The sequence below is a fragment of the Sander lucioperca genome, chromosome 11 (assembly GCF_008315115.2).
Source record: "Sander lucioperca isolate FBNREF2018 chromosome 11, SLUC_FBN_1.2, whole genome shotgun sequence".
Taxonomy (NCBI): Eukaryota; Metazoa; Chordata; class Actinopteri; order Perciformes; family Percidae; genus Sander; species Sander lucioperca.
Window position 1 is genome coordinate 2,119,387 of NC_050183.1, and position 72,089 is coordinate 2,191,475.

The 72,089-nt window shown below is 40.1% G+C and overlaps 3 protein-coding genes and 1 long non-coding RNA gene across 5 annotated transcripts in view; 1 reads left to right on the forward strand and 3 right to left on the reverse strand.

Annotated features, from left to right (window-relative positions):
• Positions 1–3,997, reverse strand: part of LOC116055366 (alkaline phosphatase-like) — an 8,766-nt gene extending 4,769 nt beyond the window's left edge. The window contains exons 1-4 of the mRNA XM_031307330.1: positions 3,884–3,997; positions 3,277–3,393; positions 1,661–1,776; positions 264–438 (exon numbers count right to left, since the gene is read on the reverse strand). Coding sequence (XP_031163190.1) covers positions 264–438; positions 1,661–1,776; positions 3,277–3,393; positions 3,884–3,959 — 484 coding nt within the window. The 5' untranslated portion in view covers positions 3,960–3,997. The remainder of the gene's footprint in view (positions 1–263; positions 439–1,660; positions 1,777–3,276; positions 3,394–3,883) is intronic.
• Positions 3,998–6,146: 2,149 nt separating this feature from the next.
• On the reverse strand, positions 6,147–18,128 carry LOC116055367 (intestinal-type alkaline phosphatase-like). The gene is made up of 12 exons (XM_031307332.2): positions 17,178–18,128; positions 16,294–16,410; positions 15,100–15,228; positions 12,254–12,369; positions 11,376–11,550; positions 10,175–10,347; positions 9,794–9,928; positions 9,630–9,705; positions 8,718–8,852; positions 8,190–8,381; positions 7,750–7,866; positions 6,147–6,489 (listed from the first exon to the last, which is right to left on the reverse strand). The coding sequence occupies exons 1-12, from the start codon at positions 17,224–17,226 to the stop codon at positions 6,215–6,217; spliced, it is 1,689 nt and encodes a 562-aa protein (XP_031163192.2). The 5' UTR covers positions 17,227–18,128; the 3' UTR covers positions 6,147–6,214.
• A 9,758-nt stretch (positions 18,129–27,886) lies between these two features.
• On the forward strand, positions 27,887–33,008 carry srek1ip1 (SREK1-interacting protein 1). 2 transcript variants are annotated; one of them, XR_004898860.1, is made up of 6 exons: positions 27,887–28,045; positions 28,708–28,755; positions 29,922–30,068; positions 31,793–31,871; positions 32,115–32,552; positions 32,628–33,008. XR_004898860.1 is itself a non-coding variant. In XM_031307465.2 (5 exons), the coding sequence occupies exons 1-5, from the start codon at positions 28,033–28,035 to the stop codon at positions 32,347–32,349; spliced, it is 522 nt and encodes a 173-aa protein (XP_031163325.1). In that variant the 5' UTR covers positions 27,887–28,032; the 3' UTR covers positions 32,350–33,008. The 2 variants fall into 2 exon arrangements, 1 of the variants encoding a protein (XP_031163325.1); XM_031307465.2 differs by having other exon boundaries at positions 32,115–33,008.
• A 2,531-nt stretch (positions 33,009–35,539) lies between these two features.
• LOC116055391 lies at positions 35,540–57,008 on the reverse strand. The gene is made up of 3 exons (XR_004106277.2): positions 56,996–57,008; positions 39,553–39,559; positions 35,540–35,813 (listed from the first exon to the last, which is right to left on the reverse strand). It is a non-coding gene; the product is annotated as an uncharacterized LOC116055391 (long non-coding RNA).
• Between the last annotated feature and the right edge of the window lie 15,081 nt (positions 57,009–72,089).

The window sequence follows — 72,089 nt, forward strand, 5'->3', positions numbered from 1 at the left end:
CCTCCGTGTCCTCCTTGGCCACTAGCAAATGCGTGGGGGAGGGGTGGGGCGATGCGCGATCACGGAATGCTTGTATCATGTGGTCGCGCCGACAGTTTTGTTGTCATTACTTAGAATTCCTCATGGGAGCGACAGAAACTACGCACTATGGCTTTAAGGAATAACACATCAACAAGGACTCATCTAAACCGTGTCAAAGAAGATATAAAGCCAAGTCTAAATGAAGACCAGTATAAAGAAAAGCTATGTAAACCAGAACTTACCTGCTTTTTTGGCACGGTGCAGAACTGATGTGACTTCGTTCCCGTAGGAAGCACGACAGTTGTACCTCGGGGTGGCAGCAGTGACACCCAGGGTGCCGTAGTTGGCCTTCACACCACATGTGTAAGCTGTGGCTGTGCCAGCGCTGTCAGGCATCTGCTGGTCCACATTATACGTCTGCAGGGGCCAAATATATTCACACACATTAACATGAGCATTTATCAGCTAGAAGGTGTCCTTATCCACAGTTACTTACACTGAGATTATATTCTTGGACTGGGTGAGCATGGTTGTGATTCAAGATTCAAAAAGCTTTATTGTCTATCACATAATGATATAAAATTGTCTTTGGTTAGGGGCTCACATACAACATAAAAACATACATGTAGACACATGTACCCTCAACTCATACAAGCAATACACTCATGAGTTTATGGATATTAATAAGTTCAATGTAGTTGTTGTCTGGGTAATAAAACACCTGCCATTTAAAATGGGTGGGATAGTAGGTTTCAGTCTTGTTTTAATTTTGTCAATGGGACTAACCTGAACTAAAGATATTTTACGTGCCTAAATTTGACAAACAAATTAAATGGCACGTTTGTGCCAAGCTTACTCCTTGGAAACCTTTTGACAAGAAGATGGTAATGAATAATCACTTTGAAAGTAAGTCATCAAACTTCTGTTAAACATGAAAAAAGGGAATCAATATTGTCCAACCAAGGTAATAACCATTATGTAAGACTAAAAATGATGATGACCCTTGTAATAGTAATCCTTATAGTAGTTGTATAAGAACAATGTAGTTTAAACATGAGAGTTGATTCTTAGCAAAAACCCCTTTGTTCTTTCACAAATATGTACTCATTCATTTACTTCCACCAACTAATCAAAGTATTTTCATAAGCGTAGAATCTGACATTCAGAATCATTCAGAATACATAGGAGCGACTCGCTTGAATGACGGAAGTCATATAGCGCCTCCATCTTTAAAATACATTAGCCAAAGAGGGACATACCTCTGCATTTTGCCCTCTTACACCTATTGGCACCGTGACGAATGCAAGGGGGAGATTACTCACCAGGGAAGCAAAAAAGAGACAACGTGAAAACAACGCGAAAACAATGCGAAAACGACATTTTAATTAACAAGACCAAAGTTAATATAGAACAGCTGCGTGTAAACGATGGAGAGAGCTAATTTCGGGTTTGGCCACCGTAGGAGAAAGGGCTAGAAAGTAATATTCAGTTGGTTGTCACATACAATTTCACCGCTAGATGGGAGAAATTCTTACACAATGTAGCTTTAACATAAGTGCATGCATCTTATTCTCATTCAGAGAGTTTGAATACACATTCCTATGTAGCCATTTGAATGTGTTGGTTGTAGTGGGCGGACCTTAGACAGCGCCAGGTGAGGGAAGGTATCCATAACAAGACTGGTCTCCTCCCCAGAATGTCCTGCCAACTGGCCTTTGAGGATCCGGGCAGCTGTCACTGTCGGTACCCCCATACCTGGAAGCAGGTGGAAACACACCTGAGTGTTAGATAACACAGGCTAGGCCAACAAAGGGCTGCCATTGTGCTCCGTGAACCTGATAAGGCTCAGCTGATATGAAAGTTTAAAAGGCGGTGAAAGACATCTGAGTTATTTACCAATACAAACGGTGAATGCAAACACAGCATTATTCCACATTTCTTTACCTCTACCTTTTTTATATTTCATGAAAATGTCATGGCTTCTTGTCCAATATTACTTTTCAGAGCTTATAAAATCTTTTGGACTTTTCCCTCTATTTCAGTACTGCAAATTACAAATTCAGATTGGATGAAGCATTAGTTAAATTCCTTCCTGCACCTTAATTACATTTGCTAAAACAAATGACCTATTTTTTTCTGGGTCTATGTTTTCCCATGAGGTCATTATGTTTATTAAGCTGACCATTTAAAATTTGCTTTCAACATAAATCTGCAAATTGGTTAATTAAACTACTGTCACTTGCTAAAGTTTCAGGTTCAATGTGTCATTCTTCCTTATGAAGGTACATAATTAACACTCGGTCATTAACGCCAAGAACTTGTTATCATAAACACGTTCCTTATGGGGTGATTACATGTTACTGATCAATCCCAAACATTCATAAAACACTGATACAATCTGAAATGTGCTTCTCTCAGCAGGTATGTGGTTTGGGGTGGAGGCAGCTGTAACCATAAAACCATAAACCATAACACTTGAAATATGTACAGTGAAGTTGCCAGATACTGATCCTGGATGGTGGAGTTACCAGAAGGTAGTGCACAGTAGTGATTATTTTTTATCTTTGTGTTTGACCTGGGTCATGGCTAATGTTCTAATGTCATATAAGGAAATCTCAGCTTATCTTGTTTGGCTTCTTTACATGGGATTTACAATTTGTTTTCCTTTTTCTTTTTACCTAAATATAGTGGGAAAAGTTCACTTTGCTCAATTTTTGTGCGTAATTGTTCAGTTTATATTCACACAGCATAATCTGGTAACTGGTCCTAGCAGTTTGGAGATTTTAGTATTAAGGGGAGTTGAAACTAATTTCATAGGCGACAAGTTTCTAAAACTTTAGCTATGCATGGTTTTTTTTTAAACTCTTTGCAATGGTTTACCTTTTCTGGTGTTTAGATCAGTTAAGGACACATGGAAATAGCTACACATGCAATGTACTGACTGACTGTGGTTTAGCCTCAGTCATTTTGTTATGCTTGACTTTCCAAGCAGTAATAACGGCTGGTGATCAGATGTCAACATTCATCTCCTTCTACCCATAAAACCCATTCTTTTTGGGGTCACATTAGTGCATTTGGTTTGCATTGCATTCTCCCTCTTCCTTGGTGATCTACACCACAATAATGATGAGACTCACAACTTTAAGCTACAATGGATTCTTCCCACCTGAACCAACACAATTATCTAAAGGGAAAATGTTCCACAAATCAAAGAAACATCTTAAATGCTGGGAAGAGCTCCCTTCGTAGACTCACCATCACCCAGGAATAGGATGATGTTCTTGGCTTTGTGAATATTAGGCTGAACATTCAGGGCAGTATGAAGAGCCTGTCTCGCTTTGTTGTTCCAGTAGCTGGCATGGAGCTCTTCCTCTATAAGCAAGAAATAGACAATATAGTAGGGTCATCCACAATCAGCTGGCATGTGCTTTTATATTATATTATATATATATATATATATATAACACAATAAAATGAGTCATAAAAGACAACAGACAAAGACAATTTTCCCATGAAGCTGGAATAATTATACAAGACATGCTCTGTTGTATATAAAAAAAGTGGTTGTAACAAATGAGTAATATTGAATATTATTTCTTTAGCATGAGGAGAGTCACCTTTTCCATCAAGATAATAAAAAAGGCACTGGCAGCCTATTAACAATGTTTTATTCTTTTTAATGGGAAACACTTTTCTTTCTTGAATTGAAAGTTGAGTACTGTAAGTAAGGCATTTTTTCGTGTTGTCCTTGAAATCCAGTCAAATAAGCCCAACGTGACATCTGAAAGTAAGCATTCTTAGTTTCTGTAGATACCTAATTGTGTCTAACAGCAGCAATATATAACATATAACAGATCCTTACCTGGAACAGACAAAGTCCACTGCACTGAAATAAAAATTAAAAAAAACATAAAAATGAGTTTATTTTGGCTAGCCATGGCATCGACTTTATGTGAATTAAAAAAGTACAGGAGTGCCACACTTTATAGCTGCAGCCAAGGAGCAAAGGGCACATAGAAGAGCGTTTGAACGTGAGCCATAGGTTATTTACAACACACACACACACACACACACACACACACACACACACACACACACACACACACACACACACACACACACACACAAAGGACAAGAGCAAAGTCAATACATTTCTCCATTTTCCTTTGTAGGTATCCAATACGTGCTGTGTGGATGAGGTGGCATGTGACAGGTGTTTAGGCATGTAGTTCCCTGTGTTGTCTCACATGATATTACACATTATATTAATTGCTGGATGTCCAGAAACGTTTTGCAGCTGAATACAGACAAGACTGATATACTCGTAGTTGGTCCTAAAAGTCAGAGACAGACAATGTGTTCACACCTAGCATCACTTTCTCTGAAATATAGTGAGCAAGTCAGAAACCTTGGCATTATTTTGGATACAGACTCTCAGAAAATGGTTCATGCATTTATCTCAAGCAGGTTAGACTACTGTAACACTCTATTTACAGCGGTGGTGTAGTCTACGAGATAGCAGGTATACACAGTATACCCACTAAGAAAGCTCCAGGATTTCCATATACCCACTTAAAAATGCCCAATGACACGCAAAAACATCTTTCCATTATATTTTTGATATAGTTTTAATTGTCATCTGTGTTTTTCTTCTTCATGCAGGCTAAATAAAGGTATTTCCCCTGTAAATTGGTGCATAAAAGTGTATCCGAATACAGGAAATGAAGACCCCCCACTATAATATGCCCCCCTCTCCTCCAATATATATATATACTGTACTGTATATATACAGTACAGTATACCCACTACAATACATTAGACTACACCACTGATCTGCAGGATTATCCAAACAATCAGTATGACGCCTCCAACTTAAAATGCAGCAGCAGAGTCCTTACACGTAAATTTGATTTTTTCAGAAAAAGTCCCAGATATCAGTTACTCTAGGAAATCTTTATAAAACTAAGGGGCCCATAAAAATAAGGTGTTACCTAAAATAATTGTTATTAAATGAATTGGGACTCAGCAAGAAAAGTGTTTCACCCTTATTTAAGTAACATTTGCAAAAACACAGTATAAAAATACATTGACAAAATATTTGCTTACAAAATACATTCATGTACCGTACAATCCAAATAGATTACATATCAAGTGATCTGACAGAAAACAGATGTACTATTTGGAGCCACAAGGTCAAGATATAAACTTGATGAAAACAAACAAACATAAAAGTTACATATGTTTCACTCCTGAAAGAGGTACAGCATTTTCTTGTAAGGTCTTTTGGTTTCGCAGCGTGGCACGGCACGATGGCTTGTAGTCCAGGTTTCTGCTACCGTCATACTGTATAGTCATTTATTCAATCTGGACAATGACAATCATGTACATCAACAGCTGTGTGTACTGTCTAAATGTCCACAAGCTGAACAGTGATCCCTCAGCCTGCTTGCCTGTTTCAAGTTATTATATTCTGGGTAAAGCCTCAGATTGATGTGTAAATAGTAAATTACAACTCCTTGCAAATGTTTAATACCGCTAAGCAAGAGTGCTAACAGAAGTTGTATTTAACTTTGAAAAACAAGAAGAGGACAAAATTCTAACTCATAAAAGAGTTAGTTATTGTAAGTTAGTAGTCATGATACAAGAAAAGTTTTGAAATAGTCCTTATGAAGTCAATGCAGATGGCTCTACAATGGCAACAGTTGCATGCAGTGTTTCTTAAAGAGCTTCTTACGTGTGAATTCATGTTTGCATATTTGTCTGTGTTCCAGCCTGCAATGCCTGCCTGTTTGTTAGTTTGTATTTGAATAAGAGCTACTACATGCATGTTTATGCCTGCATTTTGGATGCACTCTAGTTACAAGCTCATGTGAATGTACACTGTGTGATCAGGATGTAGGATATTTATGTTAACACATACAGTACTGTATACGGGTATCCCTGCATTTTGACTTGCCAGCCTGTGTGCATACAGTGATTGTGTGCATGCACTCTATGAATGTTTAGTGCATCAAGTTTCTCTATTGCTGCATGCATACAATGTGTTTGTGTGCGTTGATGTGTTTGTGTGTGTGTGTGTGTGTGTGTGTGTGTGTGTGTGTGTGTGTGTGTGTGTTTGTGTGCGTGTGCGTGTGTGTGTGTGTGTGTGTGTGTGTGTGTGTGTGTGTGTGTGTGTGTGTGTTTGTTTTGGGGGTCATCTGAGTAACCAGAGGAGGCTAAGCAGGCCAAATAGGAGGCTCGAGGTTGTGTTCACACAGCCGCTCGAGGTGTGACTGTGGGGGTGACGAGGGCAGTTTGTGTAGGGCTCTAAGCAGGCAGCGTAGGCCATGACGTGTGCCACGTAGTTCTGCTCTTTCACCCCATGGAACAGGTGAGCCATTGGGCCTTTGGCGTAGATGGCCACATCCTCCCCGCCGTGCGTCTCAGCATCCAATGGGACGGCAGCTTGCTGCATGTACTCTTCATCGTCTGGAGAGAAACGAGTAGAGTGTAGAATGTAACCCACAGTTTTAGGCAACTCTCTGCTTGGATCATCAACTGTTCATACAAAACAGATGCTTTTATAGACCATGTCATCATAAATTAACCACAATATCAGTCCAGATTAACTTCATTCTTCATAGTGACTGTGTCACTCGCAAACAAGTAGACTATTTAGTGAGACACTGTTTTCTCACAGCATTGGATTCACTTTGTTTGTCAATTCAAATCCTGAGAACACCTTTGGATAACTGAAAGGTTACATTTGCCTCATAGATGTTTTTGTGGCTGTTGCCCATAAAAAGTTGTTTTGCAAATCTGCTGTAATTTACCTTATTACATTTAATTACAACATCTTCTAAACCCAGAAGGTAATTTAAGTCATTTTGATGAAATTATAGCATTTACTGCCTGACTTTTGTACTGAGTAAGAACAAAAGTACTGACTGAGTTTCCGTAACTTTTCCTCCCCAAAAACAAACAATACTGGCATTCAAAGGGGAAAACAAGTAGGATACCAAAGTGTTATTGAAGCTATGATGTATCTATGTAAACAGAGTGCATTCTTTGGTGGCTTGGCTTTTGCATCATTGTGGATGGAGTTTTGCAAAAAATCTTTTAGAACTCTTATTATCTTTGACTAATCATACCTTGATTCTCTAAAACATGTTGCAATACTGTTTTAGCTCCATGGTCTCCATCAGAATATATATGCTGACTTTTAAGTGCTTCACATTTCTTCAGAATGATACATAAAGATTTAGAAATAAATCTCTCACTTGCATTGCACGTTTAGTTAAGGTGCCAGATGGTTTGACTGTGCACTTTTGAGACAGAACTAGTGGTTCCAAAAACATAAAGTGACGCCAGTCCTTTCAAAAAGACAAATTTGTGGTTTTAGAAGGTATTTCATCCCTGGATAGAGGTATTTCCACCTTAAACTATACTGAACACATTCATGCAATGATTAAAGTGAATGGTGCAGAACAAGAGGAGGAGGAGGAACTGGATCATTGATTTCCAGTGTTCCACAAAGAAATACAAATAGCTGTAAAGTTGCATGTACGCAATAAGGCCTGTGCAAAGAATAGAACAAAAGACAGCACAGTGAATGCCATAATTTAATTTCATCATATTTCATCTTTGCTTTCCAGGCATGAGTCAGCCATAACCACATCAGTTCGCGCTGTCTATATACACATCAGCATATACGAGTGCCACATCTGAAAGACATTAGTTTGTGCTTACAATAATCCACCATTGTGATGTTCCCTCTGGTTCCATTTATATGGACATAACCAGGGCCGTTGGCGTACAGGATGCTGGTGAAAGGCATTTTGTCATCAGCTTTCTTTGGTGCCAGACCTAAATGACAAAAAATGAGGGTGAGTAATAAATAATACAGTCACAGTATGTTTTCACATAGAGGCAAAACGAGTATACAGACTCACATGTACTTTATGAGACAAATACAAAGTTGAAGCTTTCAACTTGCAAGTGACGGAAGCACAATCTTAAATATTGAGTAAAAACCTCCATATATGAATGTCTAAAAACTAGTCATTATATGCTGTTTTCCACATATGGTTTGCATCTGAATACAAATCCACTTTGTAAATTTGATGTGCCTGAGGATGACTCCCATGCCAATTTCAATCTGGACTGAATTCAAGTGTTTTGAACCATACCAAAGATGGGATTCCCTCGTGGTGTGTTACCACCAAAGGTGAAGACGTGGGAGTGGTCAGCAGTGACCACAGTGAGAGTATCGGATTCCCTAGTTAGCTGTGCAGCGCGCTGAATGGCTCGGTCAAACATCACAGCTTCTGTCAGTGCCAGTTTGGCAATGCCATCATGGTGGCCATGATCAATTCTCCCTCGTAAAAGACCAGAACAAAACAAGTGAATTAGACTTGGCCCAAAACATCTGACTAGTGCACATCAACTAGACTAATTTCAACAGTAGCTAGTAGCAGCAGTCTTTGCCTTGGATTATTCAAAAGTATCTTAAAAACCTTGAATTGAAATTAATTCTCTGTTTTACATTGACAGCCATGTACAATCAGATTTTAACGGCCTAAGGACCATACAGTAAAAGTCCCTCAAGGTATAAATGACCACCATGACCATAATTCTTCATGATTCTTATAACGACTTATAACTTATAACGAGCTTGATGAGATTTTCTATTAGAGGAGTGTTGATATAGTACTCATCTTCCACAAACAGGAAGTACCCTTTGGGATTCTTGCTGAGGATTTGTATGGCCTTCTCTGTCATCTCCACAATCGAGGGGTCACGTGTGCTGTTCCGGTAAACCTCGAACCGCATGTCCTTTGGCTCAAACAGACCTGGAACCACCGAAAAGAATACAATATTTTGAAGCCACTGTAGAATCAAAAGAAAGAAGACTTTGGCTCTGTAGGGTGGTAATGCTGAGCTAAATCTAAACTGGCAGAGCTAAAGAAGAGAGTGAGAGAAAACACAAGACTGAAGACAGTTAAAATCCACGCTGCTTCCAAAAGCACGAATGCCATTTTCTAATTCACAAATTACTGCATATACTATTTCTATTTTGAAAAGTTGATAACAGGGGTTCTGCTTAGACATTTAAAATGTTCAGACAAGCCATTCCATTCATCAAGAAACTTCTCCAAGCATCCTAATAATAAAAATAGTAAGAATTATTATTGCTGCCATTTAGGGAAACATGTAGGAGCACTTTTATATGTAGTAAAGATTACAGACAGTACACATCTGTAACATACATGAAAGCATTATAACTGTGCAAGATGGTAACAATTCTGTTGCATCTGTATTACTGTTATGCATCATCACAGCAAGGGATGAGGCCTTTGGTTTTTATTGCCATTGCAATATGGGTGATAATACCAGCTAACTGTGAATTTATAGTGTATCGTCTTCATGACTACTTTACATGGCTGTAAAGGTACAAGCTGATTTAACTGGAATCCTCTTGGTTCTGAGCCATTGAAAAGGTTTCATAACTTAGATAAGAAGTTTATCTGTCAACACCTCAGTGGCACATTGTGTGTGTGTGAGTGTGTACATCACATACGCATGCATTCTTGTTGCTTTTCTGCCTGGGTTGACATATCTATACACACCCATGAGCCGGTCAGTTGCTTTAATATTAATCTCATCAAACTCCTTTCTGTGCCAAACATAGTGCGACTTCTTGTTCTGAAAAACAAACCAGAAGACACTTGAATCTGTGACTTATATATTAAAATATATGGAAATATTCAAAAGCAATGTTGAATAATCCTACTGGTTTAGCCTTCAGCCACACGTCAATGAGGTTCCTCTTGTCTTTGCGGTCCCCCTTGCGAGAGTTGGAGGTAGGGTACTCGGGGTCTAGGGTGCCTTTTGGAGTCATATACATCCTCCCTCCCCCCAGAATGACCTTAAAGGGAAACCAGACAGAATGGGATCATTATATTTGGTAACCTATGGTGGTCATGGTACTGAAGACTTATACTGCCCTAATAGAGCACTGTCGATTTCACAGACCTGCTGATTAATACTTATTTGATTATATGGCTACAATTTAAACCAGAAATAATCTGTGAGTCCTGATGATCAAGATGGAAAATGAAAATGCATTAAGCTTTTAAAAAAAATGTTTTAAAAAGGAATTGTTCTTACATACATCAATGTCAACATTGGTGACCAGTTGGGTTGCAATGTCGACGCAGCCCTGTTGGCGGGCGCTGGAAGGAAGATCTGCGTCACTGTACCAACTGCGGCTGACAGAGTGGGCATAAGCAGCGGCTGGGGAGGCATGCTGGACACGGGTGGTGGTCACTACACCAACTGATTTACCTGAACAACGCATAGATACACCCAAATCAAAGGTAAAACTGTTTAGGCAATCATACACAATGTGAAAGTTTTTTGTTGAACAAATGACAGTGGGACCTTAATTATGCACTTCAGAAGTTTACTTATTCAAAATGTTCTTGGACGTAGAGCTGCTCTGGAGGAAGAAATAATAACAGGCTCAGTTCAATGAGAGTAGCCACAGTCCCGCAGTCTTTCCTGGCTAAGTAATGAAGCCCAGTGGAAGAAGTAGGGGGTTATGGAGGTTCCAGTTAACCATATAACGAATTGCTCTCTAGAAAAGCTTGTTACTGCGGCAATAAATTAGTGAAATATCGAAATCACTACTCTTTACATGGGCTTTATTTTGTGGTGTTTGCTGGTCTAACTACTAATAATTCAATTAAAATCCTAATCAAATTGCGCTTGGGAAACTTTGCTTTTTTGCTCCAACCTTGTTTACCTTTAACAAGAAAGTACTGGCTCCTAGAAACGTGGTTATAATAAAACCTGGATTGCTTTATGGCTTAATGGGAAATACTTTAGTACAATTGAAATGTAATTGGACTCAACCATGTAGCGCGTTGACATAATGACACAAAGATGCATAAAGACTATAGATGGGCCAAATTACACATAGCAAACATAACTCATACATCTTGTTGCAAGTATAATATTTCTAATAATGGACACTAATGATCTCTCACACATGAATCATAAACATACCTGGACACACAGGCAGTTGCACACAAATGATATACCTTGTGCATGTGACATACATGACTATAACCACAAAAGTGAATGCAGGCCAATGTGAAATGATCTCTTATTTAGACATATTGTGAACATTGAACTGATGATGCTAAAGTAGCAGGGAACAATCTTATCAGAGATTACTCTATTACTCATATTTTATTTAACGGCAGATATGGTCATTGCATATCTTGAGATAGGAATGTGACTCAAACCAAATGACCTTTCCAATACACAGCACACCAACTACACTTTACCAAGCTAGTTAGTGGCTTTACCTTGTGCTTTAGCACGCCGTAGTACTGAGTAGACCTCATTACCGAAGGTGGTGTTACATTCGTAGGCTACTGCGTTAGCACTGAGCCCCACTGTCTTAGCATTGGCCTTCACCCCACAGTGGTAGGCTGTGGCTGTGCTAGCACTGTCTGCTACCTGCTTGTCCACACTGTAGGTCTGTGGATTAAAAGCACAAACACCATTAAAGGACAGGGCAGGAAATAAACATATGTGTGTGCGTTTGTGTGTGTGTGTGTGTGTGTGTGTGTGTGTGTGTGTGTGTGTGTGTGTGTGTGTGTGTGGAGACAAAGCATTTCACAGAGGGTTCACAGAGTTCAGAGACTGAAAAATGTCACTTTGATCTGTTTCCATTTATTAGCTGTAAAGTATTTTGAAAAACACATGCACGTTAATTTACTACTTTGCCATTTTCCTAATACAAATCAAATGTTTTTAAGGAGATCTCAAAGCTATAATACATGTTAAACTGTAATCAGGACAGGAACATACACAGGTATTTACTGGTAAATGATGAATATGTATTTTTTTTATTAGAAATAATATTTCCAGGCACCATCTGTGGAGAAGAAAATTGGTTAAAAACAAATCTATATTTAAGGGGTAAAGCTATAAATGGTGCATGTAGTGAATGCAACATGTACTGATCAGGACATTACAGAAAATAGCATATATACATTGATTATGAACATTATAAAATAGTCTTATTTCTGAGAAATAAGGAAATTGTTCATAAAAAAAAGCACAAGTTATATGATGAAACCCTACTGCACCTTCAAATTACAAATTGTATTGTAGCACAACTGAATTTGTTGGTAAATAATGACTGATGAGCTAAATGTTAACAGTGTTGTGCTTTCACCTTTGACAGGGCCACATATGGGAAGGTGTCCATGGCCAACATTGTCTCCTCCCCTGATCTGCCCTCCATCTGACCTCGCAGGATTCGAGCTGCTGACACTGTGGACACACCCATCCCTGAGAGACAATGATTTACAGGTAAAGTCACTGATACTGTATGGACATATTAAAGAAACAATGATTCAGAAATCTATATTCTTAATGTGTTCACATTATTTAAAGGTGTACTGCCCTCTGCCCAGTTAGTGACTGTTTCAAAAATCCAGACCAAAAATATTTAAATGTGTTTGTTTGAAAAGCTCAAACTGTAACTGTCAGCTTGAAGGGGAAAAAAATGATTCAGTAATTCTCTAAACAAACTAAATGTAAGCACGTCAAGGCCATTAATATCAACTGAATCCACAAATGAACAGGGCATTTAAGGCAGTGGTTGTCTAGGATAACCACATCTTCAAACAAAGTCATCACACAGACCAACACTGACTCTACCAGGCAAGTATTCAGACTACTATTGGTGGAACATATAACATATAAACATACTTAAAGATTCAGCTATGTCACTACCTGGCATATATTAGCATAGAGCATATGTATTTAGATTTTCTATTAAGGGATCTGTTTTATTTCTTCCTGTGGTCCACTACTGGATTTCACCCCTGACTTTGAAAACCATACTTACGAAGCCTATGTCACAGTGGTGCACTTAACTCTCCCTTTAACATCACAGTCATAAAACTGAGAACATGCTCTGGGCAGGGCATTTCTGGAGAGATGCACAAAGAAAACTCAGCCTCGACCACCCAGAAATGAGACTTAGTAGGTCTGATTTAAAGCAGATATTCTAGTAGTTAACAGGAAAAAAAACACTTTTAAATCTCTGTGCCTTTAAACAGATCCCCTATGCAAAAAAATTATTTCTTGCCTCCCCAGCTGTAAATATACCACGCCAGAGACATTTAATGTGAACACTGTTCCAATCAAATCCAATCCAGATGGAAAGTTTCCCCATAATTGTCCCTTTGGTAGACAGTACAGTCGGACATGTAGGGTGTCAGGAGTGGATCTTCAGGTAGACAGCCAACCCCTGCCACCTTAAAGATACCCTGAGAAGTTGTTGACCACTAATAACATTATGGCGCAATGTTTTAAGTGTAGGTCCCCATTTTGTTTAAATACTGCACGTACATGCACAAGCACGCGGGTGACGCAACTCACATCCTGCAGTTGGTTTCACGCTATTCAGCTGATCGACAGTTCATGCTGCTAACAAACATAGCAATGTAACAACAAAGGCAGTGAAGAAGAAGACTGCTACTAGTAGCAAGAAAGCATGGATAAAATATCTCACATTTGCAAATGTTTTGTGAGGAAGAAAATGCACTCACACAAAAATACAATGCAAAGTTCAACAAGTTGTCCTACTTTAACAACAAAATAGGCACAGTTTGTGCCAATCAGTGCATTGCAACATTAGCAATCTCTAAGAGTCGCGTTTCTTGCCACCTGACAAATGTAAGTACAATATTCACTCTCACTCTAGCTCTGTTTTGGTTTCCACCAACTCCTGAGGGCAATATCTGGCTCTTTAGCTGCAAAATGTTCCATTATGTTTACAAGCTAGTTCCTAACTTTACATTAAATTGCTCCATAAACCCAAGGGGAACTGCAAGTGACCCCTTTAAAGGTGCTCTAAGCAATGTTGGGTGATGGCACTTCTTGTTGACGTTCGAAGTATTTTCAAACAAAACGAGGCTACCTTGCCCCTCCCTCCTCCTCATCACGTCCCCTCCCCCTCCCTTCCGTGCTTCCGTGCACTAACCCCCCAACCCCCACCCTCAAATCCTTCTTGTCGGTTAGTGGCTGGAACGTTGGAAGACTGTTTGTTATGTTTCGTGGTGCAGGTTGGCACAATTTGTTTTTGTTGGTGTTTGTGGAGCCTGGGCTGTCTACAGAGACGCCGTTTTTTTACAGTGTGTTCAGGGGACAGGCAAAAATGCGATACATCGCTTAGAGCACCTTTAACATTAACATATCAATCAGTGTAGCTTTAAGTTTATGCAGCTAAAACTACTTAAAGAAAAAATCACTTTCATGATTAAAGGGAATCAGCGATGGTTGGAGATGTGACCTCTTCCTCTCTAAAGGTGTGGACACAGAGCCGACGGCCAAACGTCGGCAGAAAAGGCAGTTGGGCTGATCAGTCTCCCCGAGTTGGACAAAAAAGTGCCTCGGAACAAACCAAAGCAACGAAATGTAATACGTTTCCATAACAGCAGGCAGTGCTAATCTGTATTGTCGCCCCAAAAATGAAAACCGGCAGTTGATTGGTCATTTGAGTCCGACTGCCGGCAGTGCCCGCCCCGCCGATTATACATGTCAAATCAGCCAAAATGAAGGACGACGGCCCCTCGGACGGACAACGGCACGGAACACACCGAACAGACTCGAGTCACTGACCTCGCCAGACTGTCCAACAGCCGATTATCGGCTCTGTGTGTCCACACCTTAAGAGATACAGCAAATGCCTTTTTTTATTCATTACTCACACAAACTCCAAGAGTTTTCTGGTCAAGTCCGCATTATCAATTTTGAATTGAACAAATGATTAAAGAATGTCCAAAGTTTTAATACAACCACTTGCTCATCAGCCTTACACATGCCTGCTCTACCAATCACTTTCCCTCAATCCATTCTGATGCACAGCAAACAGTATAAGTGACACACTTGAGCATTGACTTGCATTGCATATTGAGCTGTATTTGACATTGAGGCTTGAGAACTTCAACCACAACCAAGTCAGTGTTGAATGTTTGCTGGAATATATTCCATAATGATAGCATGACCTACCGTCGCCGAGGAACAGGATGATGTTCTTGGCTTGGTGCTCCCGAGGGCGGAGTTTCAGCGCAGCATCCAGTGTTGCCCTAGCCTGAGCATCCCAATAGGTTGGTTCCCTCTCGAGTTCATACAGCATTTCTCCGTGGAAACACACACATAGATGGAGAATGAGATGGGTATGTGGGGATTGTGGATGGATATGTCAGGTATAGAATCAGGCAGTGGTGGAAGAAGTGTTCAGCTCCTTTACTTAAGTAAAAGTACCATTACCACACTGTAAAACATACTCTGATACAAGTAAACGTCCTGCATTGACAATGTTATTTGAGTAAAAGTATATAAGTATCATCAGAAAAATGTACTTTAAGTATTTAAAGTGAAAGTACTCAACGCAGAAAAATCCTCACATTTGAAACTGGAAACGATCAAAACAGTTCTGTCAATCAACTAGTGTCAAGTGTTTAATCATCTAATCATTTCAGCTTGTACTTCTAGGCCTATATATTGTTGGGTAGTGTAATTTATAATAAAACATATTTTATAAACTACATGTTTTGTGGAGCAAAAAGTATAATATTTCTCTGTGAAATGTAGTGAAGTAGAAGAAGAAATTGGCATGAAAATTAAAGACTTGAGTTAAGTACAAGTACCTCAATTTTGTACTTACGTACAGTACTTGAGTGAATGTACTTAGTTACATTCCACCACTGGAATCAGGTGTGATATTGATTGTATACGTGTGGGTGTGTGGTGTTTGCATGCGTGGAATAGTAAAGCTCCAGAACGGTGCAGTGTCAAAATGACAAAAACAGCCAAGAAGACACTTTGGTTTCTATCCGTTCATGCCTACTGAGAGTCACAGTGCAGGAGGTCAAACAGGAACATCCCTCCTGCCACAAATCAAAACAACGGAAAGGCAAACACCCCATCCCACATTTTACATAAACAGGTAGACACAGGCAAAAATATACTTACGCACTTTTGTGCATCTACACTTTCACAGACTCTTCATTACACCTACACACCTGTGTTTGTGCTCATGAATGCAGTTGAAGTTCTCAAGCACAGTCTGTTCTCACATACTCACCCTTTCCCAGGTTGAGGTTACCTGCTTGAGTCCCTCTGCGAGTCCATTTGTCTGCCCACAAAGTGCTACTAATATCCCAACCACAGGCAGCAATAATAAGTCTGTCGTCTCCTCACCTTGGCTCTTCATAGCAGCCCGGCCCACAGCCAACAGTACGGGGCCCAGAAGGATGAGCAGGAGATTGGGGGTCCTGCAATGTGGCGTCTGCATCTCTAATCCAAGCGACCTGGAGGCTGGAGAGGTTGACACAGCCAGCTTTCAGAGCAGCACACCAAGACCAAAAGAGGAGAGAGTGTGTGTGGCTGCTAAGACCTCCGGCCCTGCCTTTTTAAAGCCCCGCTGGGTGTGTAGTAAGGAAGTGCCCACGCCAGCTCATAGGCTTAGAGCCACAAAAGAGGGAAAAGAAAATGTGAGAGAAGGGGGAAGAGCCAGGGGAGAGAGAGAGAGAAAGGGAGACAGAGAAGCTGGGACCACACAAGTGTGCTGTAGCATCACAGCCCCTCTACTCACTTTGATTTCTGATGCACCGCCCCATTTTATTGTTTTAAAAGGTTGCTTGCATTTAGTTCTCCCTCTTTTCCCTGCCCCCCCAACACATACACACACACACACACACACACACACACACACACACACACACACACACACACACACACACACTCTGAAGTGTGATAGGAATGTGAATGGTCCTTTGATGTGGTAAATGTAAAATGGGTCTTTTTTTTTCATGCAGCAGCCTTTAACAGGGAGAGAAAAAAATGGCTACCCAATTTGTGTTGGCATCCATCACGATACAAATCATAACTGTGTCTTTTTCCATTTCTCCCCCCCCCCCCCCCCCATCCCTTGGAAAAACAGTCCAAGGGAAGAAAGGGAACGAGGTTGGAAGCTATTCTTGAAAATATCATGATTGAGTCTTGATGTGCTCTGCTTTTCATGTCAGGAAAATGGTCATATTTCCATTTCCTTGCATTTAAAAGACCCCAACATTTTCCCTCACCAAATTGTCTTGGCTGTTTTTTCCGTGGGAAGTGAAGTGGGTTTTGCATTTTTCTTCCGTGAGGTAGTGGCTGCGGAATACTGCCTGCAGAATGAAAAAGTCTCTCTTCTACGCAAATACGCAACAGTTAATGTGTGAAATGAAGTGAGTTGGGCCAACTTTGTTCCACTCGGCCAGAAGAATCGAATTCCCGAGGAACCGGTCTCGCCTCGTGAACCCGGGAGGCTGAATCTTGTTACAATTCAGTGCTCTGGAAGACCTCTGCCTTCTGGCAACCGCTCACCCGTTGCCAACAGGAGTTTGCAGTTAGTCACATGTGCCTAATCAAGGCTGCAATAAAATCATAGCAGCGATCTTGGTAAAGAGGCCTCACATGATGCGGCCCACACCGCATGAACTGGAAATACCAGCGGCAATGCGCAACGCGCAAAGAGCAGGAAATCTTGTGGAGGCCTGTCTGTCTCCATTTGTTATGGGTTTGCCCCTGAGAGAAAGTCTATCTTATGTTGGGAAAGTCAAATTAGTTTCCTGCAAGACAAGTGTAAACACCTGGTGGCTGTTTTAGGTCTCAGCGTGGATCATCCATCCACCAAACGGTGCTTAGTAGCTTTGCTGGCTGATTATATGGCAAGCTTAATGCTTGTGGGAAGGCGGCAAACTCCTGGGAATTTAGAAGAATGATGTAAACAAAGCAGAGCACAACAACAGTTTAAGAAATTCAATCCCAATGTATACGTTATATACATTTCAGTAATGCAACCAATTTCTGATTTCCCATTTCTAAAATTAAAGCCACTGATTCATAGGTTATACATAATATTTCCAACTTGATCTACTGTATGTATTACAAAGTACCAACATTTGTCACCTACCTACCTCCAAAGGGTAGACATGTAACTTTCTTATTGACAGCAAAAACATATATCATGTTTTTATTCCCCTGAGCAAAGCAGTCATGACTACAAGTAACCATGATCCATTGAAGTAGTCTCTGCTTGTAGAATATATACAGTATAGCCTACTGTATATATACATTTCCTGGCCTATAATGGAGAGCAAGTGTATATGGGATATTTATAGTGTAGCAGATGGTGACTTGTGTACACTATTGAGATCACGACACAGAGGAACTCGTACAGTGGGGGGCTTTTCTTCATCATGTGGTGCGTTCAAACTGATTTCCTGTTCTACCCAACCAAAACAAAGCACCTGTTCATGAATCTTAAAATTATCCAGCCTGGTAAAGAACAATCATAACCCATGACGAGGACTAATACTAACTGTTGCTAAAAACAGTATATTGTTTGTTTTGAATCTATGACAGCCATTGCTTCATATAAAGTATATAGGTGTCACGTCTCTTTCGAATGGTGAATATTTTACTGTGGAAGGAAATTCTACACTTGGGCTATATCTTTTCCTTCTTGTTTTGCTGTTGTCTGCTCTGTCGAGAGTTTGCTTTTCTAAGGTGATGCTGTTTTGTTAATGAAAAGCTCATAAGAGAAAAGAGTCATCAACAAATTGTCAATGAGACCTAAGCTGGAGGAGGTCGTATTAAATCCAAGTTCTACACCACCTCCCTTTCTGAACAGAGTACCAGAATATAAGATATCAAGGAGCAACAAACTATTACACGTTCTTTAGAGGGGGTTCAGATATAATTATATAATTTCCTTGGAGTCCCTTACTGAAAATCTATCCTCCCAGTGTCCCTTGATGAAGTGTCAATTGGCATTCTAGTGTGTACGGCACGAAACATGTAACATCGATGCCCTGTGTTAATTATCAAATAAAGGAAAATCCCCCAAAACCACCACAAAAATGAAAGAATTGGTCGTCCTGGTGGATGTTAGGGTTTAAAGGACAATTCCCAACCCCTGCGCAAAACGAACCTAGGGGTTAATAACAGATGTGTACCCACTCTGTCGCTCTCTGGGACATGTTTTCATGCTCATCAAATGTGTTTGTAGCTTGTAGCGGACCGCTGATTAGCTTACAACGCTAGTATTCGGGGCACAGGGAACGTAAAAACAAATTGCTATTTATACCACTAAAAAGGCTCAAAATATCACCAAACTTCAACGGTAGCATAATGAGGGTCCCAACATGTTAACCGAAGCATTGAGAACATTGTAAGTGTACAGACAGTTTATTGAACGAAGAGCTGCGGGAGCTCCGTGAACGGGCTGCGAGAGAGAGAGAGAGCTACCGGTAGTCAATGCCGCAACACAGCCTCATACTTCAGGAAACCGGTGGTGTACCTGCGGACATTGTGAAGCTATGGCCACCGAACAGGCGTGTCTGTGTTGCGTCGTGACACCCAAGAGACACAGTGTTTTGTACAGTCTGAAGATTTCCCCTCTCTGATAAACAGGGCTGTACTTGAAACTTTTTTCCATGTCCCGAAAATAAATTGGAGACGGCGACCCAGACCGGAGGGACCAGATGGACAGTTATCCACTGAGTAAGTACACTAGACAAGTTATGCAGAGTGCGATTATTTCAGATATATTGAGCAAATTGCTTTTGATTTTAGTTTGCATCGCCAGCTGTAAGTCATGACTGGTTTTCAAGACGGTGGCGGCATGTAAACATGAACGCGAGTGTCTTTATAATTTATCTTTTCAATAAACTCTGTACACTTACAAAGTTCTCAATCCTTCGGTTAACATTTAGGGACCCTCATTATGCTACCGTTGAAGTGTGGTTTTGAGCATTTATAGTGGTATAAATAGCAATTTGTTTTTACGTTCCCTGTGTCCCGAATACTAGCATTGTAAGCTAATCAGCGGTCCGCGCTAGCTTCTTACAAGCTACAAACACATTCGATTAGCATGAAAACATGTCCCAGAGAGTGACAGAGTGGGTACACATCTGTTAATAACCCCAAAGTTCAATTGTCCTTTAAACCCTATCATCCACCAGGATGACCAATTCTTTCATTTTTGTGGTGGTTTTGGGGGATTTTCCTTGGTCTTTCGCAGCTATCTCCTATTCCCCGGTCTCAAAAAAAGCATGATAATAATAATATTTTTAAAAAAAATCCGCACAGAATGGAAGAACATCCAAGTGACTTGGGATTCCTGAGTTCTTATAAAGATGTTTCTTGCAGGGGTTGCCCTGTATGGTTGCTATGTAAAGAACCTACAGCAGACCACACTGGTTTACAGTTACACACATACCTCTTCACACACATGAGCACTCCCTCCCTCTAGCATCTGGATCCTGAGTCAGACTCCCCTAAAAGTAAATTACAAATGTTGTACTCCCCTCTGCTCCCCTTCCCTATGCCAGGCTCCTTTAACCGATTCTGTAGATTCTGTAAATTACAGTAGTTAGCCAGATTTTTGCATCTAGATTACAACTCATGGAGGAAAATGTTTAGGTTCAGGTTGTCAAAGTGAGGATGTACATGTGGGTGGTGCCAGACCACACAACCACAATTTCAAAGAAAGAGCCAAATCCTTTTCACTGCTTTTGAAAGATGGCTTTTAAAATGATTTATTTTTAAGATATGAGAGAGAGAGAGAGAGAGAGAGAGAGAGAGAGAGAGAGAGAGAGAGAGAGAGAGAGAGAGAGAGAGAGAGAGATTGGGCCAAGAATATTGATGGTCAAAGTTGTAGATTGGTATATTATAGAAGGGAGAGCGTAAGACATCCAGTGAAAAAAGAAGAAGAAGAGGAGACAGACGGACTGCCAGATCTTAGAGAGAATAAAAACAGAGACAGCACTGGTGGAACAACTACACTAAGTCTGCAATGATGCCTGTGATCTACTTTGGCCTCGAAACAAAAATTAACCCCCCTTCCCCGAAACACACACTCATAGAGTGACATCCACAAGACAGGGGAAGAATATATCTCCATCAATTTAAAGAGGTACCATAAATGATGTAAGCCCTTTTAATGTGCAACGCGGGTGACTGAGATCCCATCTCAGAACAGTTTGACGGCCAGTCATAAAAGGTTTTACTGCTGGCATGCAACTCAATTGGGGGACAATTACAAGAGAAGTACAGAGAGACCCACGTCCTGACACAAGACGGCTCACAGAAACTACGGGAGAGATTGCTACCTCAACATCAAACAGTCTCAAAGTTTTGAGAAGGGGCCCCTCTTAATTTTTAATTAGACTCATAAAGGAAATATGGAGTTTATCCTTGTTAAGCTGTAGTGTGTGTGTGTGTGTGTGTGTGTGTGTGTGTGTGTGTGTGTATGTGCCTCCCTTGCCTCTTTGTGATGTGTTGTAATTGTCTATAGTTTGTTATGTCTGAATGTCTGACCAAAAGTTATCCAGGCTTATGGCTCCAGTGTTACTGTGTGCATTTGACATCATGTCATGAAAAAATGCTTTCATGGGCACACACTGACCACATTAAATATTTGCTCATGTTTGTTGGTTTGCTAACCTTCGCCCTTTTTCTTGCTCTCTTAGCAACATCACAATTACAAAATTCTGACTCACCTGCGCAGCCACATCCAGTGAGAAGTAAGCTCATCAACAGTATCATCTTGCCTTTGAGTCTTAAATCCTCTTCAGTATATCAGACTTATTTCTCTTTTCCCAACACTGTTATAGTTCTCTCCACTTTGCTCTTCTTACTCCCCGCAAAGTTTCTTACCTCCAAGGAATCCAGAGAAGTAACCAAAAAAATCCAGAGAAATTATTTTCCTTCCACCACTACCATTTTGTAGATTTGGCTTGCATCTTTTGTTTGAGGAAGAAGCAGAGGAGGAGGGGGGAACACACTTACTTGGACACTCACACATAACTGCAGTACCAGCAGCACTCACCTTTTTACCAGTTTGCGTCATATATATCCATCAAATCAGAGAGCGGGCCTGTTTCCCTCCCTATGCTGCCCATCTTTTTCCTCCACAATGCATCGTATCAAAGTGTTTTTTTCTCTCGGTCTTTTGTGGACACTTCTGTCAGCAGCTCACACAGGTTAGGGCTTTGTAGTTTGCTGCAGGAAATTTCTGAATTGGTTTCAGAGGAGTCAAAGTGGGACAAAGGGTTTAGGGAATGCAGGGTAGTAAACAAGTGTGTAGATGTACATTACAAAGACGAGCATGTGAAAATAAACTTGTACTTTAATGAGCTAAATGTTGATTGAAAACCACAATTATGCGGAAAGACAGAAACAGTGGAAATCCAGTGAGATGCATTCGTAGTCAGGATGGTCGAGCATGGTCTGATGGGAGAACGGACGTTCAATCAACACACACAACTGTGGTGTACCTGCTTGCATTCCTCGACTCCCACTCAAATAAGCACTCTGCTTACCCTAAATCTCCTCCACATCAAATAGCCCTCATTACAGGAGCTATCCAACATGCACAGAAAGATTCAGGGAGGGAGAGAGAGAGAGAACCCCTGAAGGAGGAACGGAGATGGGAGGGCAGAGGGGGTGAAGGAGAGCAACCACACTCCTACTGCATACAGACATGTCGTTCAAAACAAATCAATTCCAGCTGCTATTTGCCTCATCTGGCAAGACCTCGGACAAGACCAGGCAGAAACACAAGACATAGCCCTGCAGTGGCCAAAGAACAATGTGCAAAAATATTCCCAAATAAGTTTTTAATTGGAGTCAAAGTAAATGAAGGCCAAGAAGATGAACGTTAACAAATCAATGAGTCCAATCAGAGTGCGGGAACAGCATAAAATCAGAATATTGCTCTTCTTCCTCACAGTTTTAGTTTTCCCTTCTGAGAGGACACCAAAGAGAGTTCCCTTTTCCTACATGGCCACCCAGGCGTGATGCTTGTGCTTGTGGAAGGAACATTGTGTCAGGTGGTGAGGTTGGAAGACTCCGCGACTGGCGCTTGAGGTCAGACTTAGGTTTATTTTCCTAGGCAGGCCTCTGTCCAAAAACATCCTCCGCAGCATCCTCAGTGTCCTCCAGGTGCTGACCAGACAAAGCCTGTTAGCAGAGTAAGGAGAACTGCTGTAGAATGGATAGCTTCTTTCATTCAGCTGGTTTGGAGGTATTCATTTTCATTTACAATTTAGGCATTCAGGTCACACACTCATGCATGGATTACCAATAAGGCACGGGGTTGACATTTCTTGAGGACCACACTGGACCACCCAGGGGGCTGCATGCACTGAGAAATTTGTCATTCCATGGGTTTTACAGTAAGTAGCCTAAACTATGAGCTCCATCACACAGTCCACACTTGCATTTTCACAACAGATGAATAAAGTACCACTTTACAAAATAAATGTTTAGTGAAGAGGTCTCAACATTCACTGATCCAGAATAAATGCTACTGAGGAAACAAACAGTATAGCTGTGTTATTTTTTCTCCTGCTCTTGGCACTCTTTACACACATGGTCCTCAGAGGATGAATCCTTATGATTGTTGGTGATGCTTCCTCTAGCACCACCATGAAGTTCACATGTTTGGTTTTGAGTGAAATGCAACCGCTGGATGGATTGCTGAGAAATGAGGTGCACACTTTCATGTCCCTATAAGGATGAATTACATTAACTTTGGTAATCCCTCAACTTTTCATCTAACACCACCATCAGGTCATATTTGGAATTTGAACAATACTGTGTCCAAATATGATGCTTTATGAGCACATACCTGCAAAACCAATGACATTCCCAGCATCCTTACCTGCAGTAACTTGAAGCACCGCTGCGGGTACTTATAGCCTTACAGAGCCACTTGCATTTCTGTAGACTCTTAGTCTTTCTTTATGAATAATTTATGGGAGCTTTGCTTCTTTCTGATTAAAACATGTTAACTGATGTAGATGAGTGAGCACAAATGGTTTCAACCTCTTGCTCAAGAACACTGTGCTTTTTTCTGAAGGAAAATGTCCCTCATACCTAAACATCCTGCTGCCCCCCAGCCCAGTTCTCCAGATGATAGTTAAGGCCCGGACACATAGAGCTGATAATCGGCCGTTGGACAGTCTGGCGAGGTCAGTGACTCGAGTCTGTTCGGTGTGTTCCGTGCCGTCGTCCGTTCGAGGGGCCGTCGGCCTTTATTTTGGCGGGGAGCGGAATGAACGTGACTAGAGTCTCTCAAAATCTGACGAAAATCTTTTAAACGGACCTTTGTTGATTCACCAACTGCATGGCCTATTTCTCGCTTAAAATGTTTTCAGAAACACGTTTTGGTGAACTATTTTAATACAATATGAGATCGTATTCTGAACAAGCCGCCATGACAGACTGTCTTTGAATTTCCGGAGAAAACAAACCCATGTGACGGGTTCGTCCAATCAGCTGCTAGTTTTCATTTTTGGGCGACAATACAGATTAGCGCCGCCTGCTGTTATGGAGACGTATTACGTCTTGTCTCTTCGGTATGTTCTGAGGCATTTTTTTGACCAACTCGGGGAGACTGATCAGTCCAACTGCCTTTTCTGCCGACGGTTGGCCGTATGATTGGTGTGTAAGCAGCTTTAGGGTAACATGCAACTGGGTGACAACAACATTCAGGCTGGGAAAAAGGTTGAAGGCACCACCAGAGTACTTTGTGTGAGGCCGCTGTTTGAAGCCATGTCTTTGACGTGTGTATGTGGCACGGAGATGTGAATAATGAATGAGTGCGGGCAAAAGCTGGCAAACAAGGAAATACATTTTAGGTTTACTTGACTGTAGAGCATCCCAGTGGAGTACATATTGTTTCAATCTTTTGTTTTCAACTTTACTCATAAACACATTACAAAGCCATTTTGCAATGAGTTGACCATGGTGTGTAAAGGACATGGTTCATCTCAGTTGGAGGATTACATTAATCCCATCAAGAAATGAAAACCACATTCATCATGATCATGATTCATCTGTTTCTGCACATGTACCTATTGTCATGTTATTGATTGCATTTAAGCATTTTTACGTTGGGTTTCTTGTTTAACAACATTAGCGTCTCATCGCAGCAGTTGTGAATGAGGGATTGTTGTCCCTAAGGAAGAATTTCTGTCTCTCAGGCTCATGCAGTATAACGGGTTACTGGAAATGTTTTCTTTGCATCACTTTCAAATCCAACTTCAGTCAAGAAAAATTCCCAGAAACTTTAAGTATCTCATTGTGACACTTGTCCCAATCAATCATTTTTTTAAAAAGCTGTGTTTTGTTTGTAGCACCAGAGAAACAAAAAAATCCCTCTTTCAGCTGTTTAGTGACGCACAGAGGCTGCAGAGAAAAAGAGGAAGACTTTTCAGAACCATATTAATGTCTTTTTTTAATCATGTGTAGAATGTGTATAACAAACTCTGAGGTACATAGTCAAAGTTGTTCTAGCATCTCAAATACAGTGTGATTGCTTTTTACTGGAGATTCACTGGCTCAATGTCTTCACATTTACACAAATTCTTTTTATCAAGTTAGACCTTAACAGATGGCAAAATGGAGGACAGAGATTGTAGAAGTGAGGCTCAGGTAGGATGAAAGGAAATAGCAACAGCATAGCAAGTGAGGAATGTTTTGTCTTATCTTTTTCAGGGAGCTTTTTATGACATGCTCAGACAGGTAGTAGACAAGTTTGTGAACCAGCCTGTCAGCAGCTACCAATAAGGCCCTCCTTAAATGCCCATGCAGGGCTTGGATAACTAGGTAAGATTAGCAGCTTATCCAACTATAGTTAGCTCACTTTTAACTTTCTGAGCTGGTAACCATCATAGCATAGTAAACCTGATCTAGAGCAGTTTTCAGCGTAGAGCTTCAGAGAGATCAAGATGTGTTAAACCCTCCTGCTAACCAATCAGCTTACCAGAGAGTCATCATTTCTACAAAAATCTAAAAGGTTTCTACCTTTACAATAAACTGACAAGTAATAATGAGTACCAAGTGTTACAACTAGGCAAGTCGAATTACTTTAAACACAGGCAGTTACAATCTAGCGTTGCAAGACTGCTTATCCAGAGTTGGAGTTAACAAAGCCAGGCAACCGAAAGAGAGATCGACAATGCTGAAATTCGGTCCTTGTGTGCCTCTCAATCATGTCCCTCAACTTTGTGCTTTGTTTTTTGGATACCCTTTGTTTACATTTGGATCACAGACTGTGACTTTGAGACATGAAATGCAATAAAACTTTGAAGATGAATGAGTTTGAGGCTCTGTTTTAAGTGGAATGATTACATTAGACAGGCATGTGTGAATAAAAACACTACTTGTAAAAAGATATCTAGAATTACACTTTCAGATTACCCTGAGTTAGACTGGGTAAACCCAGCCCGATCTGCCGGCGATTTGATTTCGCCCTGCCGCTCAGGCTGGAAACCTGTACGTTTATCTATCCTGCTTCCGATAGAGAAGCGACGGCAAGCAGCTTCTTTACATTCAACATAGTGTCCACCGAATCGCAGCAACCCGTTGATGCCGCTGTCGCTGCTTGGTCTGATTGGTTGAAGGACTCCAATTGCGTACAGAGTCATTTGAACTGTGCGCGTTGATCACGCCTCTTGTGCAGAGAAAATACAGAGCAGACTCCCCAGACTAATGTTCAATCTTAACCAGCTTGGTCTGGTGATAGCCAGACTAACCCTGAGTCACACTGTATTAAATTGAATGTAATGTGATATATACAGTAAATTAGCAACTTGTCTTGGGCTTGAAACATTAGGGCAGATGTGGTATTGTGTCATTTGTCATTTTTTGTATCTTATCTTACCGTAAAAGGCACAGTGATAATGAAACAAAGGTGCTAAAATGTTTACAAAAGATCTCGTTTTATCATGCCTTGAATAATTTGATGTAAAGAAACATCACCTTTGCAGCAAAACCCTCCTCAGTTTTCTGTGATTTTGATAATTAAACATGACAGAAGCTGTGGGTACATCTGGTCACTGGCTGGAAATAGAGCAAACAGAGTAAGGTCATGTGTTTATAAGCGTGTGAGGTGACAACAAGACAAAATAAGGTCAGTTGGAGTAGATCAAAGTCCTCTGCCTGAGTGGAACTTCAGAGCTGTGAGGCAGCTTATCGTGAGGCGTCACCTGATTAGGTAACACTGACTGTAATAATGACAGTTTTTACCGTAAATAAAGAATATTGCAGTATTAATTCTGACTGAGGCAGATGGCATGATCAAAAGACCAAGAGTGAGATTGTGTGTGTGTGTGTGTGTGTGTGTGTGTGTGTGTGTGTGTGTGTGTGTGCGTGTGTGTGTGTGTTACAGTCACAGACATGATGATTAGGGCAAGTCTGGGGGCCCCCACATCTGTTGACATTTTCCATCTGCCAGTCTGACTCTGGCTGTCTTCAATTAACCCCTGACAAAAACCACAACTGGCTTTACTGGGAAAGCAATTAAGGGGCAAATATTATTTCTGAAAAATTCTTGGCATTTACAACCTGATGCATGAATTACAGGATATTATTTTATTTTATATTTTACATATGTATATTTTATCCATATATTTTATCTTTGCACTGTTTTGTGCCTTAGATTCTAATTTTGTTTTTACTTGCATGGTTGTTGTTTTTTATACATATTTATGAGCATTGCTGGAGGGAGGCTGACTTCTAAGATTGTCATTGCCAGCGACTGCTTCTCTGTAATGGCTTCAACTGTTATAGATTGTTTCATCTAATTGTTGACGATTGTATATGTCTTTTCAGCTGTTCAAAGCTGGCTTCAAATGTATTTGCTGTTGTTGGAAGGGCGTTGCAAGCTGCTGCGCCAAACTCCAATCCAGTTGGTGGCGGTAATGCGCCAACAATTTGGTTTGCAAGCCGCCAGAGTGAAAGGGGGGGGGGAATAAGAGAAGAAGAAGACGGAACCTAGCAGTTTCTAGAACAAATGTTTCCGTCCGACGTTATTTTGAGTGAAGACTCGTGTAATTTCTGTTGATTGCTCTTCACATTTACGGCTTAACCCTGGATAACTCAATGGCTACCCCTGGTTGGTTATAGATTTGATTTATGCATATAGGTTTACATTTTCAGATGTATGACTCATGGAGTTTCCTGTTGAAATCTAGCTAACGTTTATGGAAAACAGATTCACGATATGGTTTAACAAAGTGATGCTAACCTTAACGTTAGCCGAACGTTAACTTAGAACACACACCAAACAGTCTTTTAATACAAAAAATATCTTTCACGTCTCACGAGAACTGTTAAACAATTGAAATAGGCTGAAGTGTTACTGTTTTTATTTCTTTATAAATGTCTACATCTAACCTTAGCGCTGTAATAAAGCCTAACGTTAGCTACACTTGATGAGCAGTGTTAGCTGAATTGTGCCCCAGTGTAACGTTAACGTCATAGTGGAAAGCTTGTTTTTGAAGGTTTGTTGTTGGTTGTTGTAGAACAACCAACAAAGTAGAAGTATTAGTAGTAGTAGTTCTTAATGCTTTAATATGAATAAAAGAAGATCCCAACATGTAACTTCTCACTTAAAATGCAGTTGTTTAGCTACATGTAGCTAGCTAATGAACATATCGACCTAGGCTAACGTAATAGTCTTGTTATTGGACATTCACGTGGGCTTGTATAACGTAACAAAGACTTAATTAGGCTACTTTAAACACTAAAACACTTGTATTACTTATTATCTCACAGGTCCAAATAAGGACAACATCAGAGCTGGGTGCAAGAAATGTGGATATCGTAAGTAAAGCTTTGACACACAAGTTCCATCACAAGGTAAAGGAGGAGTTGTCATTACACCAAAGTCATTACCATCATGAAATTTAGTGCAGACGTTCATGGTGCCCAGACCATGAACGTCTGCACTAAATTTCATGGCAATCCATGCAGTATTTGTTGAGATATTCAGTCTGGACCAAAGTGATGGACTAACTGATCAACACTGCCATCACTAGAGCATCATCTTGTCTTGCCCCCACGGGCTTTATCAACTGCATTTACATTTTCAATGCTTTGTTTTTATGTGTGGCAGCTGTTGCTTATGTAGGCTAATGTCTGATTAACAATATGAGCTGGCGTAATTCTCCGATTCCATTCTGGTCCTGTCCCCATAACATCAGGAACTGCACCACAGTACAAGAAAGCGTGAGAAATGGGAGAAAAGGGTGAAGGCAAGGTTGAATAATAGGACTGGGCTAATGGAGTGTGTGTGTGTGTGTGTGTGTGTGTGTGTGTGTGTGTGTGTGTGTGTGTGTGTGTGTGTGTGTGTGTGTGTGTGTGTTAACCTTGGTTAATGTGGGATTGTTAAAGTTAAGGTAGCATCTCTTGCCAGCCCGATCTGCCGGCGATTTGATTTCGCCCTGCAGCTCAGGCTGTAAACCTGTACGTTTATCTGTCCTGCTTCCGTTACAATTTTGCGGGGACCAATCACAAACTGGCTTATCCACCTGGCGCGCTATTGGCGGGTTTAACACGATGATGATAGAGAAGCGACCAAGCAGCTTCTTGTTTACATTCAACATGGCGGACACCGAAGCGTAGCAACCCGTTGATGCCGCTGTCGCTGCTACGTGACCTGGATCGTTGGTCTGATTGGTTGAATCCAATTGCGTACAGAGTCGTTTGAACTATGCCCGGTGATAGCCAGACTATTGCAAAGCTCCAGTGAGTACTGTATGCAGCTCTTACAATTAGATGTAATCCAGAAGTCTTGATGGTATTAGTGAGTAGTAGTAGTAAAATGATAATCAAATGCTTGAATTTTTTTTTTTTAAATTGAGGTAATATTCACTGGGCACTGATTTATATTTCTTTATGGCAGCTGGAAGGTTTATAATTCTTTAATGTAAAATTGTCCTGCTTTGTCATATTTATTCATTCATTCTGTTTGGACATTTATTTTTCAGCGGGCCACTTGACCTTTGAGTGCCGAAACTTTGTCAGAGTTGACCCCCAGAAAGACATTGTTCTGGATGTAAGCAGCACCAGCAGTGAGGAGAGTGAAGATGACGAACCTGCACCTCAGCGCAATGAGAAGCTGGGGCGAAGTAGAGGTAAAAACCATGATCCTCTTAAGCTTTTTTTTTTTTTTTTTAGGTAGGCCTTTTCAGTATACAGTCTCTATATAAAAGACAAGATGATCATTCATGAGGACAATTTGAATTTGATTAAAAAAAAAAATGGAAATAGAAAAAACATAATGCAGGGAACTTATTTACAGATTCACTAAGGAGTTTTACACACGGGTTGCAATGAGATATTAAAGCCATTAGAACACTTTGTACGTCCGTACTCAGAAGTCATGGAACTTGATGTTAATACTCCACAAACAGAAATGTTTGCCAACCTAGAGTATGATGCTTCATTACAAAGCAGCAAGAGAGAAAAAGAAATGCTAATGACTAGTTTCTCTACTGATGCTGTTACAGGATACAGTTTAGAGCTGGGCAATATATCTTATTATTCGATATTATATCGATATCGTGATATGAGACTAGATATCGTCTTAGATTTTGGATGTTGTAATATGGCATAAGTGTTGCCTTTTCCTGATTTTAAAGGCTGCATTACAGTAAAGTGATGTCATTTTCTGAACTTACCAGACTGTTGTAACTGTTCTATTGTTTGCCTTTACCCACTTAGTCATTATATCCACATCACTGATGATTATTTCTCAAAAATCTCATTGTGTAAATATTTTGTGAAAGCACCAATACTAATAAAGCAGTCAACACTACAGTATCATTGCGGTATCGATATCGAGGTATTTGGTCAAAAATATTGTGATATTTGATTTTCTCCATATCGCTCAGCCCTAATACAGTTTCTATTTTGCTCTAAATGTGGCTACGTGGAACTTTCAGTTTGTGTTGATTCTAGCGGCCCCTTTGGACGAAAGCGGTAGTGTTTTTATCACACCTGCTGTCGTAAAAGTCTTTTAGAGTTAGCGTTACCGGGAGGTCATATAGTTGTGATGAATGTTTTGCTCGGACAGAAAATCATACATTTACAACTGCATTTCAACTGTTGTATACGGTAACTTAGCCTACTTTGGATGTATCGTGAGCTAAACCGGGTGTCCCTGTCACTGTGTCACTAGCCAAAGCTTTAGCAAGAGTTTGTGGTAGCAACCAATGTAATAATAATAATAATAATAATAGTAAGTTAGATGTGTATAGCGTCTTTCATGAAACCCAAGTACAGGGGGACAAAAAGAAAATAGTAGGCTAACACAAACGCGAACTAAAAAAACCAAGGTTTACTCGGGTTTTCACCCGTCGTCTGTCACGCTCCCTTTTAGCTTTTAGTTGTTCTTAATAAAAATACAAAATAGGCCTACATAAAGAAATCTCCTGCTACTTTTTATATGGCTGGATACTCAAACAGGCTTTTCCCGTGTTACACCGAAATGAGTTCTTTTCATCGTTAGTCTCGTTTGCTGTTACAAGTCATTTATAATCATCAGATGGAAAATTAAACAGTTTCAGAAACGTTTAAAGTTCCTCATAGCTACTTAAAAGCTGTAATCATAAACATTTCCATTTAAATAAATGTGTGTTAAGTCACAATCTATCGCTGAAGTAAGGTAACACAATGATGATTGAGCCTATAGCCCACTGATGAAAGTATTGCAATATTCAAAGATTTGCAGTATTACAAACTGGGTGTGACATCTCCTGGGAAAAATGCTGTATTCCCGTTTTTTCTCCATTGTATATAGACACAGCTACTTTTCCAGTAAAAAGTGCCTTGACTGTTTGTTTACAAATATGTGTAGGTTCCCATGGCGATGACAACAATGGTAGAAAAGAGAGACACAAACGGAAGAAGAGCAGCGACAGAAAGTCAAGAAAGAGGTAACTACAATTTTTCTGTTTTTTGGTCCACACTGACCCTAAACATCACTGTTGTATATATATGTTTGTGTTTATTATGTGTGTTCTCTGCTGGTGAAGAGGTGTATAATTCAGTAAAATCTGATATTATTTTAGGCAACAAAATAAAACAGTGTTGAGAAACCTGACGTGTTTGCCTTTATTGATCATTTTACACATTTGTGACCTTTCGGTGATTCCATTGGTCTTTATTCTCCTCTTCAGATCTAAGTCGTCGAGTGATGAGAATACAAAGAAGAAAAAGAAACGCAGAAGTTCTGACTCCTCATCTGACGAAGAGGAGAGGAGAAAGAAGAAGAAAGTAAAAAGCCAAAAGAAGAAAAGCAAAAAGAACAAAAGGGAACATGGGAAGCATCACAAGAGACAGAAGAAGAGGAAACAAGAATCCTCCTCCCCTTCTTCTTCCAGCTCCAGTGAATCCTCAGACATCAGTGACTGAGACAGCTGAACTATGCAGTGTCTGGAGGTCCAATATGTTTATTCTCCAGTCCATGAAAAGTTTAAATAAGGCACCTCATCTTGTTCCATACAAGTGTATGTTACTGAGACCAGAATTTAAATGATTAATTAGTGCAAAAACACTATAGAGTGCATTGTACACTGCATATCACATCATGCAAATGAAACAAATGTGTTTGGGGTTCTCTGAAGCATTTTGGAAAACATACAGACCCAGGAAACATGTTCTGATAGCGTTTCTTTGTCCTTCCGGACCCACTGTCATTTCACATTTGACAGTGAAATATGTATCACGTTAAGTCTCCTGTCATACATATTGCTGAACATGTGTTTGAGGTTTTCAAGTCCAATCAAGAAATGTAGTTCAGGAAAAAAAAAAACTGGATATCTTTAGTAATAAGTTTCTGCATGCGGTCCTTTTGTCTTTGTTCTTTTATATGACTTTTTTGCTTCACTACTTCTTTGAAATTGTACCCAAAAATATTTTTAAAGGTCAACTATGAATGCCAAACCTCATTCAACATGATTCGAATGGCTAAGGGTAACAATGATAATACGAACAATTATCAACCCATTCTTTTTGTCAGTGCTGACAAGTCAGCAGCAGTTGAACTACTGGCTAAAATCAAAAAACAAAAAGAGTTTTGGTCTTCTTAAATGTTTATACTGTACTTTTGCTAGGATGGCTTTATAGTACTTTACAACTCATGGAGGTTCCTAGTAAGACAGTGTAGTTGCTGTTAATATGATTATTGTCAAAATATGACTTGTCATGTAACCACCCCTGGTTAAAAACCATCATGACATAAAAAAGTTCATTCCAAAAACATTGATGTGTGTGCATTTTGGGAACTGTGCCTCTTTATACAGCTTTTTTTTAATTTCCTGCAGAATTTACAATTGCGTCAATCTATCTTATTTGGTCATCCCCATTAAGTGTTCTTTCATTGTAATAAAAATATTTTTGTATCTATCTCTATTTTCTCAGTTTAGTTTTGGAAATAATTAATAGTTACATTTATTCAACATGTGACATGGCAGAAACTAGTCAAAAAAGTTGTCATATCATGATGGCAGAGAGACCTGTTGGAACCTTACATGGTAATAGAGCAGATATAATTCTTATTCCCTGTAGAGGGCAGCAACATACCTTATATGTAAGATGAAGGACAATGATCTTAAAAATATTCAAATGTATGTAACAGAAAACATTTCATCTGTATCAAGTGTCAAACGCTCTGTAGAAAATCAATAATTGGTGTGTTTGTATCCTAAGCAAATATTTCAGCATTTAGTTCTAAAATAATACAACATGTTTTAGTCAGTCATTCAATGGCACATGCCACATACACACATTTACATTATATTGTGTTAATTCTTAATATTTCTACTCAGAGTCTAGGTTTAGTGCTCTTGAGGTGTGAAGCACAGTGACAAGCCTGTTCACTGTCTTGTACAAACCATTAACGTGTTGCTATAGTTTGTATATATGTTTATCATACTTTTTGGACAATCTGAACAGGCTATCAGCAGATAAACTATACAATGGTTAACATGGCCTGTTAAAAAGAAGCAGCACTGGGAAAACAAATGGAAAATATATTAATTGAGTGAAACAGAACTGATTTGCATCAGGTACTTGTATTTGAATCCCTTTTTTTACATAGTGGTTAATGAATAGACAAAAAAGGAATTGAAATTGAAAAACACTGAATAAAAGAGTGAATGGCAGAAACGGGGCAGATGAAAACATTGCAATATGTAATCTGAAAGACTTACTGTAAGATTTACTTACAGTATCAAATATCTAACTCCACCTAGTGGTTATGATGTGAATATTCAATGCATTCAAGTTGCTGGCATAATTTTTACTAATAATGTGCAATGGAGACAGACAAACAGACCGGCAGATGGAGACTAATAGGAGTGTTACAAAACTACCTGACACTTTTTTGATTTGCCAAATAATCATGAATAGACGCTGAGTAACAACACTCTTTGGCTCAACTCCTTAACAGCAGAGGCACCTGTGTCAAACATCAATCTCACTTGCTACAGTAAATGTTTAGGGGGGGATTTGATAAAGACGGGGAGTCACGTATATCGCGTAGGCTACATCACGTCCTCACGGGGAAATTCAATCCATGTAGCCTACACATACTGGCATGAATATCTACAAACAGGAAATATACACACACACATGCATAAACATTTAAAAAAACACACCCACAATCCATTTGAGATTCAGAACATAAAAACATTCTTTCAAATGAATTAAAAGGACTACTGAATCCACTTACAGTATACACACACACACACACACACACACACACACACACACACACACACACACACACACACACACACACACACACACACACACACACACACACAGTTTTCATGGTCAGACAGGTGAACCGGGGAGGAGGTCGGGGCTGGACCACCTCCTGTGGGGACCCTACTGCTTGGTGCCCAGACATGTGGCTATGGGCTGAGGCACCATGGTGGTCCACAGGCAGGTGCAGCAAACCATTAAGAGGCATCAATTTACATTAATTATTGATTCCATACCACTACCTCCCTGCTGTCAGTATCACTCACAAAGCAGTACATACATTACAGAACAGGTATCTTTGGAAGCCCTTGTGTTTTATGCAATCTGGGCTGTTTGACAGATGTTTATAATAGTGCCATTCATTTCACTTTGCCTTGGGGAAGGGGATATCTTTCCAAACATCTGCAACAACCTGACAGCTACGTGCATGGCTGCTGATCACAGCCCGGCATTATGACTTGATTTGTCTCTGCTCTTTTATCTTTTTGAGATCCAGAGGGCAGATTCATCAAATTTGTCAAAGAAACATCAACATTTAGCTGCTGCTGCTGCTGCTGCTGACTGTTTGTGGAGACAGTAGTCAATGAAAATGCTGGGAATTGGGAATGCGTGATGTCTGATTCATGTGGCAGATGATGGAAGTGATTTCACACCTTGAGCCCATGTCCTCACTCAGTATCTGGTCATGTCTGAGAAAAATCTTCACAGGGAATTGTTTGAGAGGGTCTTATTAGGTAGCAAAAGCAACACTCTCCCACACATAGGCGGCGCTAGGCTATTTTTAGGGGTGCTGAAGCACGAGGGCCCTGGGTACTCAGTCCTCTTTTTCCCCCCAGTCCGACGCCCCTGGGTAGGTGTGCTGCAATAATCATGCTTTGTAGTTGCCATCTTTTTTCACAGCAGATGCCTTGAATCTGTTGATAGTTTGTCATAATTGCATGTCTCAATCTGTCTATTTATTTCCCCAAAACTCACAAGAAGTCATGATTTAAGGGTTTAAAAAAAAAAATCTTACGGGGGCATGCCCCCGGACCTCCCTAGCTTAACTGCTATAAACTTTTCATTAGGGGCTGAGCCCCCCCAAAGGTCAGATCCTAGAATCGCCCCTGCTCCCACACCGTAGCTGAAGAAAATAGTACCATCTACAGTCACTCAAACCTCTTTAAAGGAATAGTTCCCCCCACAGTTATTATAAATGGGGAGATTAGCTATAGAGACCAAAACCTTTTTTTAGCCATGCTGTAAAGTTGGGCATTTTAAAATGTGGGTCTATGCGGATTGACTCTCATTTGGAGCCAGCCCCACGTGGCCACTCGATGAACTGCAGTGTTTGGTACTTAGGCATTGGCTTCATTTTTCAGCAAGTGGGATTCATGATAACACCCAGTAGATAGTTAGCTTAGCTTAGCATAAAGACTGAAAACAAAGGAAAGCTAGCCTGGCTCTGTCCAAAGGTAACACATCCAGCTACCAGCACCTTTACAGCTCACTAATTTACTTGTTATATTTCATTTCTAACATCTGTACAGAAACCAAAGACCAAGTTGTGGTTTTACAGGAAGTTATGTGCTGGCCTTTTTCTTGGGCAGGCAATGTGACATCCTGGAGTCTTAACGGTCACAGTAAGGTTGCCATGTAACCATCTTATACTTCAGGAAGTCCCTGCTTCTGTTCTGCAAATAAAGAATCAATACTCAAAAAGCTTAATATTTCACGGACATAAAAATCTCCTCATCTTACTCTCGGCAAGAAAGCGAATATGCGCATTTTCTGAAACTGCAGGGTAAAGCTCAGAGAGCAATCAACAATAATGAGTAATAAGCATGTTTCTAAAATAAAAGCAGAAGTGATTCTTGAGTACTAATGCATCAAGATTCAAACAAAAACGTCATTATTATAAAAATACTTTGTTGTAAGCATCTATAAATGAGCACTCATTATTCTCATTTTAAAATACCAATACTATTATGCCTGCTGTTAAACATATTAACATGATGCTTATTAATACACTTGATAAAGGCTGCAGTACTGTAAAGTGTTGACAAAAGAAACTTGGAGAGTGGGAAACTTTAAATTTGCCCAGATGGTAAGAGGACAACTCGATACAGAGGAGCAAATGAAGTCGAAGGAGTGCTGCCATGTGCAGCCACACTGAGCAAACCATATGCTGTTTGTATAAGACAACAACACGGTTTTCCTGTTTTCATCAGATCATTGGCTTTTATTGAGCCTGTTGGGCTGTCGGAAAGCAGCAAGCACATTGGACTCTACTTGGCCATTTAAATGAAAATGAGATGGTCAAAGTCATCTTTTATTGAGTTTAGCTGCAGAAGAGTGGCAATTTAGCCTCCAGGAAAACATCTTTGAGAAATTGATCTCAAACTTAGTTGAAATCCTTTTTGCTAAATGGCTGACCAGAATGACCCCATCAGGATAAATTATCTCTCATTAGCATAAGGTGTGTTTTTCAATTTGTTTATATAACTTTAGTAGCTCCATTTCAAGCTTGTGTGGGCGGCCTGGTAGCCTCTGTGCTGGTGTCTGTTTTTAACCTTTCTTGGGAAATTGAGCACACATGCTCTTTTTTTTCCAGCAACGCCCTGCATCACATTCACACACTTTCATTCATCCAACCTGGGAGCAGCCCAGTACAACCACACTCTCTTGCTGAGTCCAGTGCACAGCTCCACTGGAGATACAAAATGCTTGGCTCAAAGGCACCTCAGTGGAATAGCTCAGGAGAATAGGTAGATCATTCGTCCTGGGAATTCAAACCTGCAACCTTTTGGTCATGGGCCTGCTTCTGTTAACCTTAAGGCCTCCACCACTACACAGCAAAGCATAACATCTTCCCAGAAATAAAAAGAAAATCCCTTATGCTGCACTTTGGTGGGAACAACCCAAGCTGAGAGATGGCGCCGGTTTTGCGTCTGTAACCACTGTTGAAATATTATTTCAGAGGCAAGCCGTCCCCGCATCTTGGAACACGGTGAGCAGAGCTCACTTGAAAAACGCATTAGGGCCAAGGGGCAAGTTGGAGGCTGTACATTTGCTACCAATTTAGTTTCTGCATCTTAGATTTTGTTCTTCTCTTCCTCTCCTGGCCCCAAAACCAGACCTAATGTAGTAAATGACCTCTAGGATAAATAGACAGCAGGCTACATGACCCCAGCCATCAAAAACGGGGGCTGTAATAAATACTACATCGCTTTACAGGAAGCGTGTTCGACATTCTCCCAAAACCTGCAGGGAAAGAAAACGAGGGGGCGAACGGGGTGAGTCTCTGTTCACCGCTCTCTCTTCAGTCAAAACCTGAGGTCTGTTATTACCGGCCTGGGTTCTCATTCAGAGTGGAGCTTGTTCATATAAACCTTGAGGTTTGAGGCATCCCTGGACTGACTGGGTGGCTTTCACCAGGGAATTAGCACAGGGTCGCTTTGGATCACGATCAGTAGGCCCTCTACGGCTAACCTGTGTTGGACCGGGCTGCTTGTGGAGGTGGTGGTGGTGAGGACAAGTTTCCTGGCTCCGGAATATGGGTCAGTCACAACCCAGGATATGTAGGCCTCGATTCTGTAAATCATGGATCCTTCTGATGCTTTTTTTACTTAGTGTATAATTTCTAAATCATTTTATTTAACCACTATTTTCCAGATTAGCCCTGGTGAGATTGGGAATCTCTTCTACTGTAAGATCTTGTATCCGTTTTTTGTATAGCGGGAGAAGGTACAGTGTACGCAGTATTTTCAGCCACATAGTGTACAGTATGAAGACAGTTGGAAAGATTGAACACATTTTATTAATAGTGAGAGTTACTGATGTAATGAATGATGTAAATGTGATTTCTAGACCTCAATTATCTTTGGCAAGAAAGAACGGTGATGTAAATGATTTTGATGTCTTTGATGTTTTGCATATTCATGCTTTAAAAATCCACTAGATGGTAGCTTTTGAAACAGCTTGATGTACCATTTAATGTTTAGTTTAATCACGTTTTTTTAGTACCTCATAAACTTCCTGTTGAGTTCACACTTATTTTTTAAAGTATGTACTCTGTGATCATCCTGGCAAATAAATGAAAACATTGCAGAGAGGGGGCTTTATTTTATAACAACACAATGTCATGTCGTGCCCCATCAGAGCAAACACAGTTATTTCTCACTGTGTGCCAGGAGCCAGGATTGTAGATATTTCCCATAACGTTTGGCTGTATTCAAATGACCATGATATGACTAATGGCACTCCAGCTGTTTGCTTCTCCAAATGGATTTTATCTGACTTTTCTTTGATGCAATAGATTTGTCAGATGGTATTCATGCTAGTACCCTAGTACCCTTACTTTCTTGATATGTTTTATTCACTCCATACAGCCCCTCATGTATGAAAGCTTCCAATTCGAAATACCATAGAACACAGTCCCAGTCCATTTACACCTGTAGTGCAGTTTCAAAACTTTGATCACAAACTTGCTGCCTCTCTTGCGGGTTTCATTTCTCTTCAAGTTTCAGTTGTAGCAACCCCACTCATGTACTTTAAAGACATGCTGTAATTTCCATGTATCTTTTGGATGAGGTCTATTGTACACACACTGTTGACTTCTTCATTCTTTTCTGACCCAATGCATCCGTCTCACCGAGGTCCAGAAGGTGGCAGGAGTGGCACTGCTGACAATGCACCAGCAGAGAAAAAAAATTACCACCCACCCAACAGCTTCAGCACCACAGAGCCTTTCCTCTCCATTCCTCGAACGACGATAGACTTTTTACATGTCCCCAACATCAGACACATGTGGCTTTTTCAAAGACGAACAACATGGTGTCATCTCTTTGCCGGGGCACATCTGCTCACTCTTACTCTGGTTTTAGTGTTCTTTCCACTCAACATTTATATGGAAAGTGTTGTATGCCTTTGTTCTGTTCTGTGGGGGGTTTCTGTCCCTTTGTTTGAAAGAGACATCAAACAGGGCCAGAGGGGCACATGATGGCTTGAACATGATCAAGATGGTTATTTTTTGTCCTCTTACATTGTCACTAGCCTTGGATTTCATTTTTCTTGTTTGGTATGATGGGAAACTTCATAATGAGACAGAAAACTGGCACAGATGTCAGCACATCTTTTTTGACAGATGTTGACGTCAGTCTGTTGGTTGCTTCAAGTGATTACTACTAACATCTTTCAAAGGTTTTTACAAAGAATACATAACTTTTAGCACATCATACATATTTTTCTCAGCACAACATTGCCTATTTTTAAATATTTGGGAACAATTAACATAGTTTGCTGTTTCTTAGCATATAGGTTAGCTATAGGTTCAACTTATGTCCCAAAACACGGTGGATCTTTGCCACCAACTACCATAACATACAAGAAAAGACAGACGATCTTGACATATTTGCAAAGCAAACAGGTATTAGCATCAACTAACAAAACTGAAGTGATGTACATTAATATAACACCTCCAGCACCAGTTTTAATAAATGGTGAGCTGCTACAAGTTGTGGAGAACTTTTTTTAGACAGCCTTATCAGCAGGACAGCAAGAGTTGTGGGTGCTCGCGGGTAAGCAAAGCTGGTATGAATAGGATGAGGCATTCAACAATGGATGACTGATAACGGTATGTGGGATCTGCTCACAGACGTTTATGAACATTTTGGGGCCCTAAGCAACATCTTACACACACAAAAAAGTCCCAAGAGGTAACAAAAACATGCATGCGCACACACACACTCTCACACACACACACACACACACGCAAACGCTAGACCCGAGACGCTCTCTGTCTCCCACCTGCAGCTTCAGTCTGAACAGAGCACCATGTTGGTGTGCTGCAGTGCCCAGTCTGAAATCCTCCCACAGCCTGCAATCTACAAACGGTCAATGCCCATGTGTGCAGTTTTAACACTGTATCAGTGTTATGAAGCAAAGTAGGACAAGTTTGAACTTCAACTCACAAATGTCCATCCTCAAAAGAGTGCCCTCTGGTGGGGTTGGATGTTGAAACTCAATATTCAGCCTCTGAGGAGCTCAGATGATGTTTTTTCTATTAATGGAAGAGGACGCCATCATGATAAAGAAATATAAACAAATACATAATGTTCAAAGTATATCTCACACTTAATAAAACTCTTAATGACACAAAATCATGCCATTACTGTTGCTCAAGAGCAATATTCATAAATGAAAAAAACATGAGCTGACCATTTACCTCGAGGAAGAGGGCCTTGCGATATCTACACCACGTGGATGAGCATTTTATGATCTGCTCCTTCATGACCATACCAAATTGTTTCTTCTAAAGTGTGGTATCTGGCTCATAAACTGCCAAAAGCTCCCACAGGCTAAATGAGCAGACGTCTGTAATTGTCTAGGTGGTCGAGTGTGTGTATGTGTTTGTAAGATTGGGAAAGAGAAAAAGAGGAAATGGCAAATGAAGGAGGAGGAAGAAAGCCTATTAGGCAGTGGGAGAAAAGTAAGTCCTGTGTGGGCGTGTTTTGGCATGCAGTTGCTTGCTAATGTTTTATTCAAAGGATTATTCATCCATCCCTGTGATGAGCTTAGCTTTCAATTCTGAACATCAATGCAGTTTAATATTCTGGCAATTATTAGACAAATTCGGGCTAATCACCTTTTTTTCTCTTTGTAATTTCACAGCAGCTCTGTTGGAATATCCTTGTGGTTTACACAGAGAAAGCTGATTTATCTTTAACTTCAGGGGCTTCCTCTACTAACAGTGGCACTGTTAGAAAAGAGCACAACCCTAAGAACCTACACAGTCACAGTCTTTATATGGGTTTAGGGGAAAACTACATACAGTGTTATTAATGCAAAGCATTAAAATGCAAAGCATTACTAACCAGGCTGAGCCAACATTGTGGTCAGACCTACAGTTTCCAGCCACCGTGCACCATCTACAAGCTAAGTAATAGCTGATGACAAAACAATCTCACCACAAGAGCCATTTAGTAGCTGTTATGGTGCTTTCGACCATATGACATGATCTTCCTTAGGAGGTGGAGTTTGCCCAGTTGTCAATTGTCTTAAAATTTGAGATTAACAGTTCATCATTCATCACCTTTAATCCAGTCGTTGACAAAACAATAGCTTCACAAGGTCCATTTAGTAGCTGTTACAGAGCTTTCAATCAGCAAACTCCCTCTGTAGAGGGTGATCGTGTCATACAATCAAAACCTCCGGAACCTGCCCTGTCTCCTAAAAATTACGTTCCCATAGCCATACAACAAAAGCGCATTCTCAAATATGTTTTGAGGGAAACATATTTTGTTCCAAATTACATTTGTCTTTGATGTTTCACAACTATGTTTCTAATCAAAGTCCGCAAAAGTCCACGTAGGTAGGGATGGGTCAAACAAAACGACGTTTACCCAGGAGGCCGCTGTCCGTGTCCCATGTGAAACCAAAAGTCAACGTTGACTTGTTTACAAACCTAAGTCACGTTTGTAACATACTACTACTTCAACTATTTAACTTAAATTACGTAAAAAAGGTACTTGTTTTAACACAAACCATTGATGGTGGTGGTAAATATTCATGAAAAAGGACAAGTTTGTGAACAGGTAACACAGATTTTGATAATGAACAACTAAACACGTTACACACTGGACCTTTAAAGGAACCAATACTAAATTCTGTTTAAGTTGCATCCATGTTCAGAATTCTAATTTTCATTTCAGACCTGGTCACCTGCCAGAGCAGGATGCATTTAATCATGCAATAACCTCTATTTAGATACAATTTTCACCTTAAATAAGCACTCACAATGGTTGTACCACACTTATTTAGTTAAAAAAAAGCAAATTTGCCATTCTGCGCCAGCATAGCTCCTTGGAAGGCCTTAGCTTACTCTTTCTTGAGAGCTTTTACATACCCATACAGAAACAAGAAGCAGGAAGACTGAATGCAGCCCAGCACTTGCATTCAATACTTGTGTGAGGTTTCTAATTGCCAGTGAATAGCGCTCACCAACCTGTTTTTTAGGTCAAAGCAAGAGTATTGTCATTTTTCATTCATGACTTCAAACGGACCAGTTGTAAAAATTGGTAAGGAGCATAGCCACAGAGACGGTGGTAACCAGAGATGTTTTCTCAGTAATTCCCTCCTGGATTTGGGTATAACCACGCCTGCAGCGCATGGGAAAGGCAGTTCACAGCAACAGTGAGAAACGGAAAAGAGAGACAGAGATAAAATAGAGAGCTGGAAAGAAAAAAAACATGAAAGACTGGAGCGAGAGAGCAGATGATAAAGAAAGAGTCAATGAGAGACAAAGAGTGACTGTGGTGAAAGTGATAAAGAGATGGTTTAATTCACTTCATGAAGTTCTGTTTCCAGGTTTACCATGTGGACAATGAAGAAGATTCACACATGATTCCCTTCTAAACAAATAAAAACTCAATCCAGCATTTAAACTATCCAATATTTGCAACTCCAATACCACTTATGGCTCTTTTATAATGTATATATAATTTTGACTGCAGAAAATCCCACTAAACTACATATGTGTAAGGAAATGATTCTCAATTGCTGGCAAATAATGTTATGGTATCAGTAAATGACTAACAACAGAGCTTACATAGATACACTTATAGTATATTGTACAGGTAAGAATGGTGCAATGGAAACCCTTACAGTACTATAACAGCTGCATGGACCCACCTTTAAACCTAGGTCTATTGTTTTTTGCCAAAGCAAAAAGGCTTGTGGTTTGTTTATGATGAGAATACAACGTGGACCAACCACAGGTCAAAATATAGCACTAAAAACACAATGAATACCCTTTAAGTATATGGCATTGAAATGTTTGAAAATCATAAAATTGTAAAACAAAGATGTTGATACGTTCCTGAAGAAAAAAGGCTAAACTCAATCTTCAAAAGATAATTTATATTATTTTATTATTTATTTATTTATTCCTAATTTTTGAATTGTTTCTGTTTAAGGTGATGCATTTTGACATTGTAATTTCTTCTATTTTAAATTTGTATAATGTTTTACTCAGAACTAATTAAAAAATAATTGCACTTAAATGTCTTTTTCAATTTTTCAATTGCAAAGGATAAGCAGGTGGACCTAATGGACAGATGGATTATTGTGTTAAACAACACCTGTTTCATACATACCATAATGATTTACTCTGATACAGTATACACAAAATACCTTTGTGGAACTTCGTAACAGTAACATTGGATATTTCAACCCCTAAATACCATAGTTTGACCTGAGACTTAGTAAAATCGGACACCTGTTGCCAAATGGGATTCATCCATTTACAGTATAATCCAGCTAGAGCTTGGACAGTAGTTTTTCTAGGAGTAATTAGAGGTTTACTGATAATACTTAATGACTATCATGAAAACATGAAACACATGTCTTATTTATGTTAAGCTTTGACCGATTAAAAATATTCACTTCCAGCTGCCAAGTGTCATGTTTTTTCTTCCTCTGTGGTGATTAAAGGGAAAGCAACTGTGAATTGAACATGAGCCAAAAAAACCTTCAAGTTGTGTCATGAGTCACCTGTCAGGAAAATTGAGGTAAAAGAATAACAGTATCAAATTACCAGAAGCACTGTGCAGAGAGGGAAACTATATATACAAACACCTCACCACTTACCTGACATTAATCTCCAATGACTCTGTGCTAATACTGTAGCTATATTGCACTAACAAGGAAGTGTGAGGGCTGAGATGTTCAGGTACCAATTAAGTGCGGATGTGGGGAGAATGTGGGTGGACTACTAATAAAAGGCTTCCTTGCACGTAAATCACCCACTTTGTGAAATGTAGTGTAGTTTACCATTGTTTAAGTGCTTACAATGGGAGGAAACTGAGAACAAAAGAACATGACCAGTGGAGACAAGTGAAAACACCTAAACCTGAACTAGCTCAAGATTCAAGATTTTTTTATTTGTCCCAAGGGAGATTTGTCTTGGACAAAAGCTGCATGACATAGTGTAGTTTCATGTAGTTCAGTTATTACATATCTCAATACCCTGATCATGACAGATTAGAGAGGATAAATTGTATTGTTTTTATAGAAAAATGTGTCCAGCTGAAGTTAAGCCACAAGGACTTTAGGAATTGAGAAGACTAAAAACTCACAAATTGTACGTATACTAGAGCTTAGATCGGCCCAAAAAATCAAGCCCGAACCTGCCCGAGCCCGAGCACGTTGTGTCCGAGCCCGGCCCGGCCCGACACATTAACTGTAATTATGAGCCCGAGCCCGATTTAAACCCGACAATTTTTTAATACGTGGGCCTAACTGACGTTCTCAACTACAATTCAGAGTTGTTTGAACTGGAAAAATCTGTTTAGAATAATACAACAAGGACGAAGCCTGTAAACTGCGCTGTTTGTTTAGAATGGAACGGATCGCAAGTGGATCCGAATGAAGAAACGTAAAAAAAAGAAAGAAACAATGATGAACAACATATTGTTGTCACTGCCCAGGACTTGTTTAAACTGCTTCCATACCTCCGACTTTCCTCCACACTTGCTCAAAGTTAATTCTCCTGTTTTTCTTTTTTCCTTTACATCTTCAAGCTCCCGGTGTGATGCGTGCGAGAGGAGGAGACTCCGCGCATGACACGTGCTGCATTTTGTAACTGCAGCCTAACTTTTGTACACATTTGTTACTTTTATATAGCCTATATATATATTTATTATATTTCTGATTATGGCATAGCTATCTCCCCACCCAAATAGGATAATAAGATTAAAAAAAAAAAAAGAAGAAAAAAATTGCTTGATCAAGGGTCCGGCCCAGGCGCGGTCCGGCCCGGGCCGAGGATGTGGCAGAAAATAACGAGAATCTAAACTCTAACGTATACATATTTATTTTTAGAGTTTTTTAGTCAATGTGTTTAAAATGGACTATTTGTTGACCAACAAAATAATGTGGGGTGGCAGTAGCTCAGTGTGTAGGGAGTTGGGTTGGGAGCGGAGGGTCACTGGTTCAAGTCCCCGTACGGACTGAAATATGGAGGTGGACTGGTAGCTGGAGAGGTGCCAGTTCACCTCCTGGGCACTGCCAAGGTGCCCTTGAGCAAGGCACTGAACCCCCCCAAACTGCTCAGGGTGCCTGTTCAGCAGTTGCAGCCCACTCACTCTGACATCTCTCCATTTGTGTGTGTGTGTGTGTGTGTGTGTGTGTAATTTATTAAATTAATAAGCAATAAGCTTGCTAATCAGGGACCATGTTGGAAAAAAGTGTTCATCGCTTTTACATGTTATCCCTTTGATCCTTTTGTCTTTCTATATCTGTAAATAAACCAAACCAAAACCAAATAAGCTCCCCCAGTTTATTCCTGGCACTCTGGAGAATGCTTTGCACATTAATTATAACTGAACATTTAATTGAATATATGAAATGTGAAAAATCCAAGTTCTTTAAAACACTTCTTTCTAAAAACCTGGCTACTGCTGAATCTGAATTACAGAGGCACAGAGAGGATGAGAGCAATTTGTTAATTTTTTTTTTTTAAGATTATATTTGGGCATTTTAGGCCTTTATTGGAACAGGACATCTTAGGGCCCTGACACACCAACCAGATGGGCCGACCGTCGGCAGAAAAGTCAGTCGGACTGATCAGTCGGGTCCCCGAGGTCCAAAACATGCCTCAGAACACACTGAGGCGATGCCGACTTGAGCCGACAGGCGCTGCTCTGTATTGTTTCCATTAACAGTCTGATTATTTACCAGAAAATGAAAACCGGCTGTCATGGCGAAGAAATAGAAATAGAAATAGGCCGTGCAGTTTCTGAATCTGTCTTCATTTCAGATTGACAAAGGTCAGTTTAAAAGATTTTCGTCAGATTTTGAGAGGCTCATCTGCTCGCCATTTCCGGGTGAGTCCCGACTGCCCTGTCTCCAACTGAACATGTTGGGTCGGCCAAAATGAAGGCCGACGGCTCCTCGGACGGCCGACGGCACAGGACACACTGAACAGACTCGAGTCACCGACCTCGCCAGACGGTCCGACGGCCGATTATCGGGCTGGTGTGTCTTCTCTCTTAGACATGAAAGGAAAGAGAGAGGGGGAGTGACATGCAGCAAAGGGCCGCAGGTCGGAGTCAAACCCACGGCCGCTACGTCAAGGAGTAAACCTCTATATATGGGCACCCGCTCTACCAGGTAAGCTATCCAGGCGCCCTTGTTCAATAGTTTTTAAAAAAGGCATAGGGAGTATGAGTCATTTAGGTAATTCCTGACAGATGATTTTTATTCTTTGACGGAGGATGTTGACTGCTGTTCTGACTAATGCTGGATGGTTTATTCAAATTTGTGTGTATGCTACCAGAGTTACAGTAAGACTTTCAAAATCTTTTAGGGGTAAGGAGTTCAATTCCCACCAGGGTTGCTCATGCACTCTTTGGATAAAAGAACCTACCAGATGGACTTGTATTATGTTTAGCATAAACAAAAGATGAGTTGTAATTCTCTACTGGACTCATATAAGTGCTATACACTAGGAAGGTGGGTGGGCAGCTACAGGTATTTGTCAGGCCTGTCTGACTGTACTATACCAGCCACATGTTTGCATCAGTTTTGTGTGTGTGTGTGTGTGTGTGTGTGTGTGTGTGTATGTGTAGGGGGTATACTGTAGCCACGGTCGTTCATCAGTCCAGGGGTGGCCTGGTGCTGAAAGGGCCAGTGTTGAACTGCTTTGATTGATCTGTGCAGGAGATTGGCCATGGCCTGGAGAGGGGGGCATGTCGTCCTCTCCTCCGGCTATGGCCAATTATATCAGTGGGGGTTGTGAGTAATGCAGTAGTTCCAAATACAGCCTGCTTTTCTCTTCCTGGGAAAACGTGAGATCTGCAAATCCAGCTTAATTTCTACTCTTTGTCCAGCCATTTTTCATTTGATACTTGTTGACTGTTATAAATTGCAGCTTTTGGGTCGCAACGTGTGTACTGCTGATGGCTTTGGATTAAACTCTGCCAACCTGCTGCTGGCAGTAGAGGAAAAGTCAGGAAATCCCCAAAGTCATTACTATTCATCCTCTGGGCACCATGAACGTCTGCACTCAGTCCATGGCAATCCATGCAGTATTTGTTGAGATATTCAGTCTGGACCAAAGTGATGGACTAACTGATCAACACTGCCATCACTAGAGCATCACATGATGCTAGCATGTCTGAACAGTACCATCTGGCGTGTGTCTGTAAAGATTTCACTTCATTCAGTGGATTTGAATGTGAGGATAGTGGGGGCAAGTGGATACACTGACTTTGCAATGTGAGGTAATAGCGGTTCTAAGTCTTGCCCCCACAGGCTTTATCAACCGCATTTACATTTTAAGTGCTTTGTTTTTATGTGTGGCAGCTGTTGTTTATGTAGGCTAATGTCTATTAACAATTAACAATACGATTAACGTCTATTAACGATTAACAATATGAGCTGGCGTAATTCTCCGACTCCATTCTGGTCCTGTCCCCATAAAATCAGGAACTGCACCACGGTACAAGAAAGCGTGAGAAATGGGAGAAAAGGGTGAAGGCAAGGTTGAATAATAGGACTGGGCTAATAGATGGCTACTGTGTGTGTTGATATTGTGCTGTATGTCTGAGCTCTGAGGGCCACAGCCAGAATGGACACACTCCTACACACTCTATTCCTCCTCAGACGTTTACCGTTTAGGTCACACCAGACTGCAAAAAAAGTAACAAAACAACAACACGGTAAGTGAATCATATTTTGCGTGGAGGTTGAACCAAAAGCAGTATATATTATTGATTCATCTTCTGAAACGTCAGTGTTTGGAAATGTCACTGTAATTGAAAACCTGAGCAGTCAACCTTGAGTTTTTTTTCCATGTTCCTGTCTTCCGGAAATCAATTTAAACAATTTTAAATTGAGGATGTCACTATTTTGACCACAGCAACAGTTTGATCTTCGGGAGTCATGCTGCCAACTCATACTTTAAAGAGAATTCTGTACTCAGTGAGGGGCACTTGAATCAAAAGATTAAACCTGTTTCCTTTGGACCAACAGTTTGATAGATTAAAGTAGATTTCAAAGCGGTTGGATGAGGGAATCATTTCCCTTTGGCGAGACAGAGCAAATTGAAAACCTACATTACTTGATTACCTTTTGACAGAATATCTGATTGCAGCTTAGGTTGTGGCTACTGACCTTTTATCCAAAAACTTCAAACAGAGACATGAACAACTGATATGTAATTACAGAATGGTGCTTCCTGTTGAGACAAAGACACCCCACTTCTGAAAGTGTCATTCTTATTCAGGACTGTGCTGTGCAACATCTTAAAATTATGCTTGACAAGCAAAATTGTCAAAAATGTATGTGAATATATCCAAACTTGTAAAGCTTTGTCTATTTAACGTGATCAAATATAATTAATGTTATAAGTACAGTAAAATTGTTGTTTCAAGATCTAAAAGAAGTCCAAAAGTGAATTATTATTATTATTATTATTATTATTATTATTATTATTATTATTATTATTATTATTATTATTATTATTATTATTATTATTTTAGAAATGTGCTTTTTCATTTGATGGAATACATTAGATAACATTCTTTGGGAGATTTGGTCATATTTAGATGTACATAAATGGCAAAAGTCACTCACACTAACTTGCATAACTTCTTAGCTACAGTGCTCTGATGAACACATTTATTTTAATATGAAGTCAGCCATCTGCCTGTATACCTGAATAATCCAGGAGTCCTTGTTTGCAGTGTCCTTCATGCTATCTTCCCAAACTGTTCACTCCAACAGCAGAAAATTCACAATGGTTCTCAGAAGTCTTCTTTACACTAGTTCCCGTTAAGGACTCAAAGAATAGAGACAGGAAGCTCATCTTAACCCATCCCTCCCACCCAAATTGTTGGCACTGCGGGTTGTGGGGGGGGTCAAGGTAGAAGTCATTCTACAATCCTCAGATAGCAGAGCTTGTGTTCTGCCCATTTAAAACAAAGACAGCTGAGTCATATTTGAGGAAATTGTGAGTGATACAAGGACGGATGTAGACATTACAGTTAAATACTGACTGTAACCCCAAACAATGACTTCATCAAAGGAAAGAAGTGGTGAGCTGCTGCTCTGTGACATTACATCAATGTCAAATGCTCAAATTCAATTTAAAATGATTTTTTAAAGCAAGGAAATTTGACTTGTAAACAAAAATTCTACTTTAAACGGATAACAAATCATCTTATTAAAACGGATAACAAATCATCCTATATACCCTTACAGTCAACCAACAGTTGTTAAACCCAAAGAGGAGGTAAGTGATTTCCCACTTAACTGATTCTTACTCAAGATAACCTCAATGCAAAACACCACTCGCCTCTGACACACTGGGCTAGTCAGATCCTTTAAGTTGATTCAGCTTTACTGAGAAGTCATTACACATATTAGCTAAATATAATTTCAGCACAAAATTTAAATGTGTTCCAGATAGCTAAAGTAGTCTATAGTCATAAATAACAGTTACAAGAACCACATATTAGTAAGAATGAAAATTGCAAGTGGTTTAAAATACACACTTGGGGTGTGCTTGGGTTTCATGGGGATACAATTTTGATAGGAATATTGACCATGAACCTTCAAACAATCAAACAACAAAATAGGCCCAGGAATACAAGATTGTGTTTTAGTGCTTTAGGGTGCTTTATCCTAAAGGTCTTGAAAGTAAAACCCTACTTTGGCACGGACTGTAGCAACTGTAGTTGGGTCAAAGTCTTTTCACAAGCGTCTGGGCTGGAGTCCAAGGCAAAAGTGTCCGCCCCCTCTTTTGCAAAGGCAATTTTTTATGTACAGGAGTTTTTAACAAAGCTCTTGGAATATGCTTTTTTTACACAGGGTTATGATCTTTAACTAGAAAATGCATTTCCTGCGGAAAATGCGTGGGAATGCTGAATAGCTGAATTGCTAAAGCTAAACTGGTTGAATAGCTTAAATCAGTAAGAAGAAGTTGAAGTAGTGAGAATAGTTGAAAAAGTGGAAATCGTTTTAATACGTATGAATTTCATTAAAAAGTTAAAAGCTTATGCTAAACTGAACTGTTGGCTTCAAAAGTTGAATAATGACAAAAGACGTAGAACATTGTGAGGTCTGAGTATATTTTATAACTGATAATCACTCACAAATGCAGAAATATGAAACAAATAGTACGAAAAATCTTAAAGCTCAAATGCACTACACTGCTAAAAAATCAGGAAAATTGTTAGAGTTGGAAGCTAAACTGCATTACCCAAGTGAAGAGCTAAAATACATTGTTAGAAAAGCTTGAAGCTGAACTGTAATACTGTCAAAGATGAAAGTTGAAATGAATTACCTAAAACGGCTGAAAGAAGAAATAATTTGTATTATTATCAGACACTGCATAGAACGAAAAAGCATCAATCTAGCTGATATGAGATGTGAAATATTAGGTGAAAAGAATGGGGCTGAACAAAAGGAAAGAGAGGACAGAGAGAAGGAGAGGAGAGAAAGAGAAAGAGATGAGAGGAAAAAGAGAGCCAAAATAAAACATGAATAGCTGAATTGCTAAAGCTAAACTGGTTGAATAGCTTAAATCCGTAAGAATAAGTTGAAGTAGTGAGAATAATTGAAAAAAAGTGAAATAACATCTCAATCAGGGACATACTGACTGATGTATCACAGCAGGATTCAAACCTAGATCTCCCACACCAAAGGCATACACAATATCCACTACAGTATCATCTGTATCGATACTTAATGTTCCTTTAGCACTTATAAAGCCTGTCTTTGATCATTGATCACCACACATGCTAATGCTAAAAAGTGAGAGACAGTGTGAGAGAACCGTAGGTTCTTTATTTAGAACTGTGAAAGTATGGAGGGGCTGAAAATTTTGGGAGCGGAAGAAAATTTGAAGGATTTGAAGCATGATCTCATTGACTTCAATGTTTAAAAAAAGTCATAAAAAGCTTAATATTTTAAAAAGTATAAATAATAGAAAAAAAGTTGAAGTCCCATCATTAGCTGAAAGAGCTGAACATTTTAAACGTTGAATGGTTTTAATAGCTGAACGTATGCAGAAGTTACAGAGAGCCAAAAAACGTACGGAAGAGGGAATAAAAACAAGAAACAGAAACAGACAAACAGACAGAGACAGACAGACCGAGACATAGAGAAACAATCAGAGAGACATGGACAGACAGAGAGAGATAGAGACAGGGAGAAACAGAAACAGACAGAGACAGACAGACAGAGAGAAACAAACAGACAGACAGAGAGACAGGGAGAAACAGAAACAGACAGACAGAGACAGGGAGAAACAGAGACAGAGACAGAAAGACAGAGACAGACAGAGAGAGACAGAGAATGACAGAGACAGAGACATAGACAGACAGACAGAGACAGACAGACAGAGACAGAGAGAGAGACAGACAGAGACAGACAGAGAGAGACAGAGAAAGACAGAGACAGAGACATAGACAGACAGAGAGAGACAGAGACAGACAGAGAGAGAGAGAGAGAGACACAGAGACAGACAGAGAGAGACAGAGAGAGACAGAGACAGACAGACAGAGAGACATAGACAGACAGAGAGAGACAGACAGAGACAGACAGAGAGACACAGAGACAGACAGAGAGACAGAGACACATAGACAGACAGAGACAGACAGAGAGAAACAAACAGACAGACAGAGAGACAGAGAGAGACAGAGACAGGGAGAAACAGAAACAGACAGACAGAGACAGAGAGACAGAGAGAGACAGGGAGAGAGAGAGAGACAGAGACAGACAGAGAGACAGAGACATAGAGAGAGACAGACAGACAGAGAGAGAGACAGACAGAGACATAGACAGACAGAGACAGAGACAGACAGAGAGACAGAGACAGAGAGAGACAGAGAGAGACAGAGACAGACAGACAGACAGACAGAGAGACAGACAGAGACAGAGAGACAGAGACAGTCAGACAGAAGTGGAACACTAAAGATGTAGACTAATGTTCATATTACTGCCTGTAGTATTCAAGTTGACTGTCTGTGAAAGTGTTGTCATGGTAACGTATGACCAGTGAAAACACCCTTTGAAGACTGTGATGAGATCTCTTTGATCTTTAATCAGGTTAACGACCGTGTCACCTGCTGAAACTGCCAGCTGTGCCCCACTGGAGCTATTCAAAGACACAGAGCAAGCTCTGAAATAAAGCCTCAGACTGCTAAAACGATAAGTTCTATTGGTGAAATGATGTAATCGTGACCACCACAAGACCTTTGTGAACGTATTCATGTAAAATTTATGTTGATAAACTTAAAAATGTGGGCATATCAGCGATTTAAAAAAGTGGTTCGCTCTGCGTTTCGCTGGGAAATGTGGAGGACGTTTAATATAGCAGGAGGCAGATGTGGAACTCTTGTCATTTGGAAGCTCATCGAGCCAGAAGTATAAGGCGTATCGCATAACTGAGCACATTGGCTGAAACTAGACAAAAATACCTACGTTTTGATGCATAAATTGTGTATGACAAGTAGATATTGTGGGCGTGAGAGCAATTTATAGAGAGGGGACAAAGATATTTCTTCTAAGCTGCTGCACTCTAACGATGACATCATCCACTCTGCCAGACGCAATACACACTCACTAGAAACGCAGAAAAATCCTGAAATGATCACTAAACTTAAACAGCTTTTTTACAAAAACTGTAAAAGATATCAAACTGAAAAGATAGAGCCGGATAACTGAATATTTTGTGAACATTTTAAAGTTTGTTTGGCGTCTGTAGGTGAAAGTATAAAGGAGCTGAAAATTTTGGGAGCGGAAGAAGATTTGAAGGATTTGAAGCATGCTCTCATTGACTTCAATGTTAAAAAAAAGTCATAAAAAGCTTAATATTTTAAAAAGTATAAATAGTAGAAAAAAAGTTGAAGAAGTCCCATCATTAGCTGAAAGAGCTGAACATTTTAAAATTTGAATGGTTTTAATAGCTGAATGTATGCAGAAGTTACAGAGAGCCAAAAAACGTACGGAAGAGGGAATAAGAATAAAGAAAGAACAGAATAACAATAGTTGGAATGCTGCTGAACAGCATTCCCACTAATTACCTTTCCTGGATGGGTGCTCTGTTATTTTTGGTTTCCAAACAGTAACAGGCGTGTTAATTAATGCGTTTGTATACATAGGATGAGTTAATTGCATCAGTCTTTCCCACGCTCCCTCAACCTTTTAAAGACAGCTTTATGTAAGAGGAATCATAGATCTTCACGAGAACTGCTAAAGTTTGCCAGAATTAAGCTGTTGTATACTATATCAGTGGGATGGAAATCTGGTACCTCCGTCACATACTTAATTTTAAGATAAAATAAGATTTAATGAACAATTACATTTTACCTATGTTGTCAACAGAAGACCTAATGCTCATGCTAACAAGCATTTAAAATTTCTGGTGACATCACAAATATGAACTTTTTGATTTTCCGGACAGGATCTACAACAGCCTTGGGAAATCCAGTGACCTAGGACTTCAGATGATACATACACCTTTATAATTCTCATTCTATGAAAACCAAACTGTCCATAGTTTACTGGTAACAAGACATAATGTCATACTACTTTTTGGTGAATGAGTGGGGGATGTGCAACAGAGCCTCCTCTCTTTCATAGGTATTTTACAGTATCCTCCCAGTTTAAAAACCCAATCTTGCACAGGGTGAAGCTATCCCCTGGCCCGCCCATACCAACCCATGTTCTCATTAACCTGGGGTCTCTATGTTCATCATGAAGTCAACATCCGTCCAACTTTCCACCTTAACTGCCAAAGAACAAAGGCTTTTCCATTACTGCCCTGGGAAAGTGAACAATTATTTGGGCATCAGGCAACATTATGCAACTTGTTAACCTTAAAATAACAGCTTTAAAATATATTTTTTTAATTTAATGGTACACTGACTTGTAATAGGTAGAATACCCCCTCTTTCATTCCCACTCCATGCCCTAAACGTCTGTTCTTGCACTATGTAACTTTTGATGAGCGGGCGGTCCAGGATCAGACCCCTGGCGTTGGGGTCTGTGCTGGCCGAATTATAGCCGCCCTCCCAGCGTCCAAGTAGTATCCCAGGGGCGGGGGAGTGAGGCAGAGGGGCCGCAGGGTGCACCAACCAGCTAATTCTTGTCTCATTTGTGGACTGATAAACAGTAAATCCATCAAATTCAGTGCCCCATATACATTCCAAGCAGCGTGAGTGCAGTTTTCATACTATATCCTGTGTTGTTGTATTTGCTTGATGTTTGACTATGTTCAAAGTTGTCGACTTGCTAGTTTTTGATCATAAGCCAAGTCAGCCCATTTTGATAGAGGTTCTGACGTCGTATTTGCAGGTTCCAAATCCTTTAGCTTGACAACAAATGCACGTGTACAGCTGTCCATTACGACAGTGGTGTACCACTTCGACACTGTAGGGAGATCAAATCTCAAAAATAACAACTCTTGCATAATGTTGCTTTAAGATTTTGGAAACTTTTTCTATATATCATATGACTGTGTTATTTTAATTGTTATAATCTTGGGATCTTGGGAATGATTCGTCAAATCAAAATGCAGTTTTTGGATGTATGCTTTCTCCTTTAAACTTATTTTGTATCCTTACCCCCCCATCCCCTTGGGTTTATCCTCTTTCCTTTTGCTATAACAGGCAGGAGAATAAGAAGCCAACAAGCTAAAGATGACCAGGGATTTCCATCTTGGTAAGGAGATGACATCAACGCCCTTGTGAAATCCCCTTATGTGATAGGTGACATGATTGGTTACGTTATGATGTCAGTCTGACGGTTGCAGTTATATAGGATCTCACTCATCAAGGTTCCACTCTCTTATTATAGCAGTGTATTACCATGACTGTCATCCGGAGACGATGGGTGATTCCCACATGCTATCCCACCATTAGCAGCATAAAATTAGCCTGCTAGCTCTTAGCCAAACATAAATCCTAACGTGAGCACCCCAAGTTGAGAATGAGAAGGCAAACCATCCTTCAATATGTCTGTACAGCACCCCTGTGTCCATGTCTGGAGATTTATTACAGGTCCCAGTTGCTTTTCAACCTCTCCAGCACCCCTAGTAAATTGCCAGGCAAAGACTGAACAACTAATGATCCAACATGAAAAGAGACAGAGGAATTATGTCATTTGAACCTGGCTCAAGTTTGTTGACTGGGAAACCTCAGTGGCCCACTAAAGCTTAGGAGGGCAAGAGAAATACAGCCACAAGACAGATGGCCAGGCCTGCAGTGCGTTCCTGAAATATGGGAAACCCCTTCACACAGTGAAACATATTGAGGATTCCCTGCTAGCATTTACCTGCCCAGCACTTTATTGTGAGATCCCATGTTAAAACTACTACGCTAATTTCTATTTTTGGGGGGCCCATACTGGGTTGGGTATTGCGATGTTGCAACCAAAATAACTCAATAAACTTTTAGTGGGAAAGTTTAATACCTATGCAGCTCTTGTGTGGTCTCCTTTTCATGATAAAGGCCTCATTTTCCATTCAAGTTCTGGAAACTCTAACACAAGCTCTACAGTAACTTCAGTGGACTTATTTGGTTCTGCATAGAGGCCCGTGGCCAAGTTTCTGGAGAGAGCCTGCTACTGGACAATCCCTCTACTGGCAGATGTCCTAACTAGGCTCGGAAAAGGTTCTCCCCTGACTCCCAAGGCTCCAATATGGCATTGTGATACTGTGGACTGTGTAATATAAACATCGATTTACCTTTGTATAGTCTTTTGCAGGCAAATTCTACTGTTTAGCACTTCTCGTTTTCAGTTAAACTGCATCGGGGTTTTTTTGTAGATACAATTGAACTTGAATACTTGAATGCACACATTTAGATGAGTTTGCAGAATTCCACCTTTGAGGATTTAAAGTGGTTTACCTGCTTGTACTCTTGTTTTGCAAATGACAAGATTTTTCCCATACACATCATTGAGCAAGAGAATGAATGAATAAAATAGAATAACAAAGATGATACTGTTAAGTAAATACGTATATTTAATGTTCCACATCACCAAAAGCCATTAAAAGGCACCGGAGGAGAACTGCAATACACATTGTATTCTGTGGGATTTCATTTCGATTACAGAAACAATGATTCATAGAGCAAAGACATACCACCGAGATGCAGAGATAAGGGCTTGTAACACTGTTTATTTTGATGTATAAACATGAAATCTGTCAGATGTGTCTTTACTTGTTTAATATAACAGGAGATTAGAGAGAGAGGTTGGAAAAATGCAACTGAGGTCTCTTACCATCAGATAAATACACCACTTATCATTAACCATGTCTTGGTGCCACCCATACAGAGGACAAACTTGCTCTTTGTACCATTTCTCCGACAGGTATAATTACATTACAGTGCATTTATCACAAAATAAATGGGATATACAGTGTTTACTGCAAGTTAATTGTTATTTCTTGTGATTGAAAAGGTGGCCAAGAAATTGCCTTAGCACAGAAATGACCTTGACGGTAAGCTAATCTTTGTATGGTGGAAGAACTGTGCTTGGCAGGATAATGGTAAGTCAGGTGGTAAATTAATCTGTATAGCATCTTTCAAACACTACTTCAAATGCCAAGTGATTTACATAAGATTTGAAAAACTTTGAATCAACATTAAAAAGACACACAATCATGGCAGCACAGCTTCACCCCACATGCTACATCTGTCTTAGAGAAAAGTAGGCCACTGCAGCATCCCGGACTACGCCCCAGAAGACAGAGGCACAGATGACAACAGCTGTGAGTTGGTGGTGCTGGTGTCATTGCCCCCAATAACGATCTTCTCCCATGCTGCACAGTACTCCACTCTAACCTGACCCCATAATGGTCTGACATATTCTGATCCAGAATCATACCTCTAGATGATGGCTTGGCTCCCCGCCTTATTCTCAATGTAAACCTGATGTGCTATTCTACTCCACTCCACCCCTCTGTGTCACATCTGTGCAGATGATAATAAGGCAGGAAATGAGTCCCTGTTAAAGTGTGCTGTACCCATAATGGGTTTCCTGTCTATAGTCTTGATGTGTCATTGTCCACAATGATGATTTGAATCATCAGTCGAGAAACCTCGACTAACTCGCATTTTGTCTGTTGAATCACTGCACTTTTTTTTAGCAGCGTCATTGTACACAGAGTAAGGCATGATAACAGCGTGGCAGACTATACGTTTGTGAACCAAGTCTTGTCTCAAAATGACCTAACTACAGAACTAACTGTTATGGAAACAAAGACAGGGGATGGAATTTTACTTCTGATTAACGTTTAAATGGTTTTAAATAATATTCAGTTACACTGCACTGATCTGTAATGCAATGCCACATGCACTGAGTTATCCTACACTGTATCCATAGCAGGAGATATTTTAGTCAAAGCAATAGTCAAATGTTAGAGCAGACCTGTACCTCATACATTCCGCCCATCAGCATGCATTTGTTTTGATCGCCTTCAAAAAAATAAATAAAATAAAATACAGACCACATTCTATTTTAGATCTGGTTCCTTTTTCCATTTGTGAAGTGAACTTTTGCCACAACCTTGATTTGCAAAACAGCCCTGTAAACCTCAACCTTTATAGACCACAAGTAATTGTGCATAAGAGTGCAATGATGGAGCATTTTTTTTGCAGTTTTCTTAACTACTTCTTTCCCTTTTGATGACAGCAGCATCAACACTAGTTGTTCCTGTACTATTTAATATCAGTATCTTCCAGTGATTCTGTCAGAGGCTCTCCACACCTACAAGTACATTTGTTGTTACCCAATGGATTGTGACTGCTCCACACAACTGCTCTGCTCTGCTGCAGCCTGTGGGGGGTATTGATAGGCTACACAAAAAAAACGGTATTTCCACTCTTGTTATTGTCAAAGCTTTCCCATGTCAGTTATACCAAGGTGATTGTCCTACTTCATAAAATCAATACTTCTTTCATCCATATACCTGGATGCATATCAAGCATATGGAATAGGACGGAATATTAAAAAATACTCACAGGGGACGGAGATTCCTGACATGTTTGCGCTCAGAGGGGTAAAATCTTGGCTTCACACAGGACCTGTGCTTAGTTTGCTATACATATATTCATAAAGTGCTTTGTATTTTGCAGGCTACGCATTGAGTCACAGACCTATTTGATGGCGCTTAGCGCTGCTGCCTGGGGGTTTAGAATGCCAACGAAATTACAAGTCCCTCCTGTAACGCCTTTTGGTGTAAAATGTGCACCCAAAAGCACCCAGATTTCCTCATCTGAAGAGGGGGTGTGCTCACACACACACACACACACACACACACACACACACACACACACACACACACACACACACACACACACACACACACACGTGTTAAAAAACGAACTAGACAAAACAAATTAAAAATATTAATACCATCCCACTCAACCTCAAACTAAGGCTATTGTGACATTACAGATCACTGGTGCCTTTTGATGCACTGACACTGTATTCCAATTGCATAATTTCCTATATCGTCACAGGAAGACGAAGGTGTAGGGATTACACACATTGTTTACACTTCTGAATAATGGGGTTGCTGGTGAAGTAGATTGATCACCTGACATGAAACAAAGTAACACGCATTCTCTGAGGTGAGTCATTAATCACCAATCAGTCAAATAATAATAATTACATTTATTTAAAGGCCGAGTTCACCTGCATTCTTTTCCAGGTTTTTCATATGGAAGATTTGCATACCCGCAGTTGAAAATAGGCATTTTCATATTATTGACATTTGATTGATACCTGCAGGGAAGATATCAGGTCAGGCTAAGCAAAAACAGTGACCAGATTGCTGTTATGTCTTCAGTGTATGCCTCATCTCTGTCAGGTGTTGCAATGCTGGGCATTTCCGAAACCTGGCAGTCTGTAGGCTGAGAGAGTATAAAGTAAATAACAAAAAAAAGATGTACACTGCTGTAAGTGAGTTTAGCTAACAAGCCAAGGAACTCATCTGTCTGCCCCATAAAGTTATGTTTTGTCATCCATAATTGCAGGTGGAACTTTATATTTAACCTTTTTCACATGCCCAGAGAGAGTGGACATTTGCACATGAAAACTAGGTTAGCCTCCTTGATTAACTTAGTTGCTGCATTATTGAGTCACAATGTTCCACATCACTCAGACCCAACACAAAGAAAAATGCCAAAACCACACAGTCAAAAGGCAGGGTTTTCACGACCACTGATATGAGTAGCCATAGATATTCCCAGCACGCACCTCTTCACAAAAGGAAACGGGGGGGAAAGAATCCCAGCTTCTTTTACTTGGGGACCACTGGGCCCTGGGTACAAAACAATAAAAATGAATGCCAAAAAGGAAGCGAAAAGGGGGAAAATGTGGAGAATGGGGAAAAATAGCCATTGACATGTTGCGCCAGACTAAGAGAAAGCATTGTTTGGATCTTTTTGTTTGCAACAGCAGGGGTAGGCTTCCAGCAAGGACTGAGGCAAATCACGTGCATCACTTCAACCACTGAAAGAGCAAAGAGAGAGCCAAAACTTGGCCTGAACAGCTCTACAAGTCTTTGAAGTCAAATAAAGCCACCTCATCGATCACTAATTCAAAGGCCTTTTTTTTCTTCTCTTTTCTCCCTCTCTCTCTTTTCACTCTTGGAAAGCTTTTGTTTATTGTAAAAATGAACCTGTTACATGGCTCCTTCACTTCCCTTGCAAAAAAAACAGTCAAAACACAAATTCCCAGATGGACTGGATTACATAAATCTGGCATTTCATTATGAAGTCTAGTCAACATGTAATGATATACACAAACAATAAAATGAATGCACTGGCCCAGCTGAAATATGCTTACTTCAATAATAAACATCAGTCTATAAAACCACTGTCATCTTGGACTTCTTGTGCACCTCCAGTTGCCAGTATAGTCGTGTTTACATGGTAGTTTATTAGATTGAACAGTGTTTAACTTTGAACATGTATGTCTTCACTTTTCATACAGGTGTATTAAAAGTGTATATGTAAACTGTCAAAGGTTTGTTTACATTAGTAGTATTTGTATGCATGGAGTAAAACTGAGTTGCTTTGTTATGAAACTGCTTTCCAATCTACAAATGGGACTCTCTTAAACCTGAAGTTTAGAGTGTATTTTTAAACATCTGTTACTAAAATAATAAAAAATCTCATTGTGATAGAGGCGTATCATTTACGACTAGTATTTAACACACCTTAGTTTTATGATGACAACTTACTGGACATGTGAGCCAAGCCTATTTATATATTTTTAGAACAAGGAAACGATTAAGTGTTCTGATGACATTAAAAGTAGGTTTTAACGTGGAAAGATGTAAGTTGTGAGAGAGGGTGGTAGGTGGGAATGTCGGAGTGCTTTAATGATGTGTTAAACGTTTTACTAAACCATCCTATGAAAATGGAGCCCAGCTGTAGTAGTGCAAGATCATGACAACCTGTTGATACGTATTCAAAGGAGAGTTACTATCTGGTACACCCAGATCTTTTCTTTGAAATCTTTTTGAAACTAGCAATCATCCTGAATACATATAAGCATTTTTACAACTGCAACTACTTAATTACCTCTGACAGCCAGCAGCAATGCTTCATATGGATAACTTAAATCAACACTGTCAATAGGAATCTTTGTTCACCCCGTCAACAGCTCTGTGAGGGTGATGGTAAGATGACTGCTGCCACAGGTTCTCACAATCTCACTCACATTGCATAGAACCATGCACAATACAGTACATGCTGAGGACCATGTTGCTGCTATGCAAATGTCTGCCAGGGAAACCTGGCTGGTGAGCATAAAGAATAGTTCCAACACACCATTTAGAAAGTTGAAGAACAATGAACTTTTGGAATGGAAGCGTTGCCCTGGTATCTTTTAAAGAAGTTGCATGTGGCATTTGTCACCCAGGTGTCATACTTGTTCAGGAGAAGAAGTAAGATGTAAGATTGCTGTACACTACTTTTTAAATCCACTGGCTCAAGCAACATTGACATCTCAGAAGTTTTGTTGAATCTTCTACAGTAAAATGGTAGCCATATGCATCATATGCTCATTTTTGGTGATATATAACCCATTGAAAGCAATGAAGTTTTTTTTGTATCGTGTACCTTATTTAATAAATGCAAAAAACATTTGCGTAGTGCCATTAATATGCCTTAATTTGTTAAAAACAATTGGGGAATCTTGTATATTAGGTTGTATAGTTTACATATCTTATGAAGTTGACTGGTTTTCTGAGGGCCCCAGGAAGAAAAAGGAACTTTGATAAAGAATGAATGAATGAATGAATGAATGAATGAATGAATGAAACAAAGGTGAGGCGATTTAAAGCCGGGCTTAGAATCAGACCCTGAGGGTCTGGTCTAACAGTTCTTGGGGACTGAAGGAAAATGCGTTCATTCTGCCATTGAGAGGAAAGACATTGGGCCATGATCTAATACTTTCCATACTTCCTCTTTCAGAATATTCTCACAGGGCTGCCGCCAAAGATTGGACCATTTTTAGAAAGGCAAAAGTGGCACCAAAAATGTACAATACGCCAATCGGATGCAGTGGCTTAAATTCATTTGCAGTGGCTTTGCCTTCAGGAACTATTCTTTTGCCCTTTGCTGATGACCTTGACTGGGCTGTTCACAGTTAATTGCTTAAGTCGTGTTTTGGTAAACTTGAACCTCTAATCGCTCTTGCTCACTCTCTCATTCTCTCTCTGTTTCCAACCCTCCCCTCTGTTTCGATTTACCCCTGCCTGTGGCTTCTTGCTCTCTTTCACTCGCTTTCCCTCTTCAGTGTTACTGCAGTTTTTGTGAGTGCTCCCCCACCCTCCGCCATTTCCGCTGGTGCAAGTTGTTGGTAGGAGAGCTCAGCCAAGGGTCACTGGTGTACTCTTGCTAGATCCATCCCTGTGCACCTCTTTTACTCTCTCTTCATCTTTTGCCGCAATCCTCCTAAAAGATCTGAGCGATTTCACCCTCAATCACCAGCAGCCGAGCTACTTAGGACACACACCATCCTCCTGCTTGTGCAACACATCATACAGGTGACAAAAACCCTGATCGTTTTTAGACCAGAATGATACCAATACCCAGTCTTCTCAAGTGTTCACAGGGAGCCACATCAAACCTCTCATGTCACAGACCAAGAAAGTGATAGTTGTAGAACTCAAAGACCAAAGTTAGGATTATATTTTCATTGGAAACCACTTATGGTTTCCTTTAAGAACTTTTGTCTCAATTCATCCTTGGAGAGGCCAGGTGCTGACACAATGGTTTGGAAAGAAAACTCTCATAAAGACTTGACATGACAAATATGTTACAGCACCATATCTGGCATGCTGTCCTTGCATTGTTTAAAGATAGCAGACACTTCTGCCAATCTAAAATATGCACTTCAGATAGAGTTCTATACTTGGAAAGGAAACTCATTGTTGTATTTTTTATAGACTTTGTGTGCTCATATAAACTCATCTAATGAGAAATATTTAAGTATGACGTAGGGTAGGTCTCAAATGTTACATTTTTGCTGTTAATGAGTTTGGTTTTAACAAAAAAGGCTTTCCAAAAACATGCCACTGCAAGACTTGGGGTAAACACTGTTTGGCACTGCAGATTATGGTTTGATTTAGTCCAATCTGTGACCAGATGGCTGGGGATCACCATATGGGTAAATAAAATGAAATCCAGAAAGTTTAGACGACCACTTAGAGATGTTTAAAGGTCAATTTTATATACTTTTCCAAGACTGACAATTTACCTGAGGCTATCAGGGTTGTCCTTATTCTGTAAATATCAGCCATCTGGTACGTTAAACAAAATGCTTGCAGAGGAGGAGAATAAAATGAAGTTTCCTTTCATTTGTGAAACTGAAAGGTTTCTTTTCCATATCTGATGTTGACTACTTAAAGGTCAGAGCTAACAGGCCCCATGTCAATTGACAATTGGATTTGCTTGTTTGTTCCTTTTTCTCCACAAATGAGATCTTTAGTTTAGTTAGAATAATAATATCCCTGAGCTTCAGATTTTTGTGTTCTGATTCACCATTTAGAAGAAAATAATGAACCTCTGTTTTGAATGTGTCTTCATTCATCAGAAATATTTTTCCTATTCAGATATTTCCCCTTTTAATCTATACCATGGGTAATGTTATATTCAGGAAGAGGAGAAGAGTTATCTTTGTTGTCTTCCAGCATTTAACACATTGTCTATCGTCATTTCCATTTAGTCACGTGAGGCTGAAAATCTCTGCATCGGGTAGAAATATTCGTGAGACATTTACATAATTTCCACTTTCACTAGAACATTTGGGTCAATAATTAATTTCTTCAAATTATAAGACATTATCATCATAGCCTGTATTATTAAATAATGAATTGACAGAGTATCAATAAATGCAGACACAAATAAAGATAAAAAAAAACATTCTGCCAGTAGAAATGGCTCAAGTGCATTCAGCGTCTAAGCAGTGAAGTCCATTCTTTGACTGATCTGTAAACATAAATACAGAATAATGCAGGTTTTTAATAAATGTGCAGATGTTTGTCAACAGTTTAATGTAAGGGGGAAACATAAAGACAGACTTTAAATAGCACTGCTGTGCTGGCAGAGGTTAACGTGCATCCTTATTATTATTAGGACATTGCATATACATGCAAAAAACACAAACACAAACTCCAAACCAACAAAAGTCGCCACAGAGCTGTAAAATCTGACTGAACCGTCATCTAATGACGACAGTGCAGCTGGATCAGCTGTCAGAGGCAAGGACGTCTCACCTCAACCCCTCCTACGCCTGGCCTGCTTGTGTTTTCTCCTTCTCCTTAATTGCGCTTAATCACAAATTGCGATTAATCACAAATGAATCGCACATTTATTCAAAAAAGAGTAACATTAAAAGGAATTTGCGTTAATTTGTTATTAACGCGTTAATTTTGACAGCCCTAATAAATTAATTAATTATTTCATTTTCAACCTTCAACCTTTCATGTGCACTCCCTCCTTCTTTGTCTGAACTGTGAGCCAGTTCATGACAGGAAAAATGTGTTTCCTTGTTTCCTCTTTTCTCACATCTTTTTCTTGTATCTCTCCTCACGTCTATATTGGGAGGGACCAAGAAGAAAGGAAAAGTGTTGCATCACTGTTCCAACGCACTTCAGTTCGCAGTAAATTAACTTGTCCCTATTCAAGGCCACACCATAGTTGTACGTTCAGTCTGTGTGTGGTTCAAGCTGTCACATTCAGTGCAGTACAAAACTAAGCCTATAGAAGTCTTCTGTACCTGACAAAGTGGTTTCACAATTCTGTTTTTAAGAAACAAGAGGGGTGTGTGTGTGTGTGTGTGTGTGTGTGTGTGTGTGTGTGTGCTGCAGCGTAATCAGTGTACCAGTTGTGCCCTAATGGCTTACATGTGTTTGAAGCAGACTTCAAAACATGAACCCATCAGAAATCACCCACTAATGTGAGTTTTACCCAAAGTCTGTGGTGATATATATCTATTTTACTCAGCCCCGACTTACAAGTTTCCACTTTTATTAATATGCAATGACATTATTTGCAACAACAATATTGCATAAGTCAATATTGAGTCAAGGGTGTGTGTGTGTGTGTGTGTGTGTGTGTGTGTGTGTGTGTGTGTGTGTGTGTGTGTGTGTGTGTGTGTGTGCGTGTGTGCGTGTGTGTGTGTGTGTGTGTGTGTGTGTGTGTGTGTGTGTGTGTGTGTGTGTGTGTGTGGCCACTGGACCTTATTGCTATCTCGATCTTCTATTTTCTGTCTGTGAGATACATTTGCTTCAGCCATGATTTCATACTAACTGGCAGTAAATCAAACAGTTTCGATAACGTCTGTAACTGTTTCTTTAACACTGCAGAAGAGATTAGGGTATTTTGCTGTTGCTTTCGATAAGATTGCGGTACGTGCGTTATCCTGCATCTCTTTTGGCCGAGCTGACAATTCTGAAAGCAAGTTTGATGAGGAGCGCTTAAAGTTGATTGAGAAAAAGAGAAATCTGCTATGGATTACTCAAAAACAAGTCAGACACAGACACACACACATAGTCACATAATAATAACACCCATGCACACACTCACGTAGCACATGAGCATGTACACATTTTTATCACTGTGAAAGATGGCAAAAAGATGACTTTTCATTAATTTTATCAAATTTTGCAGTTTTCTATATATATACTGCCTTTCTAATGCAATATTTTATTACTGCAGCCTTTGTCCTTTCATCAAAACAGAGTTAATTTGTGATGACATGTTGACAGGTACCTGTTTGTATCCCCAGTACCTTGAATTAAAATCAAATAAATCATCATACTTAATGGTCATGGCGTTTATGAGCGACCCATTACATCAAGATATTTATGCCTGTCTCCATCAGCTTTGAGCATCACCATCATCCGATGGAAGCAAATGGATGTTTTAATCAGTAATTCACACCTCTGCGCCTTCCAAAAACGCAGTCACACCATCCAAAAGTCATGACACCAAACCAGGAACTTGGCAGCAGCAGTGTTAAACATTGCACTTGCTCTAGGAAAACTGTTATGCCCTTACAGGGTGACCTACACTCCAGTATGACATCTGAGGACACACTCCGAGTTTCAGTCAACACACCGTAAAACTTTAGCTACAAACGTGTTTGATGTTTAATGTGCTACTTTGTGAAGGTGTGGGGGAAAGTCACCGTTAAATGCAGGCTCTTCAGTATGGGTAATTTGCATTTTGTCATAGTTATAAATAAACATTAGGGTGTTTTGCAGCCAGCCTGTCCACAAATAGGAACAATGGTTTGACTAGATGGATGCCAACGCATACAAAACCAATCAGCAAGGATAATTAAAGTTATTGTTCTTTCCTTCACACTTCCTGTCCCATGTGATTGGCATGCAGGAATTATATTTGGTCGCGCTGTTAAGAAAAGTAGTCAGCCGTAGTCTTGCACTATATACACAAATATATGAATGAATACATGCATGAATGTGTTGTTTAGCTCAGTTTTCAGACAATATGGTCCTCTTGTGGTGGGCACAAGTCAGAACGCTTCCAGTCATACAAAATAAAGAGGAAAGAAAAGGCCAATGTACTTCTGATTATGTGCCGAAAAACCAATTGTGTCTTTGTGCTAAAAATAGAGTTTAAATACTCTTCCAGTCTTCTCCATCCCCTTGTAGACTCTAGCATCGTCATTACACATCACATGCATCCTCCTTTGTCCATCGGTCATTAAACCAGGTGGGTGGCAGCAGCTGATGTGGTAGTGGGAGGGTAATGCCTGGACAACAATGACCCAGGATGCACAGTGACCCTTATCATACACAAACACACACAAGCTCTGCTCTCACACCAGCAGCCCTCTCACACGTCACTGTGACGGCATCCCACTGTACCATTTGTCAGTGCAAGGCATTGTGGGCGTGATGTATGTTCTCTGGGGGCAACACCTTTTCTGAATCTTCTGCCAATCTCTTACAAAATGGTGCAAAAGTGTATATATATATATATATATATATATATATATATATATATATATATATGTGTGTGTGTGTGTGTGTGTGTGTGTGTGTGTGTGTGTGTGTGTGAGTTAGCAATCTCGCCTATCCGTGATTCACTAAGCTCCTGAATGGTGCCCTTGCAGCCATTTACCTCAGCAGTCTCAAGGGGGGGTCTCTGGATGGCAATGCCTTGGATTTATACTGGGGACTTGACTATTATTCATCCCTGCTCATTCCAGATAGGCAGCCTTTTAAAGGTTAATTGCACTGGCTAATTGCTCTCCCTCCCTCTTGCTAACAAGGGCGCAGTCCTCGATGATGTCATTGAGTGGCCGAACCAAAATACCTCTCCAGCTACTTTGGTGATGACTCCTCACTTCCGAAGGGCACAGCAGTGTATAATCTGTTTCGCTGCAGAGAAGCAGGCTTTGACAATGTGAGCAAAGGCAACACAAGCGAAAAACAATTTTTCCTCCACTACTGTAATTTAGTTTAATGGATTGTCTTAAAAAAGGTCTTGATGACATTGAAAACAGCCAGTGCTATAACTCAGAATGTCAAGAAAAAGAATCATGTGCACATCCTCATTTGCAACTCTGACAGCACAAACACACCGTTACTGCCACTGGAAAATGTGAAGATTTAGAAGTATTGTGAAGCATTTTTCATCAAAGTGAAATGTATTCTTCAACAAAAGTGCAAGATCACTCAGCGAGAGATCAGCAGCGGACAGTGTGCCCTTCAGGTTTTTATTCTTCAATCCCTGCTTCCATCTTACTGTAAAAAGGCTTACCTAGGGGTAAACTTATTTATTCAATACATTTAAAAAAATATATATTTTTTTTTTTTAATTTTTTTTAAAAAGTTTTAGAATTCAGTCTTAATGTTTAAAGAAAAATGATAAACAAAATTCCTGTTTTACACATACCAGCAATCGTATAAGAAGCACACAAACTGATAATATAAAACTTAATCCTCATTTCCCAGTGCCATAGCAAGCACTATACAACAGTATGTCTTACTATCTATGTAACTTTCTCAATTTCTCAGATAGCATCTGACCTGATAATCAACCTATGCTTGATATGTCAAAACTCAGACCAGTACAGTATGAAATCAGGCACAGTTCCACAGTCAGTGCTTCAGCAAGGCTGTAGACCAGCCGCCCTTCCCCTTTATATCTCCTGGAGTTTAAAAAGAAAAATATCACAAAAAGCAGATACATGTTGGAGCGAATGCTCTTTTGCCTGTTTGGCCTAACTGCGTCATTGTTGCGTTTTCCGCTACAGCCTTGTCATAAAAACAGTGATACACGCCATTATCTTAATGTGAGCAGGCAATGGTAGTGGAACTGGGCATGTGACCAATGTACGTCCCCACACTGGCTTGGACAATCCCGCTGAGTAAACTGGCACAAAGGAAACTAAACGATAATTTTTCTTTGTGGTACCTGGGAGGTTCCCAAGAAATAAGTACTCCTCTAGTGATGCATGCGTGTGATTAGCAAGTGCTCAGCAAAAACCTTCCAGAGGAAAAAATAAGGAAAAAAATGCCAACTGATATTAAACTTACACAGCTCCACAAGACCCGTTATGCAGGTGCTTAATGGGAAATGAGTAGGCAGTATCCATTTATGATGGTCATAAAGAGGAGTGAACCCTGATGGGCTTCTCCGCTTGAGGATGATGTTATCCCCCATTACTACTCACCACATTTATCGGCAGACAACTGCGCCTTCCCCTACGTCAGGCAGTGGGATTGCCCAGTGCCTAGGAGTTCACAAGTTCTACTAATGTCAATGATTCCATCAACAGCCACGTCACAGTCAACCGTCCACTTCCAAGTGTGACTTAATTAGATTAGACCATCAGCTAAATGCTCAAGATGTGAATGGATAGAGGCAGGTTAGACAGGTTTTGACATGTTCTGCTGGTCAACAAAACATACCAAATGCAATACAGTGCATGGCACAGTTGCACTAATGCATAGGATTACGGAATTTTCTGGGGTTGTGAACATGTTGTGCCAAAAGAAAGGTTTGTCTGGCGGCAAGGTAAGGCGGTGAACATATTCTAAATACTGTATAGCGTGCACTTAAACTGATATGGATTTTTTTTGGAGGTCCATTTTTTAGGTGGCTAAAATACATTTTACTGCAGCCACCATCCACAGCAGCATAGGGGTGACCTGAAATAGCTGAATATTCAATGCTTCGATTGAAAGAGCCTGATTCGACTGCCAATCTCACTGTCTAATCTTTGCAAACGAGGATCATGCCATTTTGGCTATATGGGGGTGATCAATGTCTGATTTTACATATCACTACCTGTTTTCTCCCAATACGTTAATATACAGCCTATTATGATATAAATATCAACAAATAATGTTGTAAACTTTTAAATAAATCGTTTAAAGTGCAACCGCTCCATGACAGATTTAAGTTTCACTTTCCATGATCCGTAACCGATGGAGGAGCATTTTGGCTGCAGGTATTTAAATCTTTATCTGAAAATGTCTGGGAAAAGAAATCTAAAGTGTGGGTGCACTTAAAAGATGAGTACCCTCACATTTTTTTTTTTTTTGTTTAGCAAAATCTCAAAATAATAATAATAAATCTCATTATTCATATTTCAAGTCCTTCACACTAGCATGGCATGCAAAAAAGATAAATAAAATGCAAATAAATAAATAAATAAAGACACAAAACAACAAAAAAAAAACCTCACTTTTTACTGCGTACCGCTAGCTCCTGCGTAGTTCGAACCCCTAAAAAACCCCTGCATAAATGTGTCTCTCACATAAAAGCTTAACGCTGAGAGAACAGAGCTGAAAATGTTCTTGTTAACATTGATAATTGTAGCTGATGAACATATTATTGTAACCCTGATCGCTGGAATGGCCACTGTGCCACTGTGCCACTGCCATATACATGAGCACAACCGTGATCCAGTGCGCAGCCCACGGCATGATCCGCCCACGCCCAATGATCACCAAATCTCTCACACTAGACCAGCAAGCTGCAGCGTTATATGCCGGTTGAAGCAGAGGTAACATTTGCGTTTGTAGCAGAAAAACATTATGATATGATTGTACATGAAGTAGAGGACAACAGCCTTTTGCTCTGTGCGCTCCGCTTCTAGTCACCGGAGGACGCGCGAGTGCGCGCTCCAACCCACCCCACCCCCACCACATGTTTCATCGATCAATCGACGATAGGAGCGACTTGACGATGCTGATTCGACTATGTTAATTCTTAGTCGGTGACACCCCAAGTACGTTGCTTAGCTTCCATGACTGCTTCTCCAAACTGGGGCCGTGCTGACCGCCATCTCCTGTAGGGACTGCTGTACACTGACTATGGATAAATACCTCATACAACCTCACTTCAAAAGATCTGAACTATCCTTTAATGTACATAATTTTAAAAAGGTGTTCTAACTTCGTGAGCTGGGAGTATATTGGAAATAAACAGTTCTGAATGTGGTGAGGTGTTTGGCTTTTTTTTGCAAATTGAAGTGTCTGCTTTGTGGAGGGTCAACATGTCCTTGAAATTTGACAGAGTAGTGCATTGTTGATGTATGAATGAGAAAGTTTAAACAGCTTTATGGGTTACACAGACACTTACTGTTCACTGTCTTCAGGAAAGTGTTGCTGTAGAAGAACGAAATTTGAGTTTGACGTCTTAAACCAGTGGGTATATACAACATGGCTGACTAATTCCCCAGCAGACGACCGTCATCAGCTAAACTGTGCGTCACAATAATAGGTTCATCAAATCAAGGTTTCTGGTTCTTGTAACCGGCAAATTTACTTAACAGCTACTCTTGGTTTTATGTACTTTCACATCACTTGAAAATAAATTCAGTCTCAAGGTCATAACAATGCGCTTATGTAGTATACTAAATTTAAAAGCAGATTTTTTACAACTTTCAACTTGTGGCTAATCTTTCTGTTTAGGTACTTTAGGTAATTATATTAAGAGTGTGGGCTGCTTTTGCTAAGCTGCACTTCTCAGATACCGTTAGTGTTTGACTCTGAAACAATACACACTACTTGGTTTATGTGTCAGCAGACCAGGATCATGACCAAGTACACAGACACTGTTGTATTTAACAAATGTTAGGCTGAAAAGTAGAGTCATTTCAGTGCAGTTTGTGTAATAGACGTTTACTGATTAACTCTGAGCATCACATTGTCAGGTATCAGCCTGGCTGCAAATCAAAGTAAACAACAAAACTTTTACACACGTCAGACATGAAATCTGCCACATTACATGGAGCAAAAAGCACCTCCGCTATAGACAAAACAATAATGAACTTCACAGCAGCAAATGACACACGCAATCAAGACATCTATTAAATGTGACAGTGGCGATATTATTGTACAAGCAGTCTCCATGTTTTACCAGCAGACCCTCCCAGTAAAACCAACATGATCAAACAGCGGAAAGGGGTCATGTGGACAGGTTCCAAAACATTGTTAGCACCGGCCTGCGACTGTTTCAAAGCTCTCTGAGATTAGATTGGGCAGGTAACTCCATGGAAACGCATGATTAGGTTTAGGGGCCGTGAGGTTAGGAAAAGGTAACGCTGCAACTGGAAACCTGATGTGACCAAAAGTTAAGACCTATGAGGTTTTTTCCCAGGGAGGGAACAGGATGGGAATGGCAGAGATGGCCTATTATTGCTATAAATCCCCCAAAACACAGCGTAGGAAATGATTTATGTGCATAAAGCTGCCTAGTGGGGAAAAAATGGCGGATCACATTACTGTTTCTGTGTTTGTGCATCTGGGGTTCACGGGTGGTGCGTAACAGATCCCAGTGTACACACCTAAGGTTTTGCGTGGGTTGGCAGAGACATCTCTCACATCATCA

Bases quoted from the DNA above. Each gene is read 5' to 3' on its own strand.
- LOC116055367 (XM_031307332.2), bottom strand. From the start codon at position 17,226: ATGCAAAACCCACTTCACTTCCCACGGAAAAAACAGCCAAGACAATTT. The intron at 15,229-16,293 runs GTGAGGAGACGA...GTTTCCACGGAG, and splicing joins GGCTGCTATGAAGAGCCAAG to AAATGCTGTATGAACTCGAG. The intron at 12,370-15,099 runs GTAGGTCATGCT...ATTGTCTCTCAG, and splicing joins CATCCTGTTCCTCGGCGACG to GGATGGGTGTGTCCACAGTG.
- srek1ip1 (XM_031307465.2), top strand. The intron at 30,069-31,792 runs GTAAAAACCATG...AAATATGTGTAG, and splicing joins GAAGCTGGGGCGAAGTAGAG to GTTCCCATGGCGATGACAAC. The intron at 31,872-32,114 runs GTAACTACAATT...TCTCCTCTTCAG, and splicing joins GACAGAAAGTCAAGAAAGAG to ATCTAAGTCGTCGAGTGATG.